Source organism: Kogia breviceps, chromosome 5 (genome assembly GCF_026419965.1).
Source record: "Kogia breviceps isolate mKogBre1 chromosome 5, mKogBre1 haplotype 1, whole genome shotgun sequence".
NCBI classification, from domain to species: Eukaryota; Metazoa; Chordata; class Mammalia; order Artiodactyla; family Physeteridae; genus Kogia; species Kogia breviceps.
This window is the reverse complement of record NC_081314.1, coordinates 122001370-122073458: the sequence shown is the minus strand read 5'-3', so window position 1 is coordinate 122073458 and position 72089 is coordinate 122001370. Positions and strand designations below refer to the sequence as shown.

The following is a 72089-nucleotide window of genomic DNA, read 5'->3' as shown; positions in this document are numbered from 1 at the left end:
TCTTATTCATCTCCTCCATTATGAGTCCATCAATTGAACAACACACCATCAATTTCAAGACAACTTTTAGATTACACATCCGTCTAAGTTGGAAGCTGCATCCCAGTTTTAGAAATACTAGAGAGTCTTTAAATCAAGGAAATGTGCTATTTTATCATAAAGAATCAGAAATTTAAATTTTTAATATATTTCAAATAAATATATATGAAATGAGCACATACATTAACAACAATTGAACAACAATTAATAGTAAAAAATAAGTTTTGATTTAATTTCTGTGGGTAAGTTTAAAGAAACTTTCAAACACATACGATTTCACACCTGAATTTTTTTACTTCCATCTCTTGACACATATATTAGAACTTTATGGCCATGGTGCAACAGAAGCAATGAGTTTTTGTAGCCAGGAGAAGTGTGGTTATTATTTGATAGATTATATTTTCAGTTCACCTTTAAATAATTGTCTACTAAAATTTGATTCTATCTGGATGCTCCCTAATTCCCCCTCACGTGTTTAGCTGAGGGTCCGTCTTAAATTCCAAGGTGAAATTACAGGGTGATCTGTTCAGAAAAGTAAAAGGGAGAACAAGATTTAAATATCTCAGAATTCGAAATAAAATGTATAAATTGATACCTCTTTCATTAAAGTCTGCTCTCAATCAACAATTAGCTAATCAATAATTACTCACTGGAACTTAATATATGCAAAATATTTCATTACACTTTCATCAAACGTAGAAACACAATGGAGTACCAAATGACTCAAAAATCTCTAAACTGGCAATAAAAATACATTGAATGTAAACAGTGGAAGTTGTTTCCTTTACTTAAATAAATGATGTCAATGTCATTGGCTGTGTAGCCAAAATCTAGAGAGTAAAAACATTTTTAAGACTAGAGAAATGAAATGGGATTTGGGGTTCCCAGGGCACTTGGTAAAGATAGAATCTAGGATGGAGGAGGTTTTGCCTACATCTGGTTAAGAAAACTTAGACATAACTTATTTAGTGGTCAAATGAGGTGGTCTAGAGTGGGATAAGGAACTGGGAGAAAATAGGGCCCTTCCCCACGAATCATTTTCAGGGCCAGACTTGCCTGCTCTGCCTCTTTTCTTTGTTCATTAAAAAGTTTCTTCACTTGCTTCTCTTCTGTTTTCTTGCTTGGCTCCCATCAGTAGCTCACTTCACACTAATTGCAATTCCCATGAACTTCCTCCGAAGTAGTTGGTGCATGTAATTTGGGAGTGAGCTCCTAAATTCTTAATGCTTGGATTGATTTCAAGTTTCTCATTAGTTTACCGTAAGAGCTGGAACATACCAGGGTTTCAAATTTTGGGGGGATCTTTACTATTAATCTTGAGTTTGAAGAACATGCTTTGTCTTAGCAACAATGTTGTGGTGTTTTTATTTGTTTGGGGGGTTTTTGTTTGTTTGTTTGTTTTGCTGTTTTGAGAAGTTCTTCTAGATTAGTGTATACAAGATTCTGTGTGTTTGTGCATTTTTCTAGGAAGAAATTTCATAGAGATGTTTCTGCCCCTCAAAAGTATGAAACCATGGTTCTAGGTATTTCATGCACTCAACTAACATTTATTAAGACTGCAATATTTGCTGCAAATTATGCTAAATGCTAAAGAGCAGAGATGAGTAACAATTCCTTTCCTGAAGGAGTTTTCTGAGGTCAGACAGACACTGAACCAGACCACTACAGTCCAGTGCAGCAAATTCCGTAATAAAAGTAGTTGAGTGCTCTTTAAACACAGAGGAGGGAGAAACTGAGTCTGGGGGGAGCTTAGGAAAGAGTTCCTTTAAGTTGGGCCATGGTTCCTGGGTCTTGAAGCCCAAGGAAAATATGAGCTACTATTGCTCCATCTCCTCGCTCATTAGTGGATCAACCACACGCAGCCATTGGGAGTTTAGAGCCCGACAATTCCAGTGTCTCACCAGCACTTTCACGGAATATAACCCAACTATAACTGGCTCCAGAGATTCTACTGATTTATCTCTCTCAAAGAGTCTCTGCTATTTCTCAGTTATTTCTGAGTTTCCCATGATACACTTTTGCTTGCTTTTTGAAACTACTCTGTCTAGGCATTCCTCTCAGGCTTGTACATTTTGTCCTCATGCTTTTTATCCACTGCTAGTGAACCTCAGAAAGTCTCTGTTCTGTTGGGTGCACTGGGTGGCCAGTGACCACTGTGCTTCCTCTATACAGTACCCAGAGGTCCAGGTCCTGTTACGTCTCTTCACTTGTTAGTAGGACGAGATATGGCCACATGTGGCCAAGGGATGCCAGACTCCCCAGAAGACGGTTGTTCCCAAAGCTGTCACTTCTCTGTTCTGTTGATGTTCTTGCTACCACTCCTGCTGGCAATGGAAAGGGGGAGCTCTGTGATTATTAGCTCTTAATCTGCTTCTCCACAACCAGATGGGTTAGAGATTATTGGTATTCCTTCACGTTCTACTCACACCTGCAGCTTTCTCAGACGATTGTCCTTTGGCTACGGAAGCAGAGCTGAAACTATCTGGAGTTTACAAATCCTCATTCCTACCACCTTTGCCCAGCAGGCTGCCAATGACTTAACTGCTACTGCAAGTGGACTAAATTCCAGCTCCCTCGCCTCAAGGCAGGGCAATGTGTGAAGCACAGTTTACACCCCAGATCTACCCACAGGATCAAGCCCAGGCTAGGACCTCACCTGAAACCATACCATTGGTTGGCTTTTCCCTTCACATATCCTGCCTTTCTTGTGCCCTTTCCAATTTCCCCTTAATAAACCACTTTCGCACAAATCCTTTCACATCAGAATCGGTGTTGTGGAAACACAACCTAGGAAGCCAGGTCAATCCCATTCCCAGAACTCCCTGGGCCTGAGAAAGACAGACGTTTCTCCAACCCTCAGTTCAAAGATGCATCTTATGCTTATTCCATATAGAAGATTTTCCCAGGATGCTTGACAATGATCACGTTTATTCTTTTTCAATGGGAGGGAAACATAGCTGATTCTCTCAGGATGCAGCCTTGCCCCAGGGCAGTGATAAGATAATCTCAGAATAGCCAGATATTAGTATTTTTCAAGATCTGGATTATACAACCTTATCCATGGTTATGAAACTTTTTTTTTTCAGAGTTTGAGCTAGGATAGAGGGGAGAAGCTAATAATATACAAATATGGCAAAAGGAAAGATTATGGTAAGAATTCCAATGTGTCTGGAGAACAGAATATGCAGGCATGAATAGAAGATGAAAGTTCAGATGCTAATGGGCTTTACCCCCCACTAAAGAGTTTGACTTTTATCCTATAGACACCAGGGATATTTAAATGAGGTGATGATATGAGGAGTTTTGTTTTTATTTTTGTTTTTTAAAGGTAAAGATCATAAGGGACTGAAGAGAAAGAAATGACGAGAGGCCTGGGCATAGAGATTGGAAGTCAGCTGCACAGGGAAATATAGTTTGGGATGTAAGATAAAACTCTGGATAAAGATAAGATAACTTAGGGACTCTGTAAAGAAAAGAGAAGGATATCAAGGAGAATACCCCTTTCATACTGAGGAAACAAACTCTAAAATGCAATGTGTGGACCAAATGGAAGGAGGAAAGACAGGACATGGATAGGAACCAGCAGATATTAATACCCTAGAATCCATGGGAAAAATAATATAGAGCATCAAATTTTGTAGAAAAATCGATTAATGTGAGAACAAAATAGGATTTGGCTTTGAGAATGTCATTTGTGGCTAAAGGGAAAACGACAGCAGTAAGGTAATAAGAAAGGAAGCCAGATTGTTATAATTTAAGAACTGTGTGCAATTTGGAAAACTAGACTCAGTAAGTGTGGTCTTCTCCCTCACACCACCCTCTCTCCCAGAAGATTAACCACAAATTGAAAAAGGCATTAGGAAGTAGTTTGAAGAGGATGTGGAAATAAAATAAAATATATTTGAGGGTGAGGGAGGTTTATCAATATACTCTGGAGGAGGGATGGAGGGATAAAAAAAGAAATGTAGAATATCTACAAAAAGAGGGGTTAAATGATCAAGATCCTAGATATGGGGAAGGATGTCTTAGAGAGATGGCCAGGGGATATTGTGCTCTGAGGCAGGAGGGAATATGGATGAGGATGGATCTATGGCCAGAGGTCATGTGCCAGGGAGATAGGTGAGCAGTTCACAATGTCCACTCTTTCGTTTGAAGAATCAGACAGAGACAACTGCTGTGGGTTAGAGAGATGGAAGTGAAACAAGCACTGTGAAGAGAGATGTAAAACAGGAACTATAAAAAAACATAATTACACATGAGAGAAAGAATTACCCAGTGGTACTGAGGGCCCAGTAGGTTTAGAATAAGGGGTGGTGATACTGTTCAGCCCCCTTGTAGAATTTTAATGTTCAGAACCAAGGACAAATAGTAAAGAAAAAAGATAGTTATAAATAAAATGAATGGGTCTATTCATCTTTGGTTATGTATTACCATGATGGTGGCTGGGGGTGGGTAATGCCTACAGAGAGACAAAATACAAAAGAAACTGAGGGTGCTGGTGAAAGTGCATCTAAATGATTAAACCATGATATCTAGATTGCATTGGAAAGGAATTGATATCAAAAGGAAATGGTCAGATCTGGGAAACCAGAAGGACATTTCAGGCAAGAAGAGTATACAGAAAGTTCCAGAATTAACCCTTCACAAAGTGTACGGATAGGAAAGAGAGGCCCAAGGAAGGCAGAGAATGTGAGCTGGGGAATGGAGGTGGACAGCTGGTGGGTTTTGAAAGCGCAGCACAGCTAACACTCTGACTGCATGCAAACAGAGAAGAAAGCAAACAGAGAAGAAAGCTAAGTCCAAGTTATCTTTGGAAAAGAATTGATGGAAGGTGAGACATAGAGAATGATGGTGAGAAGCAGCAAAGATGAGACCCACATTCCTAAATTCTTGTCCTGAAAAGCAGAATAACAATATCCCTAACAAAATGAAATGCACAAACAAGGAAAGAGGTCTAAGTTGAAAGGGAGATGAATGTAGTGTTAGATGTGATGAAATATTCAACTGGAAATTTCCTCCAGACCACTGGAAATACACATTTTAAAATATAAACTGCAACAGTATTGGGGTCACGCCTGGAGTGTTCCGCTTCAGACCTGAACAACTTCTGATGTTATATGTTGACCTGGTATCACCAGAACAAATTTCCTCATATCACCTAGTTTTCCAAATAATTCCCAGCTCAGAATCTATGCTGTCATCATACAGAATCATTAAAAGCTAGCATGTAGACATAGAGAATTTAACCTGGGACACTAAACCACATATGGAGTACAGGATAGATATCATTCTTGCAAAAGCATTTAATCTCTAAACTGATATACAGCAGCACTATGCTTTTGAAGCTAGACATTGATTCACATACATTGAGGTGGGGTAGGATGAGGGTGTGGAGCATAAGAGCACCTCATCATGCTTGGGAAATTCATCTAACACTGGCTTAAATCACAGTTTTGCTCTGCCTGGGGGAGTTAGGAGAATGCTGTCAATGAACAAGTACATCATTTCTAACTGTTAGGATACTTAAAACTCTAGGCAATGAAAATGACGAAAGGAAAAATATGTATCCTAAGGGGCTGATAGAGATAATCTTCCTTCAGAAACCTAGATTTATTTTTCTCTTCAAAGCGATATCATGCTCATCATATTGCAAAATAATTTATTCATCATAAGTACATATGTATTAGTAATTTATAGCTTACAAATATTGTCTCTGGGGCTCTTTTCTTATCCATAGCACTGTGTAAATTGTCTTTATTAGGCCAAGTCCATGAGATCTAGCTGCTAATTCTGAGGTTAATGCAAAAAACATGGAAATTTGCCCCTTAATCCTACTAACCAATATTTCCTTCTTTCTCTCTCAAATTTTCTTTTCTTTTCCTACCTGAGTATCACAGTCTTGGCACAAGCATGTTTTATATTTTATGTGAGTAAAAGCAAACACTTTATTTTTCCAAGTGAGACCAATACATAGTACATTGCTCAATCTTGCATTGTTCTTTCCATTCAAAACGTGGGTGAAATATCTTGTCCCAAAGGACATAAAGATATTATCCAACTTGGTAGGTGTAAAGTAATTTATCAGCTCCCTCCCCAAGTATTTGGAGAAAGAATTCCATCCATATCCCAATAAAATTCCTTTTCATCACCAAGGGTATAACCCGTCAACGACTGACCAAGCACAGGTGGTGTTCACTAAGACTTAGAAATGAAATGCTCTCCCCAGAGTGAACAGCTTCTTACAAGAATATTTGGAGTACAGTGTGTTCCAGGCATGCGGCACCTGTTACCCACTTGTTTAAATGTCTCATGAAGGGGACAGAGAAAAAATAGTTTCTCTCTGTCTCCGGGAACATACATAAATTTAGCATACAGTTCTTTTTTGGCCAAGTACAAGTTTGAATTACCTTAAGAAAGGCCATAGGATATACTTTCTTAAAGATGCTCTTCATGCTACAATTTATTCCATAAAATGACTGAGAGGAGGTGGTGGCCAGGAGAAGGGAAGAAAGGGATAGAGATAAAAGAAATGAAAACATAAAATGGAAGGAAGGCAGTGTTACAAATCCAGCACTGAAACTGGGATGAAAAAGGAAACCTATTAATTTACTCTTACTGCTAATGTTTGCATTATGTCCAAGTATTTGGTCTCCTATGTCTACTTAATTATGAGACATGTGAGATCCAGGTCACCACTTTTTAAATATTGAAAAATCACTATGTATTGAAGATGTTATTGCCAACCCTTTAGGAAATAGGTTGAGTTTATATTATTTTTCCTACATTTTGAGGTTAACTCAGTCTCAGTAGGGAACTGAATGTTTTTCCTCATGAGACCAACCAGTCTTAATCTCATTAGCATCATACTTGAATGAAAATACATTGGTCCAACATTATTTTATTAAGTATCGTTATTACCATTGTTGAAAAACATGGGAACATTGGAATAATTTTAGAAACAACGTCATTGCTATTTCCATTCAAGTTGTACCATGCTCTTAAATAGGCATTATCTACTATGGAATGCACACACAAGTGAGTACAATCGACCCTTGAACGACAGGGGATTGAACCGCGCAAGTCCACTTATATGCGGATTGTTTTCAATAACAGCCTACCACAGAACTATGCACTCTCCCATTGGTTGAATCCATGGATGAAAAATCACGGACATGGAGCGCTGACTATAAAGTTAGAGGCAGCTTTTCCACTGTGTGGAGGGTCAGTGCCCCTAACCCCACATTATTCGAGGGTCAACTGTACTTTCAAAGTACATGTGCATGGGTTGTGCATGCACACATATGAGTGTGTGGACTCACATGGACACATCCACACACCCCACAGGGTTCAGACAAAGCTGTGTCTGCTCAGCACCCGACCTCTTCAGCATTTCATTCCAATATTGAAGTGAAGCATCTGTCTTTACCCTTTGGACTACTGTAACTTTTAGAGCACTGTTTATTTATAGCCACTCTGTGAGTTGTTCTCCAGCCTTCTGGGGCTGCTTTCAGAATTACAAGCATACTCATAAGAAGGGAATTCAAGGTCAGTAGTCTGTGTTAAGCAATTCCTATATTTATAAATTTTCTAGAAATGGGTAACTTATCATTCTTCCTCTCCATGCTTGCTGGGCTCAGGACCAGCCGCTATTTTCACAAAATCTTTTTTTAACGCAGAGATGAACATCTAACATGCATCTGTGGTTCAAGCTCACCCTAAGGGCTTGTGACGCCAGTGACTGGCTAAGGACTAACACTTTGGAATCGGTCCCACCTTCTCTTTCTGCCAGTCTGGCTCACCTCAGGAGCAGGAGCAAAATGAGGAACAGCATCCAGCCTTGAGAAAATCCTCATTGTTGCTGCAGTTCTGTCCAGGGAGTAGAAGAATGTGCAGTGATTCGAAATGCATATTTCTGTTGTTGTTGTTGTGTGTATGTGTTTGCACATTACAATTTAAATTGTTCCTTTTTTTTTTTTTGACTTTTCACCGAACTTGAGTGAGGGCTTCTGTTTAGTTTTGGACTCTTGACACTTTCTTAAGACCCCATCAGATAGAAAGATTTCAGGTCCCTTGTTTTTGTGGGAAAAATAAGCAATGGCAATTTTGTATAATGTTGAGTATGCACTTATTGTATGACTGGGTAAACAAAAGATTGATGAACAAATCCAGAGAAAAATCAACAATTAAAATAAAAGCTATAGAAATCATTATAAAATGAAGGTCGTTACCCACATGTAAAACTCTTCCCAGGAAATGATTCAAGTAAAGGATGGGAATCTCTTAAATGTTATCCAGAAATCAGGTACTGCCTTGAAATCTCACGAAAAATACATAAATTTAAAATGTAACAAATATCTGGCAAAGAATAATGAAATGATAATAATGTATAAGCCACACTACTGTATACCAGAGTGGGCACCCAGTAAAGGTTTTTTCCTTTTTCACCCAAATAACTGTAAAATGTTTTGTTTTAACATTTCAGTTATCTGTAGGAAGAATAGAGAAAGAAGAATAGAAATCTGTCTGTGTATTATAAGAACTATCCAGTGATGAGAGTTTCCTACCTTCCCCATATAAACATTCTGTTTATCTTGGCCGATGTGTACTTACATGTGGAGCATGGCATTAGTCTAGGATAATGTGATCCCTTAACTTTCTCTACTCTAACCAAATACCCACCGGAAATGTTTAGATCTTTATTTGGTTTCTCAAGTTGACTTTCCTAGTAGGACAACGTTGCTTTCAGCAACCAAGGGATATATTCTACTTTACTTCATGATAATTTTGTCAGCACTAATTAATAAATTGTTATTCTGTTTAAAAATAAATGTTGACAATTTTTACAATAATGAGAATCTATCCCTCAAAAGCTGATCATCAGATTTGTGATTTTAAGTTGGTGGAGTCAAGACATTTCCATCCCCTCTCGTCTCAAAACTCAACCCCTTAAGATCCAGGAAAACAAAACAAAAGCAAATCAATGAAAACAAACAAATTTGAATACCTTTTTAAAAATTTAGAATAAATCTATGATCCCAAGCCACTGTGTTTGAAGATTGAAGTTAACAGAAAAATAATTTACAACAATGGAGGAAGTAAAGTCTTGAAGATGGATTTACTAACGCATTTGGCCCCTGACAACCCCAGAAAAGCTCGGAAGTTGGAATTACAGGGAACAATTTGAAGATATCAAGGAAAATATTTGAAAAACCACATAGGGAGCAATTAGCCCCACATCCCCAGTTCCCACTCACTCTGAGTACCTTCTGATGATTATTCTACTTCTAACACACCTGCAGGCGTGAGGCACAGAAGACTGCAACGTACCAAACTGAGGGGGAAAAAATAGAATTAAGCTAAAGCTGGCTTACTAAACTGTGGACCCTGAGGCTTCCTTTCCCACAAAATTCTGGAAATCTGGTAGGCATGTTAATTCCCCCTAGGTAAGTATAAGAGAAAATGTACTGCCTCACAGAAAACCCCAGTAGGAATGCAGACATTTGGGTGTTTCACAATACAGAAGTTGACTGGTCAGTCATGGTAAACACAGGAGGTTCAACCTTGCATAAAGGCAGCCCACACCCAAAGAACTTCCTATTCAAATCTTAGGGGCTTGATCTTAATCAGAAACAAAACCAAAGAACTGAAAGCTTCTAAAATTAAAATGAGAAAAGAACCAAAACAAATTTAGGGAGCAAACAAACCACTGTAATTAATATCCTTAGAGGGTAAGTGAGGTACTGAACCCATGGAACAAGACTAAATGTATAAAAAGAAATATTTGTGGAACAAGAAATAGAAATTAGAACATAAAAAGATCACCCAAGATCAAAGATACAAAGAGATAACCAATAGGAGAGAAAAGATGAAAGAAAAAAAATTAAGCAAAGAGGTCCAACCTCTGACTAACAAGAGTTCCGTAGAGAAAATCAGAAAATTCCCCACCTCTGAAAGATGTAAGTCTCCAGATTGAAAAGACCTACCAAGTACCTAAAGCTATAAATGAAAAAAAAAAAAAAAAAAAAAGAAGACCCTCCAGAGGAAAAAAAAAGGGGGGCACATACAAAAGATCAGGAAAAATAATTGCTTTGCTTTCTAAAAGCAACACAGAAGGCATGAGGACAGTAGCACAGTGCATTTCAAATTCTTAATGTGGATAATATTCATTCTAGTAGTTTATATCCAAATACACTATCAACCATTTGTAAAACTGAAATATGGAAATTTTAAGAAAAGCTGTGTCTCAAAAAAATTACCTCTGTACTGCTTCTCCAGAAGTTAATGATATATTTCATCCATAACAAGGGATAAATCAAGAAATAGGAAGACTTAGGATCAGGAAACAAATCCAAAATGGTGAGATCAAAAATCAAGATGACAGCTGGGCAGAATCCTTTGCACAGAGAAGAGACATTCCAGATTGGACAGAAGACCCGAAATGGATGTTTTCAGGGGAAATAAAGGTGAAGAAGAAATTGACAGATTAACAGATAGAATTGACTGTATGCAAATTTGAATGAGGCAACGTTTTACATAGCTATCAGAAGTTGTATAAAGAATCAGCCATAATTTCTACATAAATTAAGGAAACAGAAAAAGATTGCACTTATTAATTCCATGGGAAAATACTATTAAAAAATCAATATAAATAGAGCTTTCTACTTGGTTCAACAATGGATAGTATTTATACTAGTCATGAAAATGATAACACTAACTATGGATTTGTCACCAAACTGTGATAGAGTTGCATAATGTTTAAAGTTAATAATCAAAATAAAGCAATCTCTACAGTATTTAGAAGTAAAAGTTAAGTACCAGAAGAGCTAAGAGAGATGGCATTTCTTGTCTCCAAAGGGAGATCGCTATGGTGAAGGTGCTAGTGGTGGGGAAAAGGACACTGCTATAAACATTTTAGCAATAGTTTACTTTTAAATATGTAATCAGAATTAAAATTAAATTTTTAAAAAGCTTACCATCCCACTAAAACAAACTAGTAGCAAAAACTGATTTTTAAACATGCATTCAAGAATCACTCTTGAACCCTCCAAAACACAGATAACCCTGGAAGTACTACTTAAAACAGCCCACTAGCTTCTCCTTCATTTATCTGAAAATTGCTGTTGTTGTTACCTCATTCACCATGTCACTGAAGGGTAGGCAGGGAATGAAACAGAAAATGTCTTTGCCCTCATGCAATTCATATCTTGTCCATAACAGGTTAGATATAAAACATCAGTTCTGATTCAAGGAGGTAAAAGGAGAGAGGGAGAGACATAAGGTGTTTTGAAGGGGAGTCAGGGAATTGATGGAACAAATGAGCTTGGGTGCAAAATACTTTTAAGATCTAAGAAATCCCTGAAAGTTGAACATTTTTTTAAAAAATGAGTAATATAGAAATAGTCACCTTTTTAGAGAAAGGTTGTATATTTAAGAATATACCATAGCGGGAATTCCCTGGAGGTCCAGTGGTTAGGACTCGGCACTTTCACTGCCAGGGCTTGGGTTTGATCCCTGGTCTGGGGACTAAGATCTTGCAAGCCACAGGGTGAGGAGAAAAAGGATAAAAAAAGGATATGCCATATCAATTCCGTGGTAACTGCACCAGGAAAAATAAGGAAACCTCAGGCTACTGTTTCTGAAAAACTAGACATGGAGTTCGAACACTCTTTTGTCAAACATGGTGGGACTTTTCCTAACCTTAACCCTAACCCTAATTGAATTCTCTTTGGGAGAAAGGAGATAACAACCAAAAGTATTAATATGTCAATCTATTAAGGCTGTTATTTTTTAAGCCTATGCCAAAATATATTTAAAACTGCATCCTTCTTATACCAGCGAGATGAATTCAAATTCACTGTGTACCCTTGCAAATGTGAGCTATTATCACAGTGCTTTTTAATTTATTTTTTTATTTTTGTTTTTTGGCGGTACGGGGGCCTCTCACTGTTGTGGCCTCTCGCGTTGTGGAGCACAGCCTCCGGATGCGCAGGCCCAGTGGCCACGGCTCACAGGCCTAGCTGCTCTGTGGCATGTGGGATCCTCCCAGACCGGGGCACGAACCCGTGTCCCCTGCCTCTGCAGGCGAACTCTCAACCACTGAGCCACCAGGGAAGCCTTATCACAGTGCTTTTGCTCTCAAGCTGTCTATCTGCTGAAAGCATCTGAGCTTCAATAAACAAAAGCATCCTACATTACCATTCATTTGTGTACACCATGCAACAATGATGGTGTGGCAAGATTGTTACTGCAAAATTTTCATTCATTCTTTTTTATTTTTATTCATTCGTTTAGCAGTTGTGGAGTGTGCAATGTGTCAGGCACTATTCACAGGCTGGAGATATGGGGTGACCAGCACAAAACTCAAGTTCAAAGAGGAGGAAACAAATGATCAACAAGTCAACAAGTAAATACCCCCAACATCTTCAGAGAGAGATAACCACTATAAATAAAATACAACACAGAGAATGAAGGTGTTAATTTCAATGGCAGGGTTTGAGAAAAACACTCAGAGCAGTGGGTCACCCCATAATGTCACTTGGCCTGGTAGCATCCCTGATAGGTTCCATGACCTTGTCCTGAGAATGTCTCTTTTTTTTTCACCTAGTAAGCAGTTTGACAAATTATCATTTTGTACCCATGGTCCAATATAGAAATCATTTTCTTATCCTGTTCTCTGGACTTCTCTGAGAGTCTGAACTGCTGACTCTCAAGATGCTTTCATCTAGACTTTATTTTTGCCACATTCTTTACCTATGCAGCAACCTCCTGATTTTCCACCCAGCTCACAGGTGATTTGATTCTTGCAAAATCCCTTTTGGCACTTAACTTGTCCATTGAAGGGGAACTGTATTCCTCTATGGCTGCAAGGAACTGTATTTTGAATGACAGTCTAATATTCTCTTATTGCACAGTGGATAAGTGTATTTTCTATTGCTTTGCTTTGCTCGTTCAGAAACCTCTCAAACTTTACACATGGCATTCGGACCTTTCCAGCATACAGGATGACATGACTTCAAGTCTTATTGAACTTTAATCCCCAAAGCACTTGAAAGCATTTGAAAATCCATTTTACTATCAAAATAAATTTTATTTTACTCTTGTGGGTTTTATAACATTAATTTTAGGTTTAATTAAAAACAAAATTCTAAAAATGATTTTCGCTGGTTGCTGATTTTATGTTTTTATGCAATTACTCTAACCTAATTAATAGCTGGTTTTCTGAAACTTTGGAAGACAATGAGACTGCAGCGTAAATAATTTTCTACACAAAAGATGCTAAATAAAAAGGCAATTCAGAGTCTTATACGCTACAGTACATACACCACAATGCCTGGGCAGTGGCCAAGTACTGCCCTCAGGGCATGTCATCTGCTAATGGGCTTCCTAACCCCAAATTCTTCTCTGTGGTTCCACAAGGAAAGTAGCCATGATTTCATTTAGGTCTCTCTGTTGTGTCTTTGCCACAAAGTATAATCTTTTCCCATCTGGGGTTCCTTTCAAAATGCAAGCCCCTACACACTTTCTTTTTACAAGGTGGATCTCAGGTCTGAAACACTATCTCCTGCTGTGTTGAATGTCTGTTCAGAAGCTTACTACTTATTTTTCTTTCCCCGCTAAGCTTACTATTTATTTTTCTTTCCCCGCTTGCTTTCCCACTGGTTATTTCCCACACCAAAACTACCTGACAAAATGGGGTTAGCAAAATTAGTTTGCATACTTTGAACGCCCAGGTATTTTACATTTTATGATATCCCACAACACAGAGGATGGCATTCTGTGCATACCTATGCAAATCCTCCTGTCATTTGTTGAAAGATGAAATGGAAGGATGGATGTCTCCTTTTTGTAACTCTCATAAGTGACATTCAACAGATGTGATCTCTTTATTAAATAAAATGTTTGGACTCCATCAACTTATATTATTAACAGAAGTTAATCTCTAAGAAGTTAAAGGGGTTTAGGAGTGACTAGATTAATTAAGCCTGGTTATCCATAGAGACGGAAAAGGGGAAGCCAAGTAAGCAGGGAGACAAAGTATTTTAAATAAAGTCATGTTGAACAAAGATAAATTGGACTGGTTTTACATCACAAGAAAATACTCAAAAGTGCTTTAAGCAGAGCGATAGGAAGTACAAGAACAAGAAAGGAAATTATGGGTCTTTTAAAAAAACAAAAGTAAACCAAGCCATCAAAACGTTGCTCGGGATAATGGTAAATCAGTTACACAGTCACAGCCCTGGGAAAACAAAGCAGCCCTAGAAATCACCGAAACTTATTAATCAGGAAAAGAGAATTCTTTTTACAAAACAAAATGAAATTCCTTAAATACTCACCATCAACATAGTCCTTTCATTTGTGACATCAAAGAAGCAGAGCAGCTAAGGGGATGGGAGGATTCTAACAGCCTTTGGTCCCTGTGGGTACCCCACCTGCAAAGAAAGACAAGGAGAATCTTCACTCTACTTGAGCTTTCTTTTATAATTCATGAACACCAAATGTAAGAATTAGATTCAATGTGAATAACATCAGGTAAACCAGATCACGTTTTTACTCCTAATCTGTGCCTAAAAATACATTTTAAAAGTGCTTATCATTTTTTTAAAACTATTATTATTAGAATGAATTTACACACTAAAGATCCAAACCTGACGGGTGGAGTGTCAACCAGGAATTCCAAAGGCAATGCCGGGTACCCTTCCTTCATTACCTGACAGTGAAGGACACATTGTATTGGGGTCTCACATTCACCCCAGCAGGAAAAGCTGTGCTTCAAACCCCAATTTCCATGGGATGAGTGGCTCTCCTTGCCAAGCAGAAGATATTACAACTTTCCACAGGTTTCCTAAGTCTCCTGAGCTAACCTGTAACAGCAGCATCCAACCCGCTAGTAGCTGAGTCCAAATGCAGGGGGTTGCAGGTTGGATCCCTGGTCAGGAAGATGAGATCCCACATGCCTCATGGTCAAAAAACCAAAACATAAAAATCAGAAGCAATATTGTAACAAATTCAATAAAGACTTTTTTAAAAAAAATGGTCCACATCAAAAAAATATTTAAAAACAAAACAAATCAAACAAAAAAAAACCCCTCCACTGTGTGTGGTTGTATGGTTTGTCCTCACATCCTTGTCACAATGACAGTTATAGAAAATATTCCAACAAGTCGTTTTTGTTTTTCCAAGGCTTTTAACTAAAGTTGTATAAGTCTCCAGAAAGATGTATAGATGAACATGTACAAGGGTTTGCATATGAATGTATTTGCAGACTGCTCTCGGGGTTGGTTGGTTTGAAGATGACTTTTCATTTCAACACTCAGTAAAATGAACTACTAAAGTCACTTGAGATGGTGTGTTCATTATTAAATCCCTAAAATGTCTGTAGGCCACATGTTGCTAACTCTTTCATCTTTAACACAGTTCACATTTATCATAAACTTACCAAATGAGATGACATATAAAGCACATAGCACAATGCGAAGCCCACAATAAGCCTTCGTTAAATTTTGGTTTCCTTCCCTTATTACCACAGTCATTTACGTTTCCTTTCTCCTGCTCTGTGGAAATGAACTGAAAAATGGAACTTCCTAAATATGACAAATGTTTAGAAGTTTGCGTTACATTTTTGGCACTGCCATTAATGTCAGTGAGCTTCTCCAGAAACGTGTATTGATGTCACTTTAATATTTCAAATAGTTCATTTGGCAAACATAAACAGCCTCAGTAGGTTTGATTCTGTGGCCTTTTGCCTGGATAATGGATGTAAAACTAGGTCCTAACTGAATTTTCTTGTTCTTCTGCTCTGGGTTCTTAAAATTCAGAAAAACACATCAGAAAAAACGAAACCGCTAAAGGTGCCTGTCATAGTCACTATCATATTCAGGGACCAGGAATGCCCCGGGCTGCAAATTCCTTAGAAACTGCCTGTCAATTTCTTCTTTCCTTCAACTTGTCACTCATCACCCAGGAACTGTCTTCTCTGCCAGAATCTGCCAGCAGCTGGAGATAAACCTTTGCTCTGAGGCTTTAAACCTGGATGGTGCGTGGATTTATTTCCTCTTCTGCCTTTCCTTTCCCGGAACCTCATTTGTTTGTTTGCTCATTCTGTAAATGGTCTACGTACATTGTCATGTCCTGAGGTCATGTGTGATATTTCATTTTTGCCTGTAATCAGTTGATTCTCCTGTACGCTCTCTGGAATATACAGGACCACGGAGAAGTCTTCTTGTAATTTCTGCTTAGAACGTCATTTCACGTCTAAGATGTTATCTACCGCTTGACTTCTGGCATTCATTTAAAAGCAACTTTCCTGTTTGGGGAGATATTTCAAGATTGAATAAATGTCTTCAGAAGGCTCACTGGACCTTCACTCTTATCTGTGAGAAGGACGTGGATTATCTCCTTTACTGCGCAAACCACTCTTTTATAATGATACCAGCTCTAGCTCTTTAATGGAAAAAAAATGGAGTTATCATTTTAAATGACGTTATTTAGAATATGTTCATTTCTAAAACTGGAATATCCACAGTGAGGTTTCTGTTCCATAATAATTATCTCAATACATGACCAGAATGAGACCTCGGCATTGTGCTTACCCCCTAAAGCCATATTCTTTAGGAAGTCTTTGAACCCAACAGAATATCATTTTCAATAAATCAACTTATTCTTTGCAGTGTATATGAATATTAGCTGCCTGTTATAGTTAATTTTCTGATGATATGTTTCACTATCTGTATTTCCCCATGAATTGTATTATTTAATAGAAGAAAATATACCTTACACATTTAACATTTATAGCTTTGAGTGTATACCAGAGCCTTTTAAATGAATTATTGATTTGATTAATTTGATTTGGTCTTAGTGACACAATTTATAATGTTAATACAAAATGGAACGATTTTCCAAACTGAATTTTTAACAGATCTTGTAAATCCCCTAAATTGAATCTAATCAACACCTTAATTCGTTTTAGGATTCCTATACTACTAATCAGTAGTTCATATATAAAATGGCATTGTGTACAAAAAGCACAGATTTTTCTATTTCAAAGAGTATTTACCAAAATGTATCCTAGGAACAGAATCATTTATGGGTGATTGTTAAAAATCAGTGCAGATTACTTGGCCCCATTCCAAACCTTTTGATCAGAATCCCTGGGGCTAGAAGGCAGGAATTTGCATTTTTAATAAGCTCCCTTGTTGGTTCTTCAAGATACTCAAGTATGAGAGCCACACATCTAAAAGCTTACATAAAATAAATTTAAAACTTGACTTTGGTGGTAGCAAGCTGTCAATTTGTTTTCCACACCGAATCTGTTACACTAAGGTACTCCACAAGTTGAGAATCAGCACTTTTTTTTGCAAAGTAAGACTCTCCCATTTGCTAAAGTAAATAATAGCAAAATTAAGCATGAGCTATAAATTGCACTAAATGCTGATAACTTGAAATCTTCAAAATGGAATAAATTACTGACCATTGCACTTTAAATGGACATTAAGAGTGTTCCAAATTACCAAATGTTTTGTCGTTTTGATAAATCCGTTTTAATTTTTTATCAGACAATATTTAAGTATCCTCCTGTAGCATGCGCCAGAAAGTTCCATTAGGCATTCTCAATTGCATTTATTTTCTTTAATGTATAAACTCTATAAACTAAAGATAGTTTGGAGAGCCCGGTGGCCAGCTCCACTGCACTGCTGGGAATTGTGCTCCCTGGGTTTGAGGCTGTGTTTATACTATGAACCCCAGGAAAAAAATATGAAAGTGCAAGAGGAACATAAGTTAGAACGCTATTATTCTTTGATTTGACTTTACAAACATTTACTCAAAAACACAAAGAGAAAAATGAAAATGGCCCCTCCTCAAAACAAAACGATGTGATGAGAAATGAGATTTGTTCCACTTTATGCAAAAACGAGAGGTGGGGGGCTTATAATAAAGACACTCAAGTCCTGAGAGTCTAAGTGAGTATAATTAACTCCTTGGCATGGTGAGATAGCCTCTCCCTGCATGTGGTTCACTGCCAGTAAAAGACATGCCTGGAGCCGCTGGCCAAGAAGAATTACAGGCATTTGCTGTTACTTTAAAATATTCATGTTTCAGCTACAACACCACATATTTTCAATTGACACATATAGAAAAAAAAACTTCTTTTTTTTTTCCACCCTTTCCTGGCTTAAGAACCCTACGACATTAACTCTTTCCTTTAACAAAATTGGTAGGTTTCATTATAACTATGGATTTAGGGCACTCATTATTTTGAAATCAACCAACCCTATGAGTTTTTTTTTTTTTTTTTTAATTTGGAGAATATATTTACTCACTTAGATCTGCTTGATGCAATTTAATGCACTTTGATTGAAAACCAAACACAATGATGAAAACCATGGCAACGGTGGATGAAACAGCCCATTCAGGCACCCTCCCCACTAACCTGGAAGTCAAAAATGCACAAAAACCAGCCATCAGAACTTTGAAGACTTTCAACTTTCAAAACAGCCTGCTGATGATAGGATCCTAAAAACAAAGCATGTGTTCCGGCTGTAAAAGAAAGATGACAATACAGAAGTTACACACACCTAAGCAAAAATAATTTTTTTGAAAGGAATTTCCTTCCTTTTTTGCAGAAAACCTGGAATAGTTGCACAAGAGCCAGATTTAACATACCCCTTAGACTCAGCATTAAGGAAGAAAAGAAAAAAGTTTTTAAATGGCTCTTCTGTTAGATCATCAGTGCATCATTATTGATACCGGGTGCTTTGTGTATCGAGAACCAGAAAGCAAAGATCACTGCTTGCTGCATGAACTGTATATGTAAAGAATGGGCCTGTGATTGACAATCCAATATTGTCCCTTAAGTCAGTATATAAGGATAAGATTCCACTATTTTCTTTAGACTCTCCATCTTGTTCTCTGAATTTATTCCCTTCAACCAATGCTTCAGGCCAGTTACCTGGGACCTTTGATCTAAATGCCTCTACAAAAACCACCTCTCTGCCACCACCAAATTTCATCGTATAAAACAACCAACAGCAGATACATAACCATTTTGTCACTGTGACTCAGAAGCCAGCAGAGTGCCTTCTGCATGGCAGGTGCTTGCTATCTGCAAGTTTAATTGAAATTAAATATCTTCTTTCTGCAGAAATCTGCTGCATTAAACTATTACATTATTATAACTATTATAAATTCTACAATCCACTTTACCATAGCACAGATCCTTTGTCAGGCTGGTTTATGATATTCTATTAGACCTTTAACAAAATTCATATTTATTATTTTGTCACTAAGCCATACTTAATAGCATGCTCCATAAAGTAAAAATACTAGGCATGGGCATTCAGGAAGTGTTACGTTTGTTTTCTAAACTCACATGGTTATGACTTCCTTTCAGTAGAGTACCGCATGATTTAAATTCAAAATGTGATATTGGTCACTTAGAGCAAACAATTTAATAATAATGATTGACCTGACATTTCAATAGAACTTAGTTTTCAAGGCTTCACATGGATTACCTCCTTTGATGTTCATAATGGCCACTTATATACAACGCTAACATCATCTCCATTTAATGAGGAAATCGAATATTCTAGTGGATGATGCAGTAACTATGTATTCATCTATCTGTGCAAACTGAAAGGGAAATTTACACTTTAAAAATTGTTCTCTGAATTTATCTTTATTTAAACTAAATATGACACTCCATTCTTGATAAGAACTTTGTTCTGTTTTCCTAAAGAGAGAGGATTCCTATCTGAAACATTCAAAAATGATGTGTGTACTGCACTTCTTCACTTCATGACTTACAAATAATTGGGCTATATTAATTTTTGAATGTAAGCAAAATAATATGAAACACTTACTGACAAGATTTGTGGTAATGGTTAGCCCAGGTTTTGCCCTTTGGAAGATTCACAAACACTGGAATTCAAGGACATGTTTTTTAAAGGGGAAAGGGGTATGAGTTCTGTGAAAAGTTTTTAATTTTAGATTTGCATTTCAGTGGTATCTTTAAAAATCATTTTTCAGGTTTTAAACACTTAACTCCTTGTTTGAAGGAAAAATTTAAAATTTAAAGCTTACGTTTTAGTCAGCTCAGCTGTCTTAACAAAATACCACAGGCTGGGTGGCTTAAACAACAGAAATTTATTTTCTCAGAGTTCTGGAAACCAGAAATCTAAGATTAAGGTGCTGTCCCATTGGATTTCTGCTGAGAGGTGTCCTTACTTGAAGCTGGCCTTCTGCCTGTGGTGTCTTTTCCTATAACTAACCATATTGGATGAGGACTCCATCCTTAAGACCTCATTTAATTAACCTCAGTTACTTCCTTAGAGGTTTTATCTCCAAATACAGCCACACTGGAGGTTGGAGCTTCAATACACGAATTTGGGGGAGGATATAAATTTTCAGTCCATAATGGCTTCTTTCATAGAACGTGACTTTAGGTGTTGAAGTAGTGTTTCTCAAAATGGAGAATCTCACACTATTTTTTTCCTCTAATAAGGCTTTGTATATTATTTAAGTTTGATAAAATTTGGATTATTGTATTGATGTATTCAAGATATAAATTATAGCATGGTGGTTAAGAATACTTGGAGTAAGCCTATCAGGTTTTTAATCCTATCCCCATTCCTTCCCATACATTATGGACAACTTACCTAATTATTTTGCCTCAGTTTCATCATCTATAAAATAAGAATAATAGAAATAATCCATATTTAAGATCATTTCAGGGATTAAATGTAATAATTCTTAAAAATTTAGCAAAGTACCTTGGCATTTATAAGCACATAATGCATGTTACTAATACTTTCATCAAAATGATCCTAATACTTGTCCTAAAAGCACAGCACCAGATTTGCAGTACACAGGCATGATCACCTCAGTTGGTCACATTTTTAATTTTACTTTTTCTCTAACATATTCACTCTCCATTGACTCTCCGTTGGAAATTATTCTCCATCAATTCCATCCATAGGCTAGTTCTCTTAAATAATGGCTCCTCTTGGTAGATGAAGGCATTTTGTATCCATTTAAGTATATTCTGTCCCAAGATATTCTTTTGGTTTTGAAATCTGGCTTTTCAGACATATCCACATCAAGGATGATTGGACATTTTATCAAGCGCTTATGGAATGACTTGAAAATTGCCCAATCTATTATGAAGGGGCAAAAATAGGCTGCAACATGTGAAAACCCCACTGGCTTTGGCATCATGTGAAGTAACCTTACTGTTTGGGGGTCTTAGTACAATGTTGCAGGTATTCAGTAAGAATATTCAAATACTGGCTACATTCAGGGATTACTGAGCATATTCTCCCAATTTAAAGGTTGAGAATGACTTTGTGTAGTAACCATACCTTAGTCTAAATGTTTTAATCAGTGCTTTGTTTAGCCTATGGGTATTCTTAGCAAATCAAGGACATCCATAGCACAATTCTTTGATTCTTGAGTCTCCTTTCTCGAAACATGGATCTATCTACTCATCTACCTTAGAGTTTTCTTCTTCTGTCTCTTAGCTATCTCTATTCTATGAAAAGAAATGGGTCATATCTGATAGGATAGCTTTGATGTAGTTGTAGAAATGAGTCCAGTGGGTATATGGGGACGATTGTAGTAATGCTTATGCAATGTTGGATTTTATCTTCTCTCTATGATGCTGCTATTGCCTAGAAGATAGGAAGAAGTGTGATTTCTCCTTGATGCGCTGCATGTCTAATGTTGACAATTGTTTTTTTTTTTAACACTTTCTCTAATTTTCATGTCAAAATCTTACAAGAAATGCTGTCAATATTTTCTCCTGTGGCAAGGTTTCCCAATCACACTCAGTTCACTGCAGTCTGGCATGCAAATGTGCAGTGCAACGTGCACTCCAAGGCTCCATCAGATGAAAGAGACCATCGAGCATGGAAGGATATCTTATGCACATCTAGTCGTTATGCCTGGATTCCTGTGTTCATTCAATCTAGTCAGGTAACTTAGGAGTTTTTAAAATTAGAAGGATATTTTGAATTTCTTTAACTTTGTGGAAATTACCTCTTAACTTTTTGGTGATCTGAGCAGACCAAGGATATTCACTATAAACCTTCTCTTGTATTTCTTTTCATGAATCTCCCTTTCTCTATCCTATTCTTTCTATTGACCCCTCTCTTTCTTCTTCAGAGTTCCCCAGTCTTTCTAGCACCCTGCTCTGGAGACACTGCTAAATGTCAGAGATCTTTGTTCCAGTTTCCCTTACATCCTTCATTGGCATATGACCTTGGTTAAATTATTCAGTGTTGTTAGAACTTGGTTGTCTCATCCATGAAAGGAGAATATTTTTTTTGCCTAAATACAACACCACATGAAGTCTTGGTCTCTCTTCACTCTAAAATATTTCAGTGATCTCTTTCTACATAGTGATTCTCTACTTTCAGCCATCCTTGCTCTAGTGGATTTATGTTTTTATTTTCATCATCTGCTTCTCCAAAGCATCTGATGACCTCATCTTTAACAAAATTACATTGAACACTTTTATACAAAGATTAGATACTGCTTAAAGAGATGTGAGAAATGGTTTCTTCCTCCAGAAAGGCCTATACTCTACTTGAAGGTAAACTCTAAACATTTTTTAAATGATAAATATCAATACAAAGTTGCATATGATTTATCCCAATTACTGATATAGCAATAGATGCCTTCAGAGGCTAGGCTGAAAATAGAAGCCTTCCAGAGGAAGTGGAATATGAGTTCAGCATATAAAGTATGGAATGACCTAAAGAAATGGAAACCATGAGTGTGTGCCTGGCTGGGAAAACAGCCACAGCAAGGGTCTGCAGCAGAAGGGTAGGAGTTCTTTGCTGGTTTGGCTGGAGTGTCACGTTTATAAGAAAGTGATGGAGATGCACTACTTAACAGGTTATACTTGGGTGTCCATCCCAGTTGCCACTAACCACATATGGCTATAAAAATTTAAAATTTAACTACTTAAAATTAAATAAAATTTAAAATTCACTCCCTGGGTCATATTAGCCATACTTCAATTGCTCAATAGCTGCAAGCGACTAGTGGCTACCATACTGGACACTGCAGATGGAGAACAGTTTCATCACCACAGAAAGTTCCATTGAACAGTGTCATATCATACTTAAAATGCCTATACTTTTATTAGTACACAGACAGCTTTTCTTCCCTATGAGCAGTTATGACTCTTCACCCTCAGAAGAAATCCTTCATCATATCTGTAAAGCAGTGCAAAGGAATTTTCAATTGCTTTTAAAGGTCTCAAACCTGTATTTGTACAGGTTCTTTTTGAGATATCTGCCTTATACATATCCTATCTTTGAAAAGTCTCTTGCTCCTTGTTCTCCAAAAGAGTGGACCAAGGATATGCTTGCCTTACAATGTTTTACATCCACTCTTCCATTGTCTGGGGAAATAGGAATGGATATCTGGCCCCTGTCCAATCACATTAACTCTCCAAGGGATTTGGCATTGGGACAGTTAGACATATGACCATTGTTGGGGGCTCTGGATCTGGGAATGTACAGCTGTTAGACTAGTCCACCAATTCCCGATTTCTACAGAGATAAAAAGGAAGACAGAAAATAGAAGCATTTCTTAACCTGAGCCCAGGTAGTGCTGATCCAGGGATAAAATTCAAGGAGCTCATTAACTTGGAAGGGAAAAAAAATTACATTGATTTTCATTAGCCTCTAGCTATAATATGAATGTAGGCAAAACTGCAGTAATATTAGCAGTAACTATGATTTTATTTCAAGTAACCCTAAAAAACCCTAAAAAATTTATAAACCTAAAAAAATTATACATATTTTGTAATTATGGTAGTTATTGACACACTGCCAGATCTTCTGACTATATTGTAAAGAAACATATAAATACATTGCAAACATTTAAATAAAAAAAATAAAATTTAAAATTCATATTTTATAATTATGTTTTAATATATTTCATTTCCTGTTTAATCCTATATAATGTGTTTTTTTTTTTTTTTTTTGCGGTATGTGGGCCTCTCACCGTTGTGGCCTCTCCCGTTGCGGAGCACAGGCTCCAGACGCGCAGGCTCTGCGGCCATGGCTCACGGGCCCAGCCGCTCCGCGGCATATGGGATCCTCCCAGACCAGGGCACGAACCCGCGTCCCCCGCATCGGCAGGCGGACCCCCAACCACTGCACCACCAGGGAAGCCCCCCTATATAATGTATTTTATACATTGGAATCATTTTCTGAGAAGGGTTCCATAGTTTTTTTCAAAGGTCCAAGGGCATCGATAGCACAAAAATGGCCAGTAACCCTTATTCACATAGTGAGGAAAAATGAGGTAGATATTAGAAAGGAGCAGAGATGAGAGCCCCTACACCTCTGGAGAGAAGATCCTGATGAATTTCTATTTTTATTTTCAATATGGTCCCCATTTTTCTGCAGCTGGTCTGAATCCAACTTTAAGATGCCTTTACACCACCAGTGTCAACTGATATCATAATTAGCCCAGTCATTTCATTGCTGTCCAAAGAACATGTTAAAAAAGAGATGAATCCATTCAGGTAAAGCCAGGTACAGATTAGACTTCCAAGCCATTATAGCCCTTCCAGGACTAAAGAGTAAATCATCACTTCTTAAGTAACCCCATCTCTTTTTAGACCAGTTCCTTGGGCTATAAAAACAACTCTCTAGAGAAAATAAATGCACTGGAGTAGCCTGAAGGCCAAGATCCATTATGTTTGTTGAAATGCAGAGCTACTCCAAGCTTCCATGATATTTTGTACCAAACAAGCCTATAGAAGTTGATTGAATTTTATAGACTTCCTTCCTTGTTTTATATACATCGTTATTCCTCTGTCCCCTTAAACCATTACCATTGCCTTTTCTTTCAGACTAGTACAGAATCTCACCTCCTTTTTCTATGAACAAAAATTTCTTGTGATATTTTTCTATTCACTCATAAATATTCACTTAAATTTTTATTTCTCATCTAAAATAACCCAGTCATCAGTTGCCCAATACTTAGACTGTAGTCCGAAAGGCATTCGAATTTACAAATGAGTCAGAGTTGACTACCTAGATATCAAGACAAAAGCCACCTTCAAAAAATTAGGACAGAAGAAATGAGAAGGGGGCGGGGACAATTCAAATTTTTATTTTGACGTGCTTAAATATTTAATTGCAATTTCCTATATTAGTGCCTACTTCCCAGTAAGGTGTGCACCAGCCTAAATTAATCTGTCACATACCTTCTGTTAGAGCTGGCACAGCAAGGTAGGACTTGGACTGCCTGTACCTCCCATAAGAAGCACCTCTGCTCTCTTTTCTCTCTTCTTCCAGAAAATTGAAAACACTGCTTGGAGGGTCTCCTTATTCAGGATTCAGCTTAATTTCTATTGAGCCCGGAAAAGATGGGTTTAAACTCTGACAGTTTAGGCAAAGTGTGGAGATGCATACTTGATCATACTTTATGGCCAGCTACAGTAGAATTAGGGTTCACAAGCTTGCTTTTAAACAAGAAAATCTGCATCATTTATACCATGGTGGTAGTAAGTTTAATTTGTGAGGTTCAGGACTCTAAAGACATTGTGTTTGTGTCAAATAGATCAAGAAAATTGTAGGGAGGGGAGAACATGGAGGAGGAAGAGTGTGAAATGTAGAGGAAGGAGGAGAGGAAAGACCATAGCAATAGAGCAAGGGTGTTGACTGTCTGGGAGGTGAGAGATAAGGCACAAGATAAGATTGAGAAGGGATGTGGATAGGTAACTTTGTTTAGTTTGCAAATTTACCCAAGGCTTTGTTGGCAGAGCCTGTATACTATTGCAAAAGAAATGAATTACTAATTTAGGATATTGCCATCCTGTGCCAAGATAATCCTGCTCTTCACCTGGGAAAAGGAAAGAAAGGAGCATGAATCCAGAATCCAACTCTGAGTTACTCACCACTAAATTTGCAGCATGGGGCTTAGGACTTAGCATGTCGTTGGTGCTCAGATATTGACCAAATAAAGACCAGATGCCAGTTTTATTTTTTTCCTCTTTGTTTCTTTGACTCTAGAATACAGTGTAATGAGGGAGATATAGTCTGTATCAGGGGTCATAGAACTATGGCTCCTGAGCCAAATGTATTTGCATTTGTTTCAAAAAAGTTTTATTGAAACACAGCCAAAATAAAAAGAAAAGAAAGAAACACAGCCCCAAAAAAAGAAAACAAAGAAACACAGCCATGCTCATTTGTTTACATATTGTTTGTGACTGCTTTCATACTACAATTTGCATATTGAGTATTAGTGACAGAGACCATCTCACCCCCAGAGGTGAAAACATTTACTATCTGGCTCTTTACCAAAAATGTATGCTGAATCTTGGTCTGTATTAAGGGATGGGGGTATTTCTTTGAAATTAAAATAGTTTGGGAAATGAAGGAATTTTTGGATGCTTCAGGGCAGTGTTTAAAGAACAAGAGGAAGGCTCTAGTTCTCACTAAAGGATCTAGAAAAGGGAGACCAAGGAAGTCTTAAAGTGTGTGTAGGGAGGAGGGTGGAGGCACAGAAATCAAGATGTTAATTTGTCAAAGCAAACCTCTTTCTGATCTTTCTTAGCAACAACTCTGGTTGACCTGTTCTCCACAAAGTCTGGACATTTTCACTTTCCTTACGGATTATGAGAAAAACACTACCAGAACACTAGAAAGAAAGATCCGTAGCTAAAACTGAGTAATGGGGGCAGGCAAGTGCTCTCTGATTTAACTAATCTGTCCTAAAAGAATTGAGCCCATGCTCCAGCTTACTTTGCAATGCATAGACTTTACAATCAATAGGCTCTGATAAGAAGGTGGAAAAATGAAATTTTGTAGCCTTCAGTTTCCCAAATTCAGACAGTGAGTGACAGATCCAGAAAGAAATCTTAGGAGCTTCTTAATCTGCTCCGTTTCTTTTTTTCCTTTCCTCCAAGTGCCAAAAATACTAAGCATGGCTATGTTTAGAAGTCACACTAACTTCAGCCATTTAGGTACACTGCTTGTCTGTTATGACATTATTATAATGTAGCACAATTACAATTATTAATACCATTAAGGATGTATCCATTAATTTGCCAATGGTTTTCTTTTCCACTTCTATGGACAAGCTCAGGTAATAGGCAGAGTAGAAAGGACATCACTCTTAAAGTCAAAGACCACCATTAAAGTCATAATTCTTTCATTGACTCATGTGTGACCTTCGTAAACTGACTTCTTTCAGTTTCATCATCTGTAAAATGAGGGTAATCATAACAAATTCACAAGGGTTGCTGTGGGTATTAGAGAAGGTGATATAAGAGGTGACAAATATGTGGTTACTGATATTTTGCTCTTGGAGTCTGGAGGGCCATTCCTCCTAAAACAAAGAAGAGAAAAAATATATATTTCCTGTGAATTGGTAGACATTAGTTGGAAATATTCTCCTGCCTTCTTCTCTCTCCCACCCACCAACATTCATTCCCCTACCATTAGCTAGAAACACTCCCAGAGTGGAGAAGGGCTACATGGTGGAGAAACAATCCAATCCCTCTCTACCCAAAGCCAGTCACCACTGCAGGAAATCCTGACTTAGATTTTTAAAAAGTTGAATACATGAAAGACTGTATTTTACAAATGATTGTCAGCCTATTCTTAGACAATCAATGTCAACATGTACATGCTGATCTAAAGAAAGGGAAATGGCTTTAGAGCGGATATGAAGGGGTGACTTTGAAATGAGCATAACTTAAAATAAAGCCTCTTGAAAAGTCTTAGTGATACATTTTATTTATTCTGGCGGCAGTTTTTAGGTTCCAAGTGATGTTGTTGTTATTGTTTTAATGTAAAAACTACAGTGATACCGAATAGTATTTTTATACAGTAGGACTTCTATAAATAACTTCTAATAACAAAACCCAAGTCATTTTATGAAATGAAATAATATGAAAGTCACATATTAACTTTCAACTTTTTAAAGAATTTCAAAACTTGATATCTTAAGGGTTATACAAATTTCAGATTTAAACTAGTACAAATATTTCTGCAAGTAGTCAAACCTGTGAATTTCCACTTAAAGCCCAATTATTCAAGAATGTTAAAGATGACTATGAGTCTTTGGGGAAAAATCAGCAAGACTTTAAGTGCCCATCAGCTAAAGCTAAAGGATAGTGAAACACCTAGAAAAGTGCATGTGGTATCTATCCGTGTGAATACTAAATTAATTTACCATACCAGCTCTGCTAGGAGAAAATATTAACAAAACACTTCCTGTGGCATAAACAAAGATTGAAGGTCTAAAACATAAAAGCTGTTAGGCTACCTTATTTGTCAAAGAAAGATACATTTAAAAATATTTACTGAATGTTAACTAAATACCAAAGGATTACTTAAAATGTCTATGTTATTGAGAAGTATCCATTCTATAACAGGGTAAGTAGCTATTATATTACATAAGTCTTTAATGGTAGTGTTCTTAAAAAGCAGCCAGAAAATTTTAACACAAAGAATAGAGGACGATTTAATACCAATCAATCAAAAATACATATTTAGCACCCGTCAAGTTCAAGAACTGTTCTTGGAGCTCTAGGCAGATTTAACAAAATGAATAAAAATTTTTTCTGCCCCTCAAGATTCATACAATCTGTTGGGGAGGGTAGAAGAAAGAAAGAAAGAGAGAGAGAGAGAGAGAGAGCGGGGAGAGAGGAAAGAAGGAAGGAAGGAAGGAAGGAATTTTATATATATATATATATATATATATATATAAAACATATATATATATATATATATATATATACGACACTATAAGGATGTAAAAATAACTGCTGACATTTTCTGGGTACTCACTAAAGTCCAGACCAAGGACTGAACCAATTGCTAATCATCTTATTTAACCTTTTCAGGAATCTTTGTGTGAAGGTTTATTATAATTCCTGTTTTATAATGATTAGAGGCATCAAATATCTACCTCAAAGTCACCCAGATCGGAAACACAGAACAAGGATTCAAGTCCAGATCTATTAGCATTTCAGCATTTTAGTAATGGTAAAAACCCTTTTAACATTTCAGAAATTCAGTGGAGTGGTTGACTATGGGCTCTACAAACCAGGGCCTGGTTTTGAATTGTAGCTTTTTCCATTCCTTGCTTGGTGACCTGGGGCAAATGTTTTGACCTCTAATAATAGTAATGGATTTCAGATGGCTAGAGGTGAGATGGGAGAGGAGAGGCATGGGCACAGCAGTGGAGACAGGAGGAATATATGTCCCAGGGATGCTGGCTGGAACAAAGACTAGATCCTTCAGACCCACGGGAACTAAGGGAGAAAACAGATTGTGGTGGATCTTAAATGGAAAGGCATGGGATTCTCATTTCATCCTGTTAGCAATTGGGAAGCACTAGAAGTTGAAAATAAAAGTTTGAATTAACACATTCTATATTACTTTTCTATGATTAAGCCTGAACAAAAATATTACCCTCAAACTTTCTGAGTCTGTGTCTTAAAAGGGTTTATTTTAAATACTTCAACATAATACAAGGCAAATATGGATGTGTTTATTGCATATTTCTATCTAGTATTAATTCAGTGTGGGTGTTAAAATATCTAGCGAATAAAGTAGTCTTTCAAAAACAATAAAGTATACACAAGCTTTTTTCACACACCGTGCCTTCCTTAACCACCAGCAAATGAGATGGGAGGAAAGTATCAAAAGATGTAAATTAAGAGTATAATCTTACTGAATTACTTGTTCTTCTAAACTACTTGTTGTTTTTCAAACTACCTAATTTGAATAATAGTAGACATATGCAGACAATCTTTGGCAGGCAGCTCAGTATCCCAAGAAATATATTTTCCATGTTATCCTATATATAGCAGTTAAGCAAATACATTTTTGCTTCTCTCATGAGACTGGCCTTTGTAAAGTAACTCAATGTATTTAGGTTGTGAGAAAACAAACTGTCTATATTCTCATGGTTTTCACATCATTCATTCTTCAGGGGTCTTTTTTTTAGCTATTAAAAAATGCCGGTTGTCTCTTTAAATTCTATACACAACCTAAGGTAGGGGATTAAAATGCTAACTTCTACCAAAGATTTGAAGAAAACATGAAGACTACTACGATCTGGCCTTTTATTTTGTTTAGTTTAATTTTTATTTTATATTGGGGTATAGTTGATTTACAATGTCATATTAATTTCAGGTGTACAGCAAAGTGGTTCAGTTATACGTATACAAATATCCATTCTTCTTCAGATTCTTTTCCCATATAGGTTATTACAGAATACTGAGCAGAGTTCCCTGTGCTATACTGTAGGTCCTTGTTGATTATCTGATCTGGTCTTGTAAGTGTGCAAAGTATTAGATACTGTTTACTAAAGTCGTTTCTGAAAAATAATCTTGTCTCACTTTCCTCCTCAATGGCTTAAAGTGTTTGGATTGTTTGTTTAATTTTATGCCACTTCAGTAAAGTTTGATTAGAACTTCAAAATTCTCAACACTGTGAGTTGAGGAAAATGCTACATATCTTACAGACTGACAATGTAAGGCCTGAAGACATTTTATGGTTTTCATTCCTAGGGAGCAATAGAACCTCAAGAATCTCACCCCTTCTCCTTTTTGCCTTATCATCTTTCTTTTGAAATCCTACTAAAAAATTTTTGTAGAGTCAAAATCCCTAATGATGAATTAAGGAAAAGTTTCCCACATTATGTTTATATTTGTTTTTATATGGCAGCAGGGGGTGGGTGTTCTATGATTCAGTAAGTTTGGAAAAGGTTTCTTCACAGCCAAACAAAGCTTTTCACATATTTTGGTACCTTTTGGAATCTAAACAGTGAGGAAATAGTGGTAGAATTTTTTAACCTATTTTACCACAGGATTCCCTTTCCCAGGCCCCCTAGCAGGACAAGTGTTCCAAGGAATGCGCTTCGTTAAGTGCTGAGCTGGCGCCATATGGGGCCCCTCCATTTTCTCTCAGGGAGGGGGCCCAGCTTGAGGACTTGAGGAAGAACTGGCTTCTTGAATTGATATTCTTTTTTCTGAAGGGACCATGATTCTTTTATTACATGTAATACAGAGATAAGCCCCCAAGTCTCCTTTTTAAGATACTGTATAGTATACATATTAAATATTCTAGCCTTTATCTATATCTTTGTCAACATAAAAGCCTGTGTTTCTAAAGCATGAAACTTAGATCTTTCTTAACTCTTAACGGTCATTAATGCAACTATGGCAGAAATGATATTCTTTTTAACAGGATCTGTGGTAACCCAGGGAACAACTGCTTGTGAACAAGTGGAATCTTTCCCTTCCAGTTTTTGACACAAAGCACCATCCATGCTCACTGTCTACCTCAGGCCTCGCTCCGGCCTCCTCACTTGACCGTGTTCTGAATGACTTCAGAAACTCCCATCATCTGCAGAGTCAGTGCTTGTGAAAGGGACACGGCAGTTACCGCAATTAATCAGGGGAAGGATCCTCCGGGCAATGTCCCAGAGCCTGTCTCCTTGGTAATTTTGTGGGCCTTTCAGCTGAGCAGAGGCCACTGAACTCCCTCTCTGAATCCTCTATCAGCATTTTAATTGGGATTTAGTTCCGGAAGAAGAGAGGAGGCATCTTACACCCTGTGTCTTAAAAGGGAAGAAAAACTTTGACATCTCAGGTACTTAGGAATGAAAAAGGCAGTTGGATACAGACTTGTCCACATTGCTGTATTTTGCTAGCAATGCTGCTTCACCAATTTGGCTTTAATTTCCTCAATACTAAAATGAAATAATATACCATTTATTGCTTCATCTCATGTTGTGAGGATTTAATGAGGTAATAATAGGTAATAATATCTGTTACAGTTTTAAGTTTTACCACCCCACAAGTTTATGTCTTCCAGCCAGTCATGTGACCTCTCTGGACCTCAGTTTCCTGCAAAATGGTGACAATCGTGCTTTCCCAAGCTATCTTTTAAGGTGGTAGTGAGGAGCTAATAAAGATAAAAGTTCTTTAAAAATGATATATTATGTACACCCTTGAGAAATGCTTTAAAACCAAAAGACATTTTTAAAAAATCAAAACATATTTTTAAAAAGCAAAAGAAAATCCTTTACAGTATTTATGGGACTAATTCAAGTCATGTTAGCTGATCTTTTGTAGAGTTTAGGTCTGTGTCATTTTCAAATGGGAAATAACGATTTTAAAATATATTTCAATAGGCGCTTTTGGGTACAATGTGAGCCTCCATCAATGATTAAAACAAAAATATGTTTGTGTATATATATCTAGACATCATTGTTTCCTTAAGCTCTCATTTCTTGATTCTTTTCATTTTCTGTTTGTTGAAAGCGTTCACCTAAAGATGTTATAACAGTGAGGGATAATATCGCTGTACCTTCATAACTGGGTCACAGGTTATGGAACGCAACAAAAAACACTTCTCTCAGTCACGCTGAAATGTTCTTGGCTGTCCGTGCCTCACACCCCATGCTAGCTTCTCCATTCCTGCACGCAGTGGTTAGTGTTCTTTTCTGGCCATGCTCCTCCCTTTCCTTCTGAAACTTTGCTGGTGGTGATGACCACAGGCCCTCTGTTCCTCTTACTTTTCCATGAGCTGTCACTTGCATTCCACTTGTAGCTCTGGTACAGGTTTGACCCTAAGGCAGTATCCCAGCATCAACCACTGAATCAGAGACTCTGAACCGACTTGATGGTGGAGGATGGTGGTGAATGGGGGAAGGGGTGGCCACATGGGTCACAGGTATCAAGTGAAGAGAGGTGTAACAAACTACCACAAACATAGTGACTTATAACAGCATACATTTATTCTCTTACAGTTCTGGAGGTAAGAAGTCTGTAATAGGTCTTATGGAGCTAAAATCGAGGTGCCGGCAGAACTGCGTTCTTTCTAAAGGTTCTAAGGGAGACCTTTCCAGCTTCTATAGGCTGCCCACATTCCCTGGATCCCGGCTGTGTCACATTTCTGCTTCTGTCAACAGCTCTCCTTCTCTGACTTGCCTACCTCCCTCTTTCACTTAAAAGGACACTTGTAATTACATCGGGTTCACCCAGAAAATCCAGGATAACCCTCCATCTGAAAAGCCTCAACTTAAGTCGCATTAACAATGTCCCCTTTGCCATGTAAGGTAACACAGTCACAGATTCTAGGAACGAGAATGAGGATGTCTTGGAGGAGGAGCCACATTACTCTTCCTACCACAACAGAGAAAGAACTAGAAGTAGGAAAAGAGAAGTCAGGACCTCAGGATGCAAGCGACCACAGAACAGACAGCAGAACTGACACCATCTGAATGAGTTTTTCCTCCTGGGGTGCCTAGCTGCTGCTCTCCCAGCCCTGCCTCGCCTTGATCTCATCCTCTTTTCTCCACTGAACGGAAACGGTTCTGAAGTTCATCTCAAACATAATAAGCTGGGCTTCCCTGGTGGCGCAGTGGTTGAGAGTCCGCCTGCCGATGCAGGGGACACGAGTTCGTGCCCCGGTCCGGGAAGATCCCACATGCCGCGGAGCGGCTGGGCCCGTGAGCCATGGCCGCTGAGCCTGTGCGTCCAGAGCCTGTGCTCCGCAATGGGAGAGGCCACAACAGTGAGAGGCCCGCGTACCGCACGTGCGCGCGCGCACACACACACACACACACACACACACACACACACAAGGTAATAAGTTAATCTAGGCTAATATGCTCTTCAGGCCGGCCTGCACTATCACCAAGACTGTCTATACAAGAGGATGCCCCACTTTTATTGAACTCACCAGTTAGTAAGTTAACTGTTGAGAACTTGTGGCCAGATAGAAAGGAGTAGAGACCCCACTGGGAAGATGTTTTGCTGAGAGATCCTCTCCAGTCACTCCAGGCAAGGAGTTGCTTTAATCGGCTTCCTCTCATGTAGGTCTGGCTCTAGAGACAAAATTCCTCTTCCTACTCAGCAGAAAGATACTCCCAAGCATTTTTTTTTTTTTTTTTTTTGATTACCGCTGTCTCATGTATTCATTACGAAAATCGTTCTCCTTGGGGTCAGCTAGTGATTTAAGAATCACCAAAACTTTAGCCAGAACCTTTGAATCAGAACATGAAAAATGAGGCTGTTCTTATCAACTTCTCACATACATTAAATGATCCAGGTACTGAAATGTATCAGTGTTAGACAAATACCATGTGATCTCACTTATATGTGGAATCTAAGAAAAAAAACAATCATAGATACTGAGAACTGATTGGCTGGTGGTTGCCAGAGGCAGGGTTTGGGGGATGGGTGAAATGGGTGAACGGTGGTCTAAAGGCACAAATTTCCAATTATAAAATAAATAAGTCATTGGGATGTAATGTACAGCATGTGACTATAGTTAATAATACTGGATTGTCTAGCTGAAAGTTGCTAAGAGAGTAGATCTTGAAAGATCTCATCACAAGGAAAAAACTTGGGGGAAAATAAAAAAGAAATGTTTTTTTGTTTTGTTTGTTTGTTTGTTTTGTTTTTTTGCGGTACATGGGCCTCTCACTGTTGTGGCCTTTCCCGTTGCGGAGCACAGGCTCCGGACATGCAGACTCAGTGGCCATGGCTCACGGGCCCAGCCACTCTGCAGCATGTGGGATCTTCCCAGACCGGGGCACGAAGCAGTGTTCCCTGCATCGGCAGGTGGACTCTCAACCACTGCACCACCAGGGAAGCCCAAGAAATTTATTTATACTCTACTATACAGTACAATACTACCTTAACATCTAGGGTCTTTCACATGACCTCTGGCCATGTTGCTCCCTCTGAGACAATGCCTTTTCACCTGGCTGACTTTGACTCTTCTTTTTTTTTTTCAATTCATAAGAATCACTGTCGGGCTTCCCTGGTGGCGCAGTGGTTGTGAGTCCGCCTGCCGATGCAGGGGATGCGGGTTCGTGCCCCGGTCTGGGAGAATCCTACATGCTGCGGGGCGGATAGGCCCGTGAGCCATGGCTGCTGGGCCTGTGCATCCGGGGCCTGTGCTCCACAACAGGAGAGGCCACAACGGTGAGAGGCCCCCGCGTACCACCAAAAAAAAAAAAAAAGAATCACTGTCTCAGGGAAAACTTCCTTGACTTCCCTGTTCTGGGAGCTTGGATTAGCTCTGATGTTATCTGTGCTATCTTGGCACACACCACCTTACTATTTGCATGTAAACCTTTCACTAGACTGTGGAGTCCCAAAGGCAAGTCGTGCACTTCAGTTCATCCTGAGATCCTCATAGGTGTTTCATAATGGTTTGATGAACATATAGAGGAGCCCTCCCAGAGCTGGTGAGCTGCAGCAGTAGAAAGCCAAAGACGTGAGGCAACGTACACAGTAGCACTGAGAACCTGGGAAGAGCACCAGAGAGTAAGGAGAATTCCAAAAGTGATAGGAGAAGATGTGCAGACCTGAGAGATAGCTATCTTCCCTTTACCTTTGCCTTAAAATATTTTAATGAGTTACTACCTGTATTAAACTCCTTGCTATCTCCTCCATCCAAGCACCCACCAAATACCTGGCATACAGTAGGACTTAATATGTGTTTAATAATTGACTGATTACCTAGTTCTGGCTCAGTATGACCCAAGAGGCAAAGCCTAAGTCAAGAATTTTACAGCGAATTCCCTGGCAGTCCAGTGGTTCAGATTCCATGCTTCCACTGCAGGGAGCGCGGATTTGATCCATGGTCAGGGAACCAAGATCCCACATACTGCATGGGATGCAGCCAAAGAAAAAAAAAAAGAATTATATAAATCTAAAAGTTACATTATTCTAATGCCATTTAATCAGAATGACATATAGATAGAGAATGAACATGTATTGGCTTCCTACAGTGAGGGGACTCCTGTAGTAACTGGTCAGCATCAATAATAAAGGGATAAAAGAGATAAAATCTGCCCTTACGCTTTGCACTGCTAACCAAGGAAACAGGAAAAATGTATACAGTAAAGATGATGCAACAATGTATACTAAAAATTATTCTGACCTTAAGGATATGGGGAAATTGCCCAATTGATCCCCTGGAGTCTAATTCAGACCATGGCAAACTGGGTCATAGGAAGAAGAGATGTCATAGTTTCCTTCCCCAAATCCATTCAAATTTCCCTCATTGGATAATACTTATGAAGTACAGCTCATGCAGTTGTTCCAGAGATGAACTCATCCTCCCTATTAAAGGGTGGTCCCATGAGAGAGCAAAGCTTAGGAATTTTGTTCAATGGATGTGACAAGGCAGCATATCAGCATACAGCTCCCGTTATCGTTGATGGCTGTCTTGAACTATGGAAAAGCCAGCCTATATATGAAGCCAACACAAAGGAGGCAGAACCAGGAAAATCACAAAGAAATGGAACAAGTATTCTATTTAAACTATACCTGAAGGCTTCTCTCAGTACTACTACTCCACTTATCTTTTAGCCAGTTTGAGTTGGTACCAAAGGAAGGTATCCTGATAGGTAGAGGAAGGAGTATCTATGTCCCAACCTCATACGTCCTCTAGTTGATTTATTATACAGGAATGCATAGGGAACTTTTGAAGACCCCATACCATTGAAAGTATTAAAATCATCAGTGTCCATAAGAAGAAATACAACATATGGAAGAGACAGTAACATTGGCATAGAACACTAAATATGAATACTGCTGAAATGCAAGAGAGACGAAGACTACCAAATTCAGATAAAATATAGAGGAGGAAAACCACTCCTCTACAAGAATAGTCTGAGGATTGAAAGTGATCCCTGTCTGGTAATTGCCAAAGAACTCAAAATGTAATCACATCCTCCCTGGAGAGGACAGGAGTAGTTAAGGTTTAAGGAAGGCTGAATTGTTTCTCTGGATTACTCAATCTATGATCATCCCTGACAGGATAAATGTAGAATTTTTACTAAAGAATTACTTTTCATTGAAAGCAAATATGATTCACTAGCATAAATATAAAAAAAGAAATAACAGGTGGTGAATACAACTCAAGACATTAAATTTCCATGAGTCACTGAAGCCAGATGGCATGTATTTGAGAATTCTGAAGAAATTTAAGATCAAAGCATTTTTAGATACTAACAATATGGGCAATTTATCATATAAAACAACTATCAGAGTCAGGGAGATTGCCAAATGTATTATATGACACTATTAGGAGAAGCACAAATTGTTCTGTCAATTCAACTAAATGCAATGAAACCTAACAAATTTATTGGCCACCACCAAGTGCAAAGCACTGTTCTAGGCGCTGGCCATTCAAAGGTGTTTATGACAAGGTCATGTCCTTCAATAATCTCACAATGGAGATTATGAAGATTGTCCTTCATAATCTCACAGTGTCAGTAGTAGCCAAATATACATAAAGTCACACATACTTAATGATTTTAGAAAGAGAACAATATTTAAAGAATTCTCTAATGAAATTTTTTGTTTCCATTTGAAGGTGAATTGGTCAGGGATCAGATATAGGAAACTGAAACCATTCCAGCTAGACTAAGAAGAGAAGATTTTGGTGCTTTAAGAACTGTGGAAAAGGAATTCCCTGGCCGTCCAGTGGTTAGGACTCTGTGTTTTCACTGCCAAGGGCCTGGGTTTGACCTCTGGTCAGGGAACTGAGATCCCACAAGCTGCGTGTCATGGCCAAAAAAAAAAAAAAAAAAGGAATTGTGGAAAGACTAGAGGAATAGGCCTTACACGGAGTTCCTAGGAACAATACTCTGGAACTACATCCATGGGAGACACTGCCTCTGTCCTAATCAGAAGACTGGAGAAGCAGGAGGCTTCTAGCTCCAGAACTACCATGCCACCTCTTCTTCTACAACCTCTGCCAGCAAAATGAGTGTCCTTGACACTGCCTTTCAACACTGTCAAGCTAAAGACTGGACACTGGAAACTCTACTGCAGCTGCCACAGAAGAAACAAACACCCAAGGTCATGCTTACCAGTGGCAACAGCTGAAGTAACAAAGCATGGTATCCACCTTGGGATGTCCACCTCCACCTTCCAAATCTCAGCAGTGGAGATGTGATGGGTAGCCACAGTGGGGTGGGGAGCTGGGACATGTAGATCTTGAGCAGTACTGCATTGTAGTAGCATAGGATATAGGACAGCAGGTCACACTGAAACTGGGTGAAATGGAGGCTGAGTGAGGCAACCCCCAGTCTCTGCCACAGATGATTGTGTATCTCCCTCCCTATTTACATCCTAGTCCTTCCCAACCACTCCCACCCTCAAATCCACCCCAAAGCAACTCCTGTTCTTGTTTGACCTGCTTGTTATCTTCACTATCCACCCAACTGACCCAATAAAACAAAAGCCTTGGAGTCAACATCAGCCCCTCCCTCATTCACTGGACAATCAATCAAATTGTCAATAAATCATGCTACTTCTATCTCAGGTGCCACTGCCTTAGTTCTGGCCCTCTTCACCTTTTAAACAGATTATTATTGTTTCCTTACTAGTAATCTGACAGGTTCTTCCCTTAAAAAGAAATCTTCTATGTCTCCTGACTTCCAGAATTATCTTTCTAAAATCAAAATCTCATCATGTCACCCCTTTGTATGAAACCCTTCAAAGGTTCCCAATTTCCTGTACAAGAATGTCCAAGCTTCCTTGCAGGGCAATTCAGAATCCTCCGCAATTGGACACAAGCCTATGTCTTCACCCTCTCTCTTTCCAGTGCTATATCCCTTTTTACCTCTGCCTAGTAACTCTATACTTCTCACCAGTCCCCAAGTACACCAGATACGGTTCTAATTTTGTTCCCCTACATTTGTTGTTTTTTCCATCCTGGAGTATACTTTCCCACAGTAAATAAACTTCTATTCATTCTTCAAAACCCAGTGTAAATGTTACTTTTGCAAAACTTTCCCAAGCAGAGTTTGTCTTTCTCTCCTCTTCACTGCTATCCCATGTTTCTCACACTGCTGTTCAAACGTGTTTCATAATAGATAGATTTTTCTCACACTGCATGCCTTCCACTTAACTGAGAGTGCATTTAAGGCAGGAACAGTGTCATCCAGATTCATGCTCCTTCCGCATCTCAAATCTACCGCAGGAACCGGCACATCAGAAGACTCAATAAATATTTATTGAGTGACCAGGTGAAGAAAATATAAAAGCATTTATTTAAAAAAAACTTTTAAAAATAAAAGAGCATCAAAGACTTAAAAATATATCAACCTATTGTGATATAATAACATTCCTCTTCTCTTACTTGAGTCCAAGAGAAAAATGAAAAGATGTTAAGGGAATAGGTGTAGTGTTCTTTTTAAGATCTGCTCAGTCTCTAAAAGATATAAATTTGGCAGCCTGACATGAAAGAGTCAAGATGAGCGCATAGGACTTTCTTGAAGGCAGCATTCACTTTCTACCCAGAGTGAGCCAGCAAAATCACAGAAGCTTATGTACAGCTTTCCTTGGACTGTATTTATGTTTAGATTATAGTAGCTGGATAGCTCTAGGGAAAGTTATTGACTCTCATGTAAACCCAAAAAAAAAGAAAATCTGCTCAAATCCAGAGGGAATTTGTTAAGCCAGAGAACAACTAGGCTTCTCTTGTAATAATTCAAGTAATTATGAGAAAATTATAACCTATAAATATGACAAGGAGCACATGGACCTGCATTTGGTCCTCACAGGAAAAACAACAATGGAGTTTGACTGAATGTTATTCTTAAAAGTATTAATGTTAGAGCATAGTTTCTCAAAGTGTATGCTAGGGAACATACACTGTGTAGTTAAAAGAGTCTGGAAAATGAGCCTAGTATATAGTCTTTTTAGAACATCATAAAGACAATAGACATAGTAAGCCTCTGAGAAGTCTCATGGAAGTTGTTCTATATTTACTGTTTCTCAAACATATTTGGCTACCCTTGTTTTCTTTTAAATAGCCAGCAGAACTAGTGCTCAATAATGATGTATGGAATGCAGAAATTAAGAAAGTTACAGTTGGTAGTCTTGTGATAAGAATTAAGTGATTAGGCTGGAGTAGCCCTCTGACTCTTGAAAAAAAGGAGGAATAATACAAACCCTAGTGCACTTAGAATGATTATCCCTCCCTGTGGTGGCTCTCAAGATATGTCCACCTCCTAATCCTTGGGACTTGTGAATATTACATAATATGGCAAAAGAGTGAGTATTGAGCTTCCCTGGTGGTGCAGTGGTTGAGAATCCGCCTGCCGATGCAGGGGACACGGGTTCGTGCCCCGGTCCGGGAAGATCCCACATGCCGCGGAGCGGCTGGGCCCGTGAGCGATGGCCGCTGAGCCTGCGCGTCCGGAGCCTCTGCTCCGCAACGGGAGAGGCCACAACAGTGAGATGCCCGCGTACCGCAAAAAAAAAAAAAAAAAAAAAAAGAGTGAGTCTTGCCTTATATGGCAAAAGATGTAATGAAGAATCATAGAGGAAGAGCTTATCCTGGATTATAAATATAATTGTATATATCTTTATAAGACAGACACACAGGTGAGAAGGTGCTATGAAAACAGAAGCAGAGATGTGAGTACCAGGGTAGGCATGGGAAGCTGGAAAAGGACTCAATTCTTCCCCAGAGCCCCTGGAGGGAGTGTGCCCTGCAAACCCTTGGATTTCAGACTTCTGGCCTCCAGAGTGTGAGAGAATAAATTTCTGTTGTTTTTAAGCCACCAAGTTTGCAGTACTCATTATAGCAGCCACAGGAAACTAATACACCCCAGTTGAGCACCTCTCTGACTGAGGCACTAAGCAATGTTCACCAGCCTCCACAATGTTGCCAAAGGTAAGGGATGAGCTTGTCACTTCTACCTCTGGCATCCCAATTTTGTTAAATAACCTGCCATAGTCCTTCTTGAACCTATTTATATATAATCGCCCATATAATGTCTTGAGGCAAATGAGTTTCATAAATTTACTACCCACTGTGAACAGCATCTTGGTGTATGGAGTTGTTTATGGCACAGTACGTTTTCATGATGAATCCATTTGCCCCTTTTTTCACCTTTTGCTTAACACTTCTATCATTAGCTTAAATATATGTGGGAGACAATTGAACTCCACTAAAAAGGACAAAGGTCAGAGAGGAGAGCTTGAAGCAGGGAGACCATATTCATGAGACATAGAAAAGCAGCTCCTTCTGAAGTTGGCAGTGCCTGTGGAAAGTGCCCTGTCTAGAGGGCTGAGGTTCCTGCTGGGGGCACTAGTAGAGGACCTTGAGGCAAATATTCATCCTTGGGACATTTTAAGAGGAGGTGACCCAGAGGCAAATCATTCAGAAATACAGAAATTAAACCCAGCACAGGAATCTGCCTCTGCCAGATAACAAGACACATTTTCTTTGGGCCTTTAATAGGAAAATGAGCATGTTCTATTTCCTGTTGATTGGATCAACAGTGCATAATCTTGATGAGCCTGGTGGAAAGGTCTTAAGGATGAAGCCTAGAGACATGACTTATTGCTTTTTTTGACACTGGCATTCCATCTGCCACCAAAAGAGTCCAATTAAAAGAAAAAAATAATTTACTATAAAGAATTGGAATTTGCAGTCTGTGTGTTTAAATGCTAATAGATATTATATACAGAGCTTATGAAACTTTGGTTACTTAACATTAGTTAAACCTTACTTAAGATTCTAGAACATTTACTCTCAAACTTTAGGCAGTAAGTCAAAAGTGAAGGGTTCCCTATCTCCAGTTTTTCCTGAGTCTATAGGTGCAGGGAAAGTAAGGATGATGGGAAGAGTGCCATGTGCTGAGAAATGTTTTAGAATGTGTGTGAGTGTGTGTGTGTGTGTACGCGCGTGTGTGCGTGTTAAATTTTAACAGTGTAGCGGTCAGCCCGCTCCTCCCCTTTTATACATGCTACAGTTTGCGTTGGAGGTAAGACAGGAGGCAGAAGAATACAGATATATTCATATATATATACACACACATAAAGAGAGAGATTCAAACACCTGGTACCAATGTCTACAGTTAGTAAAAAATTAAATACATAAATCTGTTCAAATTATCATCTTAACTATCTTGAAAAACAATTGTATAACACACTCAAATGACATCTCTTTGGTAAATCTTTATACTCTTCCGGTTGCAGAGCACAGGCTCCGGACACGCAGGCTCAGCGGCCATGGCTCACGGGCCCAGCCGCTCCGCGGCATGTGGGATCTTCCCGTACTGGGGCACGAACCCGTGTCCCCTGCATCGGCAGGCAGACTCTCAACCACTGCGCCACCAGGGAAGCCCTCTTTATATTCTTGAAAGAGATTTATAAACTTAAAAGGAAAAAAAATAATTGTTAACATTTAGTGAGGACATTCTGTGTTCCAAGTGCTTTATGCATATAATGGGTTTAATTCTCACAAGAACCCATGAGGTAGATGCCATGTTTACAGCTCTTTTATAGACGAAGAAACAGAGGCCTGTTCCCAACATCACACCAGTATTGAGAAGTAGAATAAGTATTTGAATTCAAACAGACTATATCTTTTAAACATTTGCTTTCCATATTTTCATTTATTGCAGTTTAAGCCTTTGTATATGATTTTGTCATTGAAGAAATTCTACATAGCTGTTTTATTTTTCTATGATTTAGAACATCAATTCCCTCTTTTTCCATCTACCAAGTTTGGATCACTAAATAGAACTGGTTTGAAACTCTAAAGTAAAACAGGACAATTGGCACATTTTCTACATCAAGCCTTCCAGGAAGTTGAATACCAAAAACCCCTTCATCCCATGCAAGATGGATGAATGGTCAGGGTGCATTCTAGAATGCTACAAATTCTATCTTTTCTAGGTCCTTTTAATAATCCCCTACAGAACACAGAGCACTAAGCAATCTCTTCTCACAATTACAATAGCAGGGTCCCAAACTGCACGGCCATAAATAGCTTTAAGACCACCCATCTTTTTCATTAGCAAGAAGGGATAATACCTCTCTTATGGATGTAAAAACACACTCACATGAAACTTCCCTTCACACAATTACTGATTCAACTCCTGAAATTTTTTCTGATTGTTTTCTCACTTTTAAAAACTTAGATCACCTTCTACTTGAAGTCTTTTTATTTTTTTTTTTCCACAGTGACAGTGCAGAGGAGTGATCTTATTTTCATGGTAATAAAAACAGGGCTCCTCATCAAGGCAAAGCTGATAAGTGTTGATTATGATGGCCTCTCTTCCCTACACTCCACTTCTATTTCTTACTATGTGTTTCTGTTTTATCTTCTCTAAGCCAATTCCCTATATTAAAGCCACTGTTGGGCCTCTCTCTCTTTTTTACTCCTGATCACAACTTTAATACGGCTTCCATAAGCATCACACCCTTTGAACAACAGCCACTTAACTCCTTTTGGAAGAGGGAATAGGGACTCCACAGGTTCAGGACCCACACTTCCCAGAATAAGGGTATTCACTGCTTCCTGACAGTTCCAGGTCTACACAAAGAAAAAACAGCAAGAAATCTAAGGCCTCCAAAGGACAGATGAGTCCCTTTCTGCCTGGAGGAACATCAGTGTGGGAATACAAACAACTGAGATAATGACCCTGTCATCAAAACCTTTTGGATTCAATCAGGAGGGAAAATCATGCGGGGAGAATGGATGACAAAGCCAACCGTTAGAGGATAAATTCCAACCCCCTCTGCCTTTTTATAAAAGTCCTTTGGGATATGAGCCTCCCAGCCTTTGAAACCTCCTCTCCAACTAATCCTGACCTGCGGGACTGCATTCTCAAGTGCATCAAGCTCCTTCTTGCTTCTCCACCTTGGTACCTATAACTCCTTCCACCTGGAAAGTCAGTCCTTCTTTGTCAGCCTGGCAAGCTCCTTCTTTCCCACTTCAGATTTAACTCTGTCACTTCTGGTGAGTTCTCCGTATTTACTCAAGGCAGTTCTGCACATTTTACCATCTCTTTGCTCCAAATACATCCATAGAGGCAGGCAGGAACTATGGTTTTATTGTCTCTAGCACTTAGCTGTGGAGTCTGATCCCTACTAAGGGCTTAATAAGGCTTAGGTGTTTGAGTGGCCAGGAGCATAAAAGAGTAATTAAGTGGTTATGTTCTGCTATTAGGCAAATCTGTGTTCACATCCAGCCCTGGTACTTACTACCCAGGTGACCTTATGAAATTTCCTTAAGCTTCAGTTTTTCCTCTGTAAAATGAATATACTAACTATCTTAGAGGCTTATTGCTATGATAAAAAGTGATATGTGAGGAAATGCAGTTAAGGCTTGGAAAACAGTTGTTACTAGTATTGTCATTATTACTAAGAATAGCTTAAATATAATAGAGTAAAATTTCGTATATCAATGTTGAGGATATAATGACTAGAAGAGCAATGGGTCAGATGTAGGTAAACCCCAGCAAAGTTTCTGGAGGAAGGGGCCTTTAAAATGTAAAGGTGTTAATGAAAACAGAAGTCATAGACTGGAGAAAGAAAATACTGAAGGAAGAAACAATGATACCAGGAGCAGATAAATAACATTGAAGTATATGGAAGGAGGTTGACAAAATAACGATACTGAGACATAATGGTGGTAAAGATGTTGAACAACAGGCAGAGTCACCAAGATGGGACATGGATCCCAGTGAAAGCTCTTGAGTCATGAAATAAAGTGAGTATTGGAAATTTTTCATGCAGTTGTATCTAAGATCTTTTTGAAGCAGGAAGAGACTTGAAGGTAGAGAGAACAAATAAAAAAGACTGCAGTAAACCAGGAAGTCCATGTGGATACCAGAGGGCTGTCCCTTACATCATGCTAATGAGCTGATGCTAAATGGGTTCACTTTGGCAATTTTTTGGGAGTGTTATTTACACTTGCCGACGAAAAGCCACTTATTGACTGAAGTTGAAGCAACCAGAAAAACAGCTTTACTTGAGAAGCTCCCAAAAGGGAGAAGAGTCAGCACTTTTCAAGCATTTGCTGATCAAGACTTTTGCATATCTGAGCTCCTGCACATCAAAGAGGACTTCCCACTGGGTTTGCTTACCCCTTTAACTAAGTCCTTGAATTTAAGGACAGGAGAAGCTCCTGTAAGTGGAGAATTACAAATAGTCAGAAGTTGCATTCAGAGCAATATAGCTGTTCTTCCTATTAGAAAATGATGCAGCTGGAGTGTTATTAATTGAGCAAAACTACTGCGCACCTGGAGCCTAGTGATCTTCACCCAGGGGTTGTAAAATCAGCAGGTATCAGAATTCATTTGTGAAGTGCCTCATGACTGTCCTGAAAGATTGGGATCCAAAGGTGAAAAGTCTCTTCACAAAGAGGTCAGATCACTAAGGTCAGGATGCTCAGGACTGGGTCACAAGGGTCAGAATGCCCTGCCAACAAGACTTCAACCAGAGCGTAGAACTGGAAGAAACCTGTGGGTGAGGGTGAAGCAAGAGAAAGATAAATAGGCTTATCTGCCAGGGTTAAAGAAATACGGGCCACGAAATCTGGCAAACCTAACTGTGTTTGGAAACAGACTTGTAAATTTAAGTTGGGTTAATAAGAATTTGACATATTTCAGAGCAATGAAAGTGTACTTGTCTCCATATAAGGCCCAAGGTGTCAATTTCATTATTTGTTGCATACAGTCAAGACCTAACCCACTGGTGCCATTTTCTGTGTGTTGTGCTTAGAAGAGATTATATTCTTTAGAAGTTGGATCTGAAAATGATGACATTAAGATTCAAGCACTGGGCTTCCCTGGTGGTCCAGTGGTTAAGAATCCACCTGCCAATGCAGGGGACATGGGTTCGAGCCCTGGTCCAGGAAGATCCCACATGCCACAGAGCTACTAAGCCACAACTACCGAGCCTGTGCTCTAGAGCCCACAAGCCACAACTACTGAAGCCCGTGCTCCGCAACAGGAGAAGCCACCATAATGAGAAGTCTGTGCATCGCAACAAGGAGTAGCCCCCGCTCGCCGCAACTAGAGAAAGCCCGCGTGCAGCAACAAAAACCCAACACAGCCAAAAATAAACAAATAAATAAATTAAAAAAAAAAAAAAAGATTCAAGTGCCGACAGTTTCCTAGCATTGTATTCCATATATTTGCAGAGACCAAAATGAGACATTAATTACTTAAGGCATTAGCTTTAAATATGTATCAAATGCATTTTAAACAGTTTTTGTCTGAAATTTTAATTACTACTTTTCTAGAAAAAATATGAAGTGTCTCAACTTTGGGTCTAGTTTATTTCATTTCATATTTTTATGCTGAAAGTTATAGCACCAATAGATTTGACAGAGCCAATAATTTGGAATCATCCATTAACAAAATAGCCAAATGGAGGTTTACAATAAAAAATATTAGATATGTACCACGTTATTTTTTAAAAAATACATTGGTGAAAGATAGCTATTATTATGAAAACTTACATTTTAGGATGCTTTGTAATTCACAGAACATTTTAAAATATGTTACTCCATTTGATGGCCACTAGACACAGTATACCATATATAAGTAATCAAGTTAATTGTGAGATACTTTTGATATTAAATGGCAGCTGGACATATTAAAGACAATGGACCATATTTCCATTTTTGGCATGTGATTTCAATTAGCTCAAATAAGATTATGTATTTCATCCATGTGAGCTGTATCAAAAATAAATTCATATGACTTAATGTTATTAAAATGTTATCATCTTTGGCTTCCTTCTTCTCTGGAATGTACCAGGCACCATGCAGAATGTGGAAAGTTTACATAATACAGAACAACAATATAAATTTTCAGATGTAATTCTGTTGTCTTTTCAAGACATACTGCAGTAGGACTAACGACTATACATCTCAACTTTAGCAAGATCCAATTTTCCATTCTAAACCAAAGAGTCACTCCCAAGATTTAGACTTTCATTTTGTAAAATTATTCCATTAAAAATACACAAGAAACACCAAGACTGTAAAATAACAAAAATGTGTGGCTATAGACAAAACTGTTGTCTTATAATGAAGTGATGCTTCATTAATCACTTTCAAACTGTACATTCTGACTTGTAGATGACTTCCAATGTAATATATTGAGTACTGAAAGTTGCATGTGATGATTAATTTAGTATTTTACAATAAGAAGAAAAGTTGACATTTGTAAGAGCAAATTAATACTTGATGAGATAGTCCTGAAGATGATGATCTTATTGTGACAGTCCCTTCTCCAAATGACTTGGAAGAGCCCTAAAACCTGGGCTGTTATCCTAAGAAACATGTTTAAAATACTTCACTTTAACCAGACTCTGAGGTTTCCTTGGAGTAAAACCAAGCATTTGATATGCACCCCAGGTAATTATTTCACATACAAGATCAAAGTTTTATATTTCTTGTTTGACTTCCAAAATCAGGCACAACTGGTGTTCAAAGCATACTTGTTTATTTGAAAAATAGTGTTAAAGTCATTTCCTCCCATAGATGCTATTATTGCTAGTTAATTTTATTAGCCATTAGTAAAGATCTTTCTCTCTAAGATTGGCTAATTTTCATATTCATGAGAATTTTTCTCATTTTTATAAAAGCTAAAAATTCAGAGGAAGTATCATGAGGTAAGACAACAACTTCAATTTAATGTGTTTTATAAAGTCTCTTACTCTCCCCTCCATCCCTTCTAGGGATTTAATGTGGAAGGAAAATGTTATAGCACGTTCTCAATCCAATTGTTAAATTATGAACTCTAGACTAAAAACACCTGTGTTCAAATTTTGGCTCCACCAACTTGAGCAAGTTATTCAAACTTTCTAAATTTCTTTACCTATAAAGTAGAGAATACAGAATATATCTCATAGGTATCTGTGAGAACTAAATGAGATAATGTTTCCAAAATGACTGGCCCTTAGTAAGTATTCAGTAAACATTAACTATTATTTCATTATTACTTATAACTTGTCCTTACCCATTTCCCCATCTAAGAACTTAAGAAAAATAAATCACAGTCTATTCAAATGTCTGAGAGAAAATGTAATAGGTACCTCAGACTCTATCTTCACTCTCATTAACCCAGTGTGAAAACCAGAATGGGTCATAGTTTATCAGACCAAAGATCAGACTTATATATTCCAACTTTTCCCATATTTCACCTTTTCCCTCTTCTTTAGTATACCCTTTTCTCATATTTTGTTTACTCTGGCCCAATTTGCTGTTAGAGATAAATCACTCATACATTAATGGTCCTAGCCATTCCCCTCCTCCTGCTTGCTAAAGAGGATTTGCCATTGTTCTTTTAGTTTCTTCCCATCCCTGGCTGTGTACTGAGAATCTTCCTTTGCCAGATTGATTCCTCTGATCTTCTGTGATGCAAATTCAAAAGGAAAGTGGTGGGAATAAAAAAGAAACAAAAATCCAACCAAACAACCCCCCAAAAAATAGTACTCAGACTGGGTCAGGGGAAAGAGTCTCAGAGAGTTTTGGAATTAAGAAGCATGGGAGCAACTACAGTGTGTGAAACAAGAACAGAAAGGGATTTAAGAGGCAATGCATTGGGCCTGTGTTCTCTTTGTGGCATTCTAGAAATAGAAGGAGAGAAGTTTAGTTATTTGGAAATAATATTTTGGTTTCAAGTCTATAACTCTGAGACTGGACCACATGGTCCATGGCTTTATAACCATTACCTAAGTTAAGTGCATGACTAAAATTTATCATAAAGTGTGGGAAGAAAATTTGCAGATACAAATAGTTATAGTAGTGCACTAGGACAATCCCTGTTGCTCACTGTTGGCTAAATAGCTTTAAGCACTGGGCTCCACCAAGCAACAATCAATGAATCTGTTCAATCAGCCTTAAACAGCTACATTTGTTGTGGGAAAAGAAAGTGGGGCATGAGAGGAAGGTCATGTCCCAGGTCTCAGGTGATTCCCTGGGACAGCCACCAAGTGTAGGTTCTTGGCTTTGTGTAGGAAAGAATTCAAGAACAAGCCATAATAAAGTGAAAGAAGGTTTATTCAGCGAGATACACACTCCATAGACAAAGTGTGTGCCATCTAAGAAGGCAAGAGGCACCACGGTATGGGATTGTCAATTTTTACTGGGGTGAGTAATTTCGTAGGCTAATGAGTAGGCAGAATATTCCAGCTATTTTGGGGAAGGGGTGGGGATTTCCAGGAATTGGGCTAATGCCCATTTTTTGGCCTTGTATGGTCAGCCTCAGAACTGTCATGGTGCCTGTGAGTATGTCATTTAGCTTGTTGATGTATTACAATGAGTGTATACGGAGGCTCAAGGTCTAGTGGAAGTTGACTCATCTGCCATCTTGGACCTAGTTGGTTCTAACCAGTTTATGTCATGTCCTCAATGGCTGTCATTCTTTTAAAGGTTGTGCCCTTCCCTCTTCCTGCCTCACATTCATTGAGTAACATTATCCATCTGTATTGTAATTTTCCTACACATTTAAAAATACTTAATATTTCTCTTTCTTGCTTTATATTTTAGCCCACAGGTTTCTGCTTCTCTGTCTTCAAGATAATCTTTAAATTCATGAACACTTTTGGGAAGGGAATATTTTTGTTACTGAACACAAGTTCATGTGCCCAACACACAGTGAGGCCAAACAAACCTAAATGCTGGAATTTGGAGCAGAGGAAGGTTTATTGCAAGGCCAAGCAAGGAGAATGTTCAGTTCATGCTCCCCAAAAAACCCCGGAAGTCCCTGATGGTTTTTTGGGGATGAGTTTTTATACACAAAATCTGGGATGAGGGCTGCAGGGTGTGTGACTGCCTTCTGATTTGTTGATTGTGAGGTAACAGGGTGGTGCTCCAGGAATCTTGTACCCAGTCTGAAGTTACCATCCTTCACCTGGGTGGGGGCCTGAGTTCCTGCAGAAGAACTCAAAGATATTGTTATGTATATTCCTTGAGGAGGAACCAGGACCCTACCCCATGATTGCACTATTGTTTCTTGACTGCTTCTCCCTTGTTTCTGCATTCCCTCCCTTTCCGGATTAACAACTGTTTGAATCCACCCTTTTGGAACTCAGGGAAGGTCAAGGAGACTGAATGAGACCTATTTCCTACAAACAAGAAACAGGGACATGGAAAGGATTTGTACTGGGGAGGGCTCCACAGGGTCCTGCTCTGTTTCATTTTCCCACAGGAATCATCATTAGCCTCTGCAGTCTTGAATGGTCCCTAAGAAACAAACAAAGTATAGATGCATTATTATCTTAATTCCAGACTGGACTTCTTCCCTTTCTCCTTTTAGTGCTTTCTCCACAAATCCTGCAGCTTATCATCCTAAAAACAAATTTGATTGCCAAATTGCAGCAGAATATGCCACTTTGGCATAATGATGATTTTGAGCTAAAGACAATTAAGAAAAAGCTCTCTACCCTCCCCCTATTTGTCTAAGCAGGACATAAACTTGTAAAGGTGTCTTCCCTCCCCTCTCTGCCAGAAGGACAGAAGTTAATCACCAGAGACAACTCTAGACCCTTATCAGTCCAGAGACAGCCCCAGAGAAACCTATGTATCAAATTTTTACTAAATAGCCCTTATCGTCCATTAGTTTCCCCCATATATTTATCTTCATAATTTGCCCCCCAGATACTCAATGTCCTTTTCCTCTGTCTTACCATTTCTCTAAAAATTTATTATTCTTTTCTCAAGGTGACATATAAGCCCAAGTTCTAATCACCTTTTATGTGTTAGTCATCACTGGGTACTTCTATGTGTATGTACTATGCACATGTTAAAAACTTCTGTTTGTTATTCTCTTATTCATCGGCTTTTGTGAGTCTGATTTACAAGGCATCAGCCAATGAACCTAAGATAAGAAGAAGGAAAACAGTTTTCCTCCCCCAGATTACCATGCTCATGCTTTAAAACTTCTGTTAACTTCTTCTTTTTTTTTTTTTTTTTTTTTGCGGTATGCGGGCCTCTCACTGTTGTGGCCTCTCCCGTTGCGCACAGGCTCAGCGGCCATGGCTCACGGGCTTAGTTGCTCCGCGGCATGTGGGATCTTCCCGGACCGGGGCACGAACCCGTGTCTCCTGCATCGGCAGGCGGATTCTCAACCACTGCGCCACCAGGGAAGCCCCTGTTGACTTCTTAATACCTACAGAATAAAAGCCCGTCTCCATAGATGGCTCTTCCAAACTGAGCCCCAACCTGTTTCTCCAACCACTCCTTTCCAAAACATTCTCTACTGGTCCATACAAAAGCTTTTCCCTACTGCCTGAAGACAATTTACCCAGGACCTGGGTAGGATATTCTCTTATATGTATTGTTTTCTCTTTCTACAATAGCCTTCCCCGGGAAAACTTGTACCTCGAACTAAACATTTTTTGACTCAGTTTATATCTCACCTCTTCGTTGTGGCTTTCCCTTAACTTCTGCAGATAATACTGGTACTCCTGAAGTACTATTTTTTTTTTTTTAACCTCCTTTAACCATGATAAAAACAAAAGAGAAAATTCGTATACACCTCATGTTACAAGTAATAAATTGGGGGCTATAGAATTGTGTGTGTGTGTGTGTGTGTGTGTGTGTGTGTGTGTGTGTGTGGTACGCGGGCCTCTCACTGTTGCGGCCTCTCCCGTTGCGGAGCACAGGCTCCGGACGCGCAGGCGCAGCGGCCATGGCTCACGGGCCCAGCAGCTCCGCGGCACGTGGGATTTTCCCGGACCGGGGCACGAACCCGTGTCTCCTGCATCGGCAGGCGGACTCTCAACCGCTGCGCCACCAGGGAGGGGCTATAGAATTTAAAGAATTTATTTGAGGGCAGAAATGGCAAATTTGCCACCATTGCCTTAACAGCCAAACAGTTGCTCCTTCTGTGTACCCCTGTAGATTTCTAGTCGTCCCTCTATTACAGTGCTTAGCAGGTAGTACTGAGAATATTTGTCTCAGTGTGTCTCCTCTGTATTTCTAACTGGATTTTTTTCCTGAGTTTAAGGTTTCTATAGCCCCAGGACTTGGTATGGTTCTTGGTATTCAAATTTCTCCTGAGTAAATGAAACAATGTGTCAATGAAATTGTGTTTTTAATTTAAGAAAGAAAGGGAGCTAGAGTTAACTTTTAACAAAAGCTTCTAAACAATTTACCAGACATTGTGCTAGATTCTACAAAGCTCATGCAAATTTATTTAATGAGTTTTATCAAAACTCCCTGTTTTTATCAAAGCTGATTTATATTACAGAAAATATAACAACTTTATAGCACTTTAACCAAATGAAGTAAATCTTCTAAACATTCAGGAATTAGGTGCTTGCTGAAGACTTATGAGAATTGTTGAAGAGGCATTTCTTATGTATTAATAAAGAAAAAAAAATCAGTGGAAACTAACTCAGAATCAAAGCAAAAGAGTTAAACACAGCTAATTCGTTCTTTTTCCACAGATGTAAACCCAGCAGTCTTTGCATCTCTTTTATTCATGAACTTGGCAGTAAACAGTCTCTCCATTCTGCTGTGTGTTCTGTTTTATTTTAGGCTCTTTGGTGGCAGTAGCAGACCATCTCAACCCAGCTTAAGCAAAAAGGAGATTTTGCTATAGGAATTGAAGAGTGTCTCATCAACTCCACACCTTTAAAGGGATTGGAATCATTAATAAAACCTGTTAGAAACCCTGGCAGTGACTCTCAATCTCTCTCTCCCTCTATCTCTGTCTCTCTCTCTCAAAACTTCTCTCAACCTTTCTGTACATAGTCTCTCATCTCTATGATTCTCTTTGCCTGTTTCCATCATTCTTCTTTGTTATCTGTTTCTGTTTCTACATGGTGGGAGATGGGTAGCTCTCCAACATCCAGGGACTTTTTTCATGTTGCACATCTCTAGCCATGTTTAGAGACGAACTAGATGACTCTGAGTATCAATTCCTTGGAGAAGGAATCTGATTGGCTCAGCGTGATCAGGTGTAAACTCTGGACAATTCAATAGTAGTAGTCAAAGTCTACTACTTTTGCAATAGGCAAAGGCCTTACAACAACCAAAGAGAAGCTAGAGATATGTAGGGGTGAATTTCTCAAAGAGGGGGGGAGTGTCAATTGAGCAGATACCCCAATAATTGCCCATTTCACACATATTCTTACCTATATTTTTCCTTACATTTAAGCCAATCAGAGTGTCTGTATGTTACATTTTTATTAGATTTTCAAAACACAATATTGAGGAGTCAATTTCTCAATGAATTTGTGGTAGATTCAGTCCTAAAAATTTAGACCATTATTTCCTAGGCACTATAAAATCATTACAGATGATTGAATCCACACCTTACCTGATTGTTATATAATTATCTCCACTTTCCCAAATAGAGAGATGCTTTCAGCTCAATGTAACTAAAACTAAAGAAAATCAGCAAAGGAAATGTATTTTCTTATTACATTATAGTCATGTTTGTGTCATAACAGAATGGTTAAATGAAAGGGACATACCCATATCACTGCAGGACCAAATTAGCAAATCAAATAGTTTTGGTGTGTTCACAGAATAACTGATTAGACCATGTAACCTCGAGAGAGCAGTCTCCAATACACAGAAACGCCACATTGGAGGATCTGCTGATCTAAGGATGTAATTGGATGTGGATGAATGGGTAAATCAGAAAATGCTTACCAAATTCTTCCCTAATATTGCCTAGTTCAAAATAATTAGGCTCCAGCCTTTAAAGACAGAAATAACATTTATTGACTCATTGTTTTTTAATATAAATACATTTGTAAAATAAAATCACTCTCAAAATTTACCAAGTTTCCTTTTTTCTTAAGACAACCCCTCAAAAGTAGCTGACCAAAAACTCCTGTGACTAGGCAATAAACTGAGTGTACACATTCATCTTCTTGTTCTTCCATAATGCCATTGAAATGATAATAAAAGTGTTCAAAAGAAAATAAATTGATAACAACATCATAAAAGGAGGTGATGGAGGGTAAGAGGGTGGACAAAGAAGAAAATGAAAGCAGATGGGAGTCACAAGGAAGTGCACCCCAAGGATGAAGGAAATCATACACTCAACAGATTGTACACTCACTGAAGAATGTGTCAATTCAGGGAAGACCCTTCTTCTAGGAGAAAATATGGAGAAACTGGAAGCTAAGAATCAACAAATTAAAGAGAAAGAATGGGAAGTGAAACTGTGTCAGACAGGGTCCAACTGGGAAAACAAAAACCTTTATAGGTATCCCAAACCAGAAGAAACCAACCACTATAGAGAATGTGTTATTCTGATGATGGGGAGAACTGGGGATGCCCAAGGACTTGACATGGTGATGCAGCCCAAAGATTAGCAATAGCAGTAAGCTTCTATCACCCCTAAGGGCTAGAGGGACCAAAGGATATTTAGTGTTACCAGAGCTCAAAGTCACAGCTGTTCAGCAGCACATGAAACAGTGGTAAGCCTGCCCACTAGAACCTGAGACCACAGAGGAAAGGATAGATTGGCAGGGGAGGTATGGAGGAAACACTATACTTCTCGAAATGCTGCCCAAGACACTGCTGCTGCCTAGGACACAAGACAGGGAGAAATACCCTGGCTTCTCTCTTCTTTCCTCACTCCAGTCTTCTCCCTGTGCTTCCCGTTGGCTGAACCTGGCCAATTGTCAAGGGAAGCTGAGAAATAAGGTTTCTCCTCCATGGAGGAAGGCACACAGAGGTTGAGATTACATCTGAGATTATATAGCCATAGGATAATCAAGAGACAGTTGTCAGGGAAATACTTTCTATGGAAACTAACTCTGACAAGCAAGAACTAGGGTCTTCGGTGGGAGTTACTCCCCTAATTCTCATTATTTCTTTTCCTAGGAGTGGGGAGGAGAAGGTCTGCCTGCCTACCCTTCTCTTCTACACAGTAAAGTGCATCTGCTGTTCTTTACACACGCAGTTCCTGGCAGAGAAAACCCATTCCTGTTATATACACTCATTAACGGAGTCTTTTATTCACAACATTAAGTAGACGACGGAAGAATGTCATTCACTTGAGGAAAACTAGAGGGTCAAAAAAGTAATAAGATGAACAAACAGAACAAGTGATACCAGAGAACACAAATTATTTACTAAACAAAATTATAATTAGTCTCTTCAGAGACATTCAAAAGTATGTTACACACAGGGGCTTCCCTGGTGGCACAGTGGTTAAGAATCCACCTGTTAATGCAGGGGACATGGGTTTGAGCCCTGGTCCAGGAAGCTCCCACATGCTGCAGAACAACTAAGCCCATGCCCCACAACTACTGAGCCCATGCGCCACAACTAGTGAAGCCCATGCACCTAGAACCCATGCTCCACAACGAGAAGTCCATGCACCGCAACAAAGAGTAACCTCCACTCACTGCAAATAGAGAAAGCCCACGCACAGCAACAAAGACCCAATGCAGCCAAAAGTAAATAAATTAAATTAATTAATTTAAAAAAAATGTTGTCCACAAAAAAAATCTCACATTCAGGAAGAAATTACTGTGAAAAAGGAGCAATTAGAAAATGAGCATTCTTGGAAATTAGATACAACTGGCAAATTTTTAGAAATTTATTAAAGTGTTGTAATATGAGTAAAAATAATCTTAATTGAGAACATAAAGCCAGACCCACTAAAGATTAAGTATATATGTTGAAGGAAAACTGACCACATTATAATTTACAAGACTTTATTTGGGCAAACATCGATTCAAGCTGGGCGGCACCAGACAGAAAGGAGTTAAGAACACTCCACTGACAAGCTGGGGAAAGGCTTTTATAGAGAAGACAGAAAAGCAGAGCAAAGAAATTATTTGATTGGCTATACTTTAAGGAGTTGCCTTATTTGGGAAAGCCTAGTTGGATGTTTGTCATTAACTGACCTCAAGTTTCCTTTTCTCAGATTCGAGAGCATTAACTCTGGCTTAGGTTTTGGTTTGCTTACAGAGGCCACCAAGGTGTTTAAACCACCTCAGTCTAATGGCCTTGTTTAATTAAATATATATGTAATTAATATATATAACTTTATATATAAATTTATATATGTATAAAATATATTTACATAAATATAAAAGAAAAAAATTAATGTATATAAAATATAACTTTAATATAGGATACTTTATATTTTATAGATTTAATATATCATTACTTTAATATATATATTAAAGAAAAATTAAGAGACATGGAGAATTGATCAGGAGTGTCAATATCGCTATCTGAAAGTCTCGAAAAAAAAAATAGAAACAGAAATTCAACAGGAGAAAATGGGAGAAGTCAGAGAGGAGGGAGGAGGAGCAAAGCCATGGGAGTTAAAGAAATGCCCAGATGCCGACTGGGTACATGATGAGAGATTCATATCTAGACACCAACAAGAGGTAGATATATCCTTTAGAGTTCTCAGTCTGAGGGTAACAAAAATGTGAGGGTATAAAATAAAGACATTTTCAAACACACAATGAGTTATCTTTACTTGCCACTTCTTAAAAAAAATTGTGGTTTCTCTTCAAACCAACAAAAAAGGCATTGAAGAAAGAGAAGCCATAGGATCTAAGAAAGAGTGTACCCAAGAGTAGTAGGCTCTGTGGCATGTGAGAAGAAAAATGGTCAAAACTGAAATGCAAATATCGAGGGTTCTAACCACAATGTTTTCAAGAACAAATGGATTGACCTCCACATATAGTATACTTAAAAGGCAGGATTATCCTGATGCTAAAATGAAAGCCTAAGCTGCTTCTTCCAAAAAAGACAATTAAAAGAAGATGGGAAACTCATGAAAAAGCAAAGACTTACATGAGGAAATGTTGACCAAATATGAAGAAAAGTGCAATGTGGGATGATTTTGAGCTCCTCGTGGTGTGGAAGGAAAGAGAGCTCCATGACTTCCACTCTTAGAGTGTCACTTGTCACCTGGACAAGGTTTAGTGAAGTAGGATTATAATATTCTGCCTAGTTCTATGGTGATTAATAATTACTATAATTATAATATTGAAAACATTTATTGGTTCTGAATTTTAGAATATAAAATATAAAGGGTTAAATATATACTTAATTTTAATGGTAAGAGAAGGAAGCTGAAAGGAGGGTGAATGAAAAAGACACTGGAGACCCCTTTACATTCACCTCCATCTGGAAGATACAATATCTGGATTCCATATTCTATCTTCTACTGACCAAATAACCTTGTGGCTGACAGGGTCTTGGTGCTCTGGCTGGGTGTCAGGCCTGTACCTCTGAGGTGAGAGAGCCAAGTTCAGAACATGAGTCCACCAGACACCACCTGGCTCCACATAATATCAAACGGCGAAAGCTGTAGCAGAGATCTCCATCTCAACTCTAAGACCCAGCTCCACTCAATGACCAGCAAGATACAGTGCGGCACACCTTTTGCCAAACAATTAGCAAGACGGGAACACAAACACATCCATTAGCAGAAAGGCTGTCTAAAATCATAATAAGGTAACAGACACCCCAAAACACACCACTGGATGCAGTCCTGCCCACCAGAAAGACAAGATCCATCTTCACCCACCAAAACACAGGCACTAGTCCCCTCCACCAGGAAACCTACACAGCCCACTGAATCAACATTAGCCACTGGGGACAGACACCAAAAACAACAGGAACTACGAACCTGCACAGCCTGTGAAAAGGAGACCCTAAACACAGTAAGTTAAGCAAAATGAGAAGACAGAGAAACACACAGCAGATGAAGGAGTAAGGTAAAACCCCACCAGACCTAACAAATGAAGAGGAAATAGACAGTCTATCTGAAAAAGAATTCAGACTAATGACAGTAAAGGTGATCCAAAATCTTAGAAATAGAATGGAGAAAATACAAGAAACATTTAACAAGGACCTAGAGGAAATAATGAGCAAACAAACAATGATGAACAACACACAATAAATGAAATTTAAAATTCTCTAGAAGGAATCAATAGCAGAATAACTGAGGGAGAATAACGGATAAGTGACCTGGAAGATAAAATAGTGGAAATAACTTCCGCAGAGCAGAATAAAGAAAAAAGACCGAAAAGAATTGAGGACAGTCTCACAGATCTCTGGGACAACATTAAACACACCAACATTCGAAATATAGGGGTCTCAGAAGAAGAGAAAAAGAGAGGGACTGAGAAAATATTTGAAGATATTACAGTTGAAAACTTCCTTAATATGGGGAAGGAAATAGTCAAACAAGTCCAGGAAGTGCATAGAGTCCCATACAGGACAAATCCAAGGAGAAACATGTCAAGACACTTATTAATCAAACTATCAAAAATTAAATACAAAGAAAAAATATTAAAAGCAGCAAGGAAAAACAACAAATACCATAGAAGGGAATCCCCATGAAGTTAACAGCTGATCTTTCAGCAGTAATTACAAGCCAGAAGGGAGTGGCAGGACACATTTAAAGTGATGAAAGGGAAAAACCTACAACCAAGATTACTCTACCCAGCAAGGATCTCATTCAGATTCGACGGAGAAATTAAAACCTTAACAGACAAGCAAAGCTAAGAGAATTCAGCACCACCAAATCAGCTTTACAACAAATGCTAAAGGAACTTCTCTAGGCAGGAAACACAAGAGAAGGAAAAGACCTACAATAATAAACCCCAAACAATTTAAAAAATGGTAATAGGAACATACATATTAATAATTACCTTAAATGTAAATGGATTAAATGCTCCAACCAAAAGACATAGACTGGCTGAATGGATACAGAAATAAGACCTGTATATATGCTGTCTACAAGAGACCCACTTCAGACCTAGGGACACATACAGACTGAAAGTGAGGGGATGGAAAAAGATATTCCATGCAAATGGAAATCAAAACAAAGCTGGAGTAGCAATTCTTATATCAGACAAAATAGACTTTAAAATAAAGACTATTACAAGAGACAAAGAAGGACACTACATAATGATCAAGGGATCAATCCAAAAAGAAGATAGAACAATTGTAAATATTTATGCACCCAACATAGGAACACCTCAATACACAAGGCAAATGCTAACAGCCATAAAAGGGAAAATCGACAGTAACACAATCATAGTAGGGGACTTTAACACCCCACTTTCACCAATGGACAGATCATCCAAAATGAAAATACAAGCTTTAAATGATACATTAAACAAGATAGACTTTAATTGATATTTATAGGACATTCCATTCAAAAACAACAGAGTATACTTTCTTCTCAAGTGCTCATGGAACATTCTCCAGGAGACATCATATCTTCACTCACAAATCAAGCCTTGGTAACTTTAAGAAAACTGAAATCATATCAAGTATCTTTTCTGACCACAATGCTATGAGACTAGACATCAATTACAGGAAAAATCTGTAAAAAATACAAATATATGGAGGCTAAACAATACACTAGTAAAGACTAAGAGGTCACTGAAGAAATCAAAGAGGAAATCAAAAAATACCTAGAAACAAATGACAATGAAAACACCACAACCCAAAACCTATGGGATGCAGCAAAAGCACTTCTAAGAGGGAATTTTATAGCAATATAATCTTACCACAAGAAACAAGAAACATCTCAACTAAACAATGTACCTCACACCTAAAGCAATTAGAGAAAGAAGAACAAAAAACACCCCCAAAGTTAGCAGAAGAAATCATAAAATCAGATCAAAAATAAATGAAAAAAAGAAATGAAGGAAGAAATAGCAAAGATCAATAAAACTAAAAGCTGGTCCTTCAAGAAGATGAACAAAATTGATAAACCATTAGCCAGACTCATCAAGAAAAAAAGGGAGAAGACTCAAATCAATAGAATTAGAAATGAAAAAGGAGAAGTAACAACTGACACTGCTGAAATACAAATGATCATGAGAGATTACTACAAGCAACTCTTTGCCAATAAAATGGACAACGTGCAAGAAATGGACAAATTTTGAGAAAAGCAAGACCTTCCGAGACTGAACAAGGAATAAATAGAAAATAGAAACAGACCAATCACAAGCACTGAAATTCAAACTGTGATTACAAATCTTCCAACAAACAAAAGCCCAGGAGCAGATGGCTTCACAGACGAACTCTATCAAACATTTAGAGAAGAGCTAACATCTATCATTCTCAAACTCTTCCAAAATATAGCAGAGGAAGGAATGCTTCCAAACTCATTCTACGAGGTCACCATCACCCTGACACCCAAACCAGACAAAGATGTCACAAAGAAAGAAAACTACAGGCCAATATCACTGATGAACATAGATGTAAAAATCTTGAACAAAATACTAGCAAACAGAATCCAGCAGCACACTAAAAGGATCATACACCATGATCAAGTGGCATTTATCCCAGGAATGCAAGGATTCTTCAATATACACAAATCAATTAATGTGATATACCATATTATCAAACTGAAGGATTAAAAAACATATGATCATCTCAATAGATGCAGAAAAAGCTTTTGACAAAATTCAACACCTGTTTATGATAAAAACCCTCCAGAAAGTAGGCACAGAGGGAACTTACCTCAACATAATAAAGGCAATATATGACAAATCCACAGCCAACGTCATTCTCAATGGTAAAAAACTGAAACCATTTCTTCTAGGATCAGGAACAGACAAGGTTGTCCACTCTCACCACTATTATTCAACATAGCTTTGGAAGTTTTAGCCACAGCAATCAGAGAAGAAAAAGAAATAAAAGGAATCCAAACTGGAAAAGAAGAAGTAAAACTGTCACTGTTTGCAGATGACATGATACTATATATAGAGAATTCTAAAGATGCTACCAGAAAACTACTAGAGCTAATCAATGAGTTTGGTAAAGTAGCAGGTTACAAAATTCATGCACAGAAATCTCTTGCAGTCCTATGCACTAATGATGAAAAATCTGAAAGAGAAATTAAGGAAACACTCCCATTTACCATTGCAAGGAATAGAATAAAATACCTAGGAATAAACCTACCTAAGGAGACAGAAAACCTGTATGCAGAAAACTATTAAGACACTGATGAAAGAAATTAAAGATGATACAAATAGATGGAGAGATATACCATGTTCATGGATTGGAAGAATCAACATAGTGAAAATGACTATACTACCCAAAGTGATCTACAGATTCAGTGCAATCCCTATCAAGCTACCAATGGCATTTTTCACAGAACTAGAACAAAAAATTTCACAATTTGTATGGAAACACAAAAGACCCCAAATAGCCAAAGCAAACTTGAGAAGGAAAAACACAGCTGGAGGAATTAGGCTCCTGGACTTCAGACTATACTACAAAGCTACAGTAATTAAGACAATATGGTACTGGCACAAAAACAGAAACATAGATCAATGGAACAGGATAGAAAGCCCAGAGATAAACCCACACACATAAGGTAACCTTATTTTTGATAAAGGAGGCAAGAACATACAATGGAGAAAAGACAGCCTCTTCAATAATTGGTTCTGGGAAAACTGGACAGCTACATGTAAAAGAATGAAATTAGAATACTCCCTAACACCATATACAAAAATAAACTCAAAATGCATTAAAGAACTAAATGTAAGGCCAGATACTATAAAACTCTTAGAGGAACATATAGGCAGAGCACTCTGTGACATAAATCACAGGAAGATCCTTTTTGACCCACCTCCTAGATAAATGAAAATAAAACCAAAAATAAACAAATGGGACCTAGTGAAACTTAAAAGCTTTTGCAGAGCAAAGGAAACCATAAAGAAGATGAAAAGGCAAGCCTCAGAATGAGTGAAAATATTAACAAATGAAGCAACTGACAAAGGATTAATCTCCAAAATTTACAAGGAGCTCATGCAGCTCAATATCAAAAACACAAACAACCCAATCCAAAAATGGGCAGAAGACCTAAGTAGACATTTCTTCAAAGAAGATAAACAGATTGTCAACAAACACATGAAAGGACGCTCAACATCACTAATCATTAGAGAAATGCAAATCAAAACTCCAATGAACTATCACCTCACACCAGTCAGAATGGCCATCATCCAAAAATCCACAAACAATACATGCTGGAGAGGGTGTGGAGAAAAGGAAACCCTCTTGCACTGTTGGTGGGAATGTAAATTGATATAGCCACAATGGAGAACAGTATGGAGGTTCCATAAAAAACTACAAATAGAGCTACCATATGACCCAGCAATCTTACTCTTGGCTATATACCCTGAGAAAACCATAATTCAAAAAGAATCATGTACCACAATGTTCATTGCAGCTCTATTTACAAGAGCTAGGACATTTAAGCAAGCTAAGTGTCCATCAACAGATGAATGGATCAAAGATGTGGTACATATACACAATGGAATATTACTTAGCCAGATAAAGAAATGAAATTGAGTTATTTGTAGTGAGGTGGATGGACCTAGAGTCTGTCATACATAGTGAAGTAAGTCAGAAAGAGAAAAACAAATACCATATGCTAACACATATACATGGAATCTAAAAAAAGAAAAAAATTTGTTCTGAAGAACCTAGGGGCAGGAGAGGAATAAAGACACAGACCTAGAGAATGGACTTGAGGACACGGGGAAGGGTAAGGGTAAGCTGGGACAAAGTGAAAGAGTAACATTGACATGTATACACTACCAAATGTAAAATAGATACCTAGTGGGAAGCAGCTGCATAGCACAGGGAGATCAGCTCAGTGCTTTGTGACCACCTAGAGGGGTGGGATAGGAAGGGTATGAGGGAGACGCAAGAGGGAGGAGATATGGGGATGTGTGTATATGTATAACTGATTTACTTTGTTATAAAGCAGAAACTAACACACCATTGTGAAGCAATTATACTCCAATAAAGATGTAAAAAAATAAATAAAATAAATAAATTATAGTGGTAATATACAATTTAAATAGTATGAATCTGGTCAATGTAAAAATAATGGCACAGCTTAGAGCCAAGTAAATATCAGGAAAAGGACAAGGAAAGACGTGGAGAAGAACTAATTTTCTTATCTTAATAATGGGACATAAGGAGCTAATGAATGTCAACTTTGATGAATAAACACAAAGTTTGATAATGATGTGACTAATCAAAAATTAAGGGGGTGGAAATCAACCGGAAATAAAGAGAGTATAGCAGCACATTCATCACTCTCCATATGAAAAAGTAGAGAGATATTTTAAGTTGTAAATTTGGTGGGTTACAATTGTTAAACATGGGTGTTAATGTGAAATTGAGGTATGAATGTACAGTTTAGTGCAGGAATTGCAAATTGGTAGCCCACAAGCTAATTCCGCAAAAGAGATCTTTTTTCTTTGTTTATTTCCTATATAATGTTTATAAAAATTAAGAAACTTAACCAAAACATTCATATTTCCCGTTTTTCTTAGAAAAAGTAGTGGAAGAAGCATCTAGCAGCACTGAAGTTGCATTCCTGCGTGGGAGCAATTGGCCAGAGCTGACAAACAGGTTTCCCTTAGATGGAGCCTGTGCTATGCTGTTGGCCACATTCCCCAATCCTCCACCTGTGTTCCTTACGCCCTGCTTTATTTGTTTACTTTACCTGCTCGTCCTCTGTAAGATTGGAGTTTATGATCTCATTGACAGTTATGAAGTTAAACATCAGAAGAACTGCATATGGTTCAAAATTGGTACCTCTGGGGAAATAGGATCAAGGGTATGGGAAGAGTGTAGTTTGGGAGATAATACTCTTTCATTTCTACCCTTCAGTACTGTTTAAATCAGCCCTTTTGTTTTTTATGTCTGTTTGTCTATTCTACGTATGTCTATGTCTATGTTTATGTCTTACCTGGCTCTAGCCTAGTCACAAACTGATTCAGAGATAAAGCTCAGGAAGGAATAAAAAGACCCTATTGTAGTAGAAGTGTCAAATACAAGTTGGAAGATGGCTTTCAAAGCAATGGTTCCATGCCAGGAGTCCATGGATGCTAAAAAATAATAAAACAAAAAGTCAGAAAAACTTATCTGCTGGTGGATATAATATTGATATAATGTTTCTCTGCTCCTGCTTGTGGCCAGCTGTTAACTCTCACAAATAACCATGTGCTCCTCTACATTTCCCACCCTTCCTGGCTGGATGTTGCAATTAAGTGACTAGACTCTAGCAGACAAGATGTGGGCAGATGTGATGTAAGCGAACCCCAAGCTTGGCCCATAAACCCTTCCCAAGCAACCTTTCATATTTCTTAACCTCCCTCAGCAATTTGGAAGCCAAATGTTCAAGATGTCTTAGCTGCAAGACAGAGGGTGCCTATCTCTCCCATATTGGACTGTGATGTGAACAAGAAATAAGCCTTTGTTGTGAGATTTGGGGATTGTCTGTTCCAGCACTTATTGTTAATTACCTAAAACAGGGGCTCTCAAACTTATCATGTTTCAAAATCATCAGGAGGGCTTGTTGAAACACAAATTGCTCACAGGTGATTTAATATTAAGTCTCCTGCATACTAGCATTGAAGCCATGCTTATTGTAACTTGACTGTGCTGAAATGAAGATGTGGGAAGAATGGATGATGCCAGATTTCCAAGATGTAACCTAAGGGTGCATTTGTCATCACTGAGGTGACTACAAGCAGTCCAGAAAGTGATGACTTCAAGTTACCTTGAAGCATAATTTCAATTGCAGCATGATTATCATCTTCTGGGAAACCAGAGGGCAGACAGATCAGCCTCCTCTGAGGTCACCCCTGTTGAGAAAAATCGTGGGTCAGACTGCAGGTGAAAGTATAGGAGAGAAAACAACCAGACACTACAAACAATGGTTCAGTGCCATCATGGGAAAGTCATGTCATTGAGTCATGATAAGTGCCACTATCTCACACCTATATGTCGTTCTCTTACAGTTTTAAATAGGAACTCTTCATTTCTGAATAGAAGCAATAATAAAAAGTTAACTGCCAGAGGAAGGAAAATACCCAATAGGAATCCCACAATTTTATGTCAAGAGCATTGGCAGAAAAAGAATGCATTTCTAAAGACTGAGGAGTGACAGACCCAACCCTAGAGGTTAAAAGCTGCTATTAGACAAAATTCAATTTTCTTATTTTCTCTTTTCAGATATGAAAAATGTGCATCTATGTAGTAGGTCTTTCTACAGTATTTTTCACAACAGTGATTTTACCATATTGCTCAATTTGTCATTTTTTTTTTAGAAAAGGTAGTTTTGTATCCTCTTCAGTAACTTCATATCCTTCTCATACCCTCTACCACAAGCCACAGAAACTAGTCTTTCTTTTTATATATAAAGATATAAAACATTTTCATTTTATGGTTTAACTTACTAATTTTTAATTTGTTAATTGTCTCACCATAATATGATAATAAATTATCCATGTTTTTCAGAAACTTTTTCTATTTCATGTGTTTCTCTTAGTTTTTTTGCATAGATCAAATCATAGAAAGTCCTGCTTGAACATTGCTATTAATATTCCTGAACAGAACTTTTTACTGCTAGTTATTGAGAGTCAAATGAGAATGGTCTGATTATCCTGTTTGATTTTTCCCATTCTACTTGCAATCCAATGGGATATTCACTCTTGACATTATTAACTTTTCACATTTAAATTTCAATCCTCATTTATAAGCCATCTGTTGTACTTAACTCTATAGGTCAAAAAATAAATTTAGATTTTTCTTGACTCTCTTGAGGAAATTTGAATGCAGGAAATGAAGAACTAAAATGGATTTTATACAGTTTTGTTGTTCAAAATTTTTTAACATTTCAAATTACTAAGGAAAAGGTAGCCTTTAATTCTATTTTATTCATATTGTTTTTTCTTAATTTTTAAAAAAAATTATTTATTTTATTTATTTATTTTTGATTGTGTTGGGTCTTCATTGCTGAGTGCAGGCTTTCTCTAGTTGCGGCGAGCGGGGGCTACTTTTTGTTGAGGTGCACAGACTTCTCATTGCAGTGACTTCTCTTATTGAGGAACACGGGCTCTAGGCATGCAGGCTTCAGTAGTTGTGGCATGCGGGTTCAGTAGTTGTGGCTCACGGGCTGTAGAGCATAGGCTCAGGAGTGTGACGCACGGGCTTAGTTGCTCTGCAGCATGTGGGATCTTCCTGGACCAGGGATCAAACCCATGTCCCCTGCATTGGCAGGTGGATTCTCAACCACTGTGCCACCAGGGAAGTCCCTCATATTGTTTTTACAATAGACATTATTAACTACCGATTATTTACAAAGCATTGTGCTAGGTGCTGAGGAAGACTCGAACATCAGAAAGACACGATCTCCTCTGTCTTCATAGAACTTAGAAGTAAGGTGAATTAATAAGTAGTTATGGTCCTGATAGTTGTTTAAAAAAGAGACAAGAGGTCCTAAATGGAGTCACTTGTGCTAAGTCCACATCACCAAATGAGGACTTAATACCTAACTTAATTAGTTTCACCCTCTCCCAGGAGTGGAATATTAAACCAGTCAATCTGAAATGACCTGGTCAGCACAAATGAGATAATCTTTCTGATAAACTCCTGCCATCGTCTAAAGGAAGGTGACCTTGCCACAAATAATCTGCTCTTTGCTAGTAAATTCCACCCACTTCTGCCTATAAAAGTCTTTCAGCTCCTCAGAGCTCCTTTCTATTTGCTAGATGGAATGCTGCCCAATTGTGGATCATTGAAAAAACCCCAAAAGGTCTTTAAAATTTACTCAGTTGAATTTTGTTTTACAACATAGTAAATGTTAAGTTCCTTAAGAAAAATAGAACTTAAAAGCTACATATCAGAAGATAGATTATTTGGAAGAGGAATCAGTGACAGTTTCATGGCCACCTGAATGAGTTCTTGAAGAAGTATAGGATATTGATTATAGAGAAGGCAAGTGGAGTTGGGAGGAGGCGGTACTATACAGAGCATTTCAGGGGTGGAATAACTTTGGAAGATGGTTATAAAGACAGTGGAGGGTATCATTAGTGATAAGGCTGACAAAAGGCAAATGGGTACCAAATTATAAAAGTCTACATGTAACATTCAGGAGTTTGGAGTTTACCTCGTGGTCCTTAAGGGTGTGACAGATGAGTGAAAGAACGATAGTTTTGTTTTAAGAAGACTGCCTGATCACAGGAGTGTACAAATAAATTAAGGAAAGTCTGAAAATCAGATTTATGAGCTATTGATGGGAGAGAAATTGTGTGGGTCAAGCCGAAGGAGAAATCCAAGACAACTCTGCAGTTGAGAGGCTAATTAACTGGGTGAATGATCACTCTATATGCAGCAAAAAGGAAGTCAGAAGAAGCAGCTTATTTGGGGAAACATGTTGCTACAGACTTGTTAAGTTAAAAATGCCGCTGGGATACAGGAGGGGAAATACAGAGCAGGCAAATGCAAAGATGGAGGTGAAGCTCAAAAGAGGGCTGGGTATTGTTAAAGATTTGGAAAATGGTTAAAGCCTTGGGGGGTTGACTGAAATCAAGTGAAAGAGTCTGGGGATAGAAATGTAGAAAGCTAGTAATTATTCAGGACTAGCATCACCCAAATTACTTCATTCACACTAAATTCAAACACTAAAACTGACACAGCTCCCAGAACTTCCATAATAGAGAGAATGGTCAACAACATCAAATGTTAAAGAAAGAGAGAAAATCTATATAAGTAGTCTTTTGTATTTCCTCAGGTCAAGTGTAGATTTGGCAGTTAGCTAGGTCATCTGACAGAGTCAGAAATCAGACTGGATAACTCCTAACTCCCCCGATCCACCTGGAGTCTGAATCATTCATTTGGATTTTCTAGAATTGACTGCATAGTGTTGTAACATTGCGTCTTTTGGCTAACAATATGCTCCTTAAGGGTAGGGCTTTGACCTTACAAATGCTTGGCCCTTAAAGGAAGCTTAATACTTTTTTGTTAAATATAGTAGTTGAATGAAAATAGGCCTCAGTTGTATATAGATCCTCAACCATTTGCAGGAGTAATTAGGAATTAAAGAGAACCAAGGATTCAGTATAATTCAGTATTCCATGTTCCACGGCCAGTAGAACGCTGGTGAACAGAGGGCTACCAATGATAAATTTGATTTAGAGGCCCTAGGAGTGAACAGTAAGGCAGTCTTCCCATTGCTACCAGAAAGACATGCTTCATGGATTAATTGTTATTGTCAATTTACAAATGAGTTTGCAGAGACAGACAGGTTAAGTCACTTCTAGAAGACCATACTGTGTCAGCAGGAGATCAGAGCCTGAAGGAACTGGTTTAGCACAGAGCTCCTAATCTGTAACCTAACAGAGAGATTCCAAACTTCCCTGAAACTTCACATCTTGGATGATGAGGTATGAAGTTTTTCCCTGAGGTTGTTTTACATGAGCCACTCAGGGGAAACGTGCACTTTTAAGTGACACAGAATTACCAATGCCACTATTATCTTTTTCAAAATCATATGGGGCTTTCTTTATTAAAGATAAAGTGGAAATTCTTCTTGATAGGAAGGTAAAACATATCCTACCTCCACTCTCCCCAGAAATAAACATTCCCTGCATAATGAACAAATATGGGACAAACATATTTACTTATGTTTTATCCAGCACCTTTAAAATGATTAAGTGGATCCTTACCTTCCCTTGTCAGAGGTATATTAAGTATTGGTTTAAAAGGTTCATTTCTTCAATACAACCAGGAATAAGCTGAGATGAAGTTCAATTTCTTTTTTGATCTCACTGCAATCTTGAAACAGGGCACAGAAGAGTTAACCTGAGGCCCAGACAGTTTCCTGCTGATCAGTAAAGAGTGAGAGCTGCAGCTGAATGTCAATAACTCCAGTGAACTTGGGTAACCCAGCTGAGCCCCTGCTTGCCAGAGCTGGAGGAGGTAATCAGCTTGACCTGTGTGACCTTCCTGAGGCTGTGCTCTGTCCTGCATCTAGAAGCTTCTTTGCACAGGACTCCTGCTGCTCCACTGAACCCCTTTGAGAAGAACTGAACCTGAGTCAGCCTTAAGAGGAAACAAAATATAAATTAGTCAATGCTAGTTATAGATTGCACAATATAGTTGGTGATTTAAAAAAAAAAAAATTAGTGGCAACACATCCTGGAAACCTCACAATGATTTCCAGGAACAGCTATGACAACTGCCCTTCCAGCATTGAAGTTTATATAAGAGTTCTGTCAGCACTTCACAGTTTCTTTGTGGAGTTGTGTTTCATCAAATGCTTTCAGCTTTCTGGTTTTGCTAAATTGATTTATCATTGTTTTATTGTTTACTTGTCACCATTTTCATTGCATAGTCTCAAGGATGTCATACACAGAGTTTACATCATATATTAATAGCGTACTTCCTGGACTTCCCTGGTGGCACAGTGGTTAAGAATCCACCTGCCAGTGCAGGGGACATAGGTCCGAGCCCTGGTCTGGGAAGATCCCACATGTCCCAGAGCAGATAAGACCGAGTGCCACAACTACTGAGCCTGCACTCTAGAGCCCACGAGCCACAAGTACTGAGCCTGCATGCCACAGCTACTGAAGCCTGCACACCTAGAGCTTATGCTCCACAACAAGTCACCACAGTGAGAAGCGCACACACCGCAACAAAGAGTAGCCCCCTCTCACTGCACCTAGAGAAAGCCTGTGAGCAGCAGGGAAGACCCAACGTAGCCAAAAAATAAAAAATAAAAACAAATAAATAAAATTAAAAATTAAAAAAGAGAGCATATTTCCTAAGATTTTCATTGCATTTTGAAAGAGCACTCCATGTTATTCTGTTCTATAAAAGAAACTTGAACAATAATTTAAACTCCTGTCTATCTGTGTCTAAATGCACGGTTATTAAAAGAATGTTATTCATGACGGAGAGTGTGAATGCTAATTCTGCTGTTTAATTCCACAACTTACATAACCAAGTAGAGCACAGCCAATAGTACTTCCCATAAAAGTAAGGAAGAGTGATTTGAATAATCAAGATTACCTACTATGCAAATCCATAAATAAGTCCCATAACAAATATACAGTTTATATTCCTGAGAAAATGGGGTTTAAATGTAACAAAAGGATTCAACTGCCTTACACCCATAGTGGTGCTCAAGGACTCCAAACTCAAAGGTACATTATTCCATCAAGGAGCTCAAGGCTTCATTCCTACCCTAAAACAAATTAACTCCCAAGTATGTTTATTATGCGTGTTCAGTCTTTAGTATGAAGGAATTCTTGATCATGACTAATGGCTTTTGCCTGGAAAAAAAAATTATTTATATAGTATAATTTTCCTTGGGTTTTATAATAATAATTTTTAAAATCATCATTTAACAAATTGCTCCATAAAAAGTGAATTCTTTATCAAATGTCATCAGCCACCATCATTACTTTGAAGATTAAAGAAACAAAGGAGATGCAGCTTCAGTGTGGGCAAAGGAAACAAGCAAAGTTGGAAATCGCAATTTGAGATCAAATACTATAAAATACCGTCTAGCCTTCTTTGGACAAGCACACATGGTTAGACTACAGAAAAAAACAAACAAAAGAAGCCCTGCTAACAAGTCTATATTAAGCTTAACGTTAAACTCTCAACTTGGTCCTAAGAGAAATAACACTATTATTAACTCTAAGATGAGCTGAGGTAATAGATGGTAATAACTTGAGGGAGATGACACCTATATATTTGACCACAACTGTCAAACATACACACACAGAAAGGCTACATAACAACTGTACTTTACCCAGACTGTCCCATTTCTGGTTCAAGCATCTTGTAACTGACAGCTTGAACATCTCTGAACAAATATCTTAAGAGCACAATTCCCAAAGAAGGTTGATTTTTCCAAACCCAAGCCACGTGCCCAAGTAAATCATGTACAAAGACTGGGCTCTAACAACCAAGTTAAGCTCATAAAATATATTTTTCTTGCTGATTTTTAAAAGCCCATTAAGATTGGATCACATGATAACTAGTCATTTTAGCAAAGTCTAAATTTATACAGAGTTCACCTCTAGAAAGTGTCACATGTTTGTTTTGTCCCTAGAACATTTTTACAAAAATTTGCAGAATCAATCTCTGTGAAAGTAAATATCAAGAGCAAATCTCCTTAATCTAATTAGATCACATTATAAGAGCACAGAAGAATTTTACTGCTTTGAGAGTGTTTCTTTTTTTTTGCTTCTCTGTCCTGCACCACCAACACCGCCATCCACACTTCCCTAAAGGGAGAAGAGCTTTGTCAAAAGATTTCCTGGTAAATCAAAAGCACTTTGTGGATAGTAATAGTGTGCATTGCACCAAAATGAGACCTAGTTATGCACTGTTCTCCAAAATGAGTCCCTGCTGGCTCGGGTCAAGTCAAATGCCTCATACCTGAAATGAATGAGGGCGCTTCCTAAATTGCTCCAGTAACTAGGATAAGCTAAACAAATACACTTAAGTTTTGCATGACTCCATATTTCTACAGTCAAAATATAATTTGCACAGATTAGCTGCCCAAATGTACTTTTGGAGCTATCGTTACTGAGGTTACGAAATGACTGTGTGTTATGCACTAAGTCCTGGGAAGACTGATAACGCTCCCATTTCACAGACACTTTTAAGGTCCATATTTGATGGAGAGCAGACTCTGTGTCAGATCCCATGATAAGTAAAGGGAAAGAAAGCCAATGAAGATACATGCTTAATGTAAAGGAGTTTCCACTCCAGCAGGAGAAAACAAGGAATAGTTTTAATACCGTAACAGAACCATGAGTCAAGTTCTAGGAGTGCCCAGAGCTGGGGGAAATCATCGGTTCTGTCAGAGCCACTAAACAAAGGCCTCTCAGCAGAGCCGACCTGAGACCTTCAAAGGTGACCTTGAATAGTACGCTGGACTGGAGACACAACATACCACTGGAAATGCACATTCCAGTGTGCAGCCCATGCTTAAAGTACTAGGGCTTATCCTAGGTAAAGTGGGAGAACAAAAAAGACTAGAAGCTTGGCAACCAATTTTTTAAATGTGTTTAATGTGAAAGATTCCAAATATTCATAAGAGGAAAAAGAATAATAAATAATTCCTCAAATGTCTGTCACCTAGATTTAATGATTCTCAAAATGTGAGTACATTTGTTTCATCTCCCTCGTTTTCTTTTCTTTTTTTCTTCCTGAGTTTTTAAAAACGTATACCTCAGGCATATATCAGTTCACCTCTCCTGACTTCACTATGTATCACTAAAAAATGGGCATTGTCTTACCCTAGTCACAATGCCATTGTCACAAACAAAATTGAGGTTAATTAAGTACCATCTAATCGTTAGCCATATTAAATTTCTCCATTATTTCAAAACTATCTTTTTACATGGTTAGTTTATTAGATTGGCAACAGATTTTCTTTTTAAAGCCCAAATGCCATCCCGTGGAGTTGGATAGTATCTCATAGGCAGTGAG

General features: G+C 38.2%; 1 long non-coding RNA gene across 1 annotated transcript; it reads right to left on the bottom strand.

Annotated features, from left to right (window-relative positions):
- Positions 1 to 18529: 18529 nt before the first annotated feature.
- LOC136794332 (uncharacterized) lies at positions 18530 to 68540 on the bottom strand. Its single transcript, XR_010840939.1, has 3 exons — positions 68306 to 68540; positions 64357 to 64441; positions 18530 to 18573 (listed from the first exon to the last, which is right to left on the bottom strand). It is a non-coding gene; the product is annotated as an uncharacterized lncRNA (long non-coding RNA).
- Positions 68541 to 72089: the final 3549 nt, after the last annotated feature.